General features: G+C 42.0%; 2 pseudogenes; both read left to right on the forward strand.

The window, feature by feature from the left end:
* The first annotated feature begins 10,104 nt into the window (after window positions 1-10,104).
* LOC142430500 (ATP synthase F(0) complex subunit C2, mitochondrial pseudogene) lies at window positions 10,105-16,520 on the forward strand (annotated as a pseudogene).
* Window positions 16,521-21,409: 4,889 nt separating this feature from the next.
* LOC142430501 (ATP synthase F(0) complex subunit C2, mitochondrial pseudogene) lies at window positions 21,410-51,688 on the forward strand (annotated as a pseudogene).
* Window positions 51,689-72,089: the final 20,401 nt, after the last annotated feature.

The following is a 72,089-nucleotide window of genomic DNA, read 5'->3' on the forward strand; positions in this document are numbered from 1 at the left end:
AGGAGAGGGAGGGGAAAAATGAGGAGCTGATATCAAGGGCTCAAGTAGAAAGAAAACACTTTGAACATGATGATGACAGCATATGTACAAATGAGCTTGACAATGGATGAATGCATGGATTGTGATAAGAGCTATAACGGCCCCCAATAAAAGTATTTTATAAAAAAGAAATCATTTGTATTGTAAAGCATAATACCTAGATTTGGAGAGCACAATAAACTCCTCAAACATGGGAGAGTTCCTTCTAGTTTTTGGAAGATGCCCTGGAAACGTGCCGATGTGTTACGCAAATTCACAGACAGCATTGGCTTCTTTGGGAGATGTAGAGACCTTCAGCATCTATAGAACTTCTAAGTTTAAATCAGTACCTTAAAATTCTTGGTATGCAAAAGCCTTGCAAAGGGAAGGCAAGCTTAATTCAAGGTAATACATACCTGCAGGGAAGGTGTGAGACTCAGGAGCCACTGTCATTTCCAGTTCAAGGGGACAATTAAGGGCAGGTTCAGAGGGAGTTGAGGAAGCTTTTCCTTTTAGCATATGGATTTCCTTCTCCAAAAGATAATTTAAAACAGAATTAGACAAGGGAAGCTTGTGTCAGATTAAATATATATTTCTACGGGGAATATTTAACTGCATCAAGAACAGAATAAGCACCACACTTAAGGGGTGGGGAGGAGAGGGGCACATTTCAAGGAAGTGTCTCTAACTGTCAATTCTTTCTCATAACAACCCTATAGGACAGAATAGGACTGCCCTTGTAGGCTTCTGAGTCTATAAACCTTCATGGGAGTAGAGAGCATTCTCTGACCTGCAGTCATTGGTGATTTAGAATGACTGATCTTGCATTTAGCAGCCCACTTCATAATTAACCCCACACACAAGGCTCTCCAATATATCTAGAACATTCTTATCTACTCTTGGAGTAAATCTCTTAGAAGTCATTCAACATCACTTATGACTATATAGGCAGAAGGTATGCAAATAGACCCCTCCCCTGCTGTTGAAAACCATCCAATTCTCAACTCTGAAGCTCTTGGAGAGGTGCTCCAACTCTGGAATTCCCAGGTGACCCCATTCATTACTGAATACATTAAGTCACCATGGAATATCTATTGAGCTCAATTTTCCTTTTTAAAATTTCAAAAGGTGCTTTGATGGAGAGAAAGTGTGTATGAGGAGACATGAGTGAGAGGCAGTGAATATGTTATGATTTTCATGATCAGGATGTCTGTGTGCTTGCAGTTGTCCAGTGTGAGGTGGAGCTATGGAATCTGAGGGAGACTTGAGGCAGCCTGAAGCTTCTCTGAGACTCTCCCCTGCAGTCTCTGCATTCACTGTCTGTATTTATATTATGCACAGGGTCTGCTTAGCTGCTTAACCCCCTAAAAGGGGCGGCAGTGGGTTTCATATATTACTACTGTTGGTATGATAAGCCATACAGACTCTCCGAAGGGCCAATTCACCATCTCCAGAGACAATGGTAAGAACATACTATAACTTCAAATGGACAACCTCAAATTCAAGGACACAGTTTTGTATTTTTGTGCAAATGATGCAGAGTATGGTAGTTACATAATCTGGTGTAAATTTGGGACATGAGAGGATAAAGAAGGAAGGGTTTGAATCTAATTCGTCAATTGGATCATAGCCAATAAAGCCTCTGTGTGGGCATGCCTTCTCCTGCGAATTCTGGGAAATCTCGTATTCCCTCTTGGAGGTGGAAGACACTCTCTCTAATCTCTGGGAGACAACCTACTGACATGGGTGACTCCTTATCATACATCCCTGAGTAGAAGTCACATGGACCTACCCTGATGCAGCCCTGGGTGCTGGAGAAGGCATGTAGAGACCCCTGTCAGCACTGAGAAGCTTACAATGCCAGTGGATCAAAAGACTTTCTACCCACTGGCCTGTGATCATCTTGCATTCAGCATCATTGCATGTATTTCATGAGTCTGAAGAGAACTTTATAGATTAGTATCTGACATATGGGCTAATACTGGACTTATGGGCTTGGACCTGACTGGGTTGAGATGCTTTCTTAATGTACAATTGCCCTTTAGATAAAAATCTCTCTTATACACAATATGCGTGTGTCTATGGATTTGTTTTTCTGGTCTACACAGACCAACACACACACACAATGAGAGTAAGTCAGAGTTAACGCAGACATGAATGTTCCCTAGTGGAAGAGGTTGTATTGTAGGGAGTCTCTCAGCACCCACAAAGCACAGATCTTAGACCCAGGAAATGGTGCAGGTGGAGCTTCATACTGGATTCTAGTTGTGTCTGGAGATTCTTCTTTATCTCACTCTCCCTCAGGGAATCAGTACATCTCTGCACTCCTTTCTGAAACACTCACTCAGTCTCCCTATGATGATAGGATGATTTTGAACTTAGTTTCTTTCTGTTTTCCCTTTGAATCGCCCCAAATTTCCCATGTATTTGGTAACTCCTACATCTAGGATGAATTCTCTTCACATCATTTGCTTCATCAAACACTTTATCCCTTGCTTTCAATACCCCTCCTGTATTCCCTCCTTCCTCGAGACATCAGTCCCTGCTGTGCAGAGGATCTCACTTTATTATCATTGTCTATATATATATTTTTTCCCAGACAACACACTATAAGAACTCATCACCAGTAGCCCAATCCTAGATCAAGTTACCTATCTCCATTCATCCAATTGGAGGTTTTCTTCTCTGAGTTCATTCATTTTATTAATTCACAGTTCCTGTCTGCCCTTGTCCACCACATACTAATTTGAGAGTTAGTTTTTTTCTCCAAAGGCTGTTTGTTGAACTTAGTAGTTGTGAATATTGATACAAGGCTGGGAAAAGGGTAACAGACACCTTTTATGCTTAGTCACAATATGACTCCACAGAACTCACTGCCCTTCCTCCCCTGTGTCCCCTTGTGCAATTGCTGTAAACATCCTGTTCTGTACAGGACACCCACAGGTTCCCTGCAATTTCTGTGGGTGGCTATGCCTTGACATATTATTGTGATCAGAATATCCTTTTCTAGCGACATGTCTGGGGACTGATTTTCCCTCAATTGGCATTGTGGCTGCTGTAGTTATGATCGCGTCTTTCTGAGTCAGACACACACAGGGGGTAAGGCTGTGGGTACATAGACACAAACACCCATACAGGGAGAGGACTGGGCTCAGGGGTCACTCAAAGCCCACAGATAACATGGCCCCTCGGTGGTAAAGTGCAGAGGAGCCTAAGAAGGATTAGTTAAATTAGGTACCTATTTCCCCCACCTGCACAGAAAATATCTCTGCTACAGACCTCCACATTCTTGTAGCTCAGTGTGTGCATGATCTTGTATGCACTTTATGTCTGTGTTTTTGTGTGTGCTAGTACACATGAACTACTATTTGCCTTTATATGTTATATTATGTGACAGAACTTGTAGTCTGGTCTGCATTTATTTCATTATTATTATTCTAGTATATTTTAGTGTGTGTCTTGTGTTTTTTCTTAAGTAAATGCATGTGTATTTCTTTATCTGAGAGAGTAATAAGGAAGGTTTGTTAGTTCTAGTTTATGTTCTTTGTTCAGAGTATGCATATATATGTTAATATGGCTGTTAGAATACAAATGTCATTATGTGTTGCCTGCCAGTGTGTTTACAATTTGCATGTATGTGATTATGTATTTTATAATATGTATGCATTAATATGTGTGTATTTTGCTACAGGTGTTTTTTCTACTCAAACAGGAAGATTCTAGAAAAGACAGATAGGCACAGGGGTTGCAACCTTAGCCCCAAATATAAGAACAATTGTGAGACTGTCTCAGACTGGGCGATGTTTCATTCTCTTGTTGTATTTAAGATCTCTAGAAATCAGAACTGTCTCATCAGCTAACATCAGTATTTTATCCTATGTGTTCCCTTGGGACATGAATAAAGAAAGTTCCTTAGTGTTTTACAATTGATTTTACAGTTCAGAATGAAAGCTGTGTCTTCAATAATCTGTTTGATAACTCTGTGTTCCAGTTTTATTTTTTCTAATGACCACACTGGGAATTAACACATGTAATGCACAGCTCATGGGTAAACCACAGTTAATCCTCTCTGTGTGTGCACACCTGTGTGCCCCACACAATTGAACACACAGAGTTCTCATCCCTGTTTGACCAATCTACACAATGTCTCAAAATCCTGATCCTGGAGAGATCAGCTAGGTCTTCATTGGGTAATAGTATTAAGCAAACTGAAAGTAGAGTGTTCTCACCACAACTTATTTTCTAACAAGTAGAACACGGCCAATATATGGATGACATGGATGAGCACCAGCCAGGAAACCCCGTGAGTATCTCCTCTGATGCTCCATTTGTTGACTTGAGCAAAAATAGAGAATGTAAATGAGGATAGAAACAACTAAACCACTATTTTGTTGTAACTGAAGTGTGTGTGCTGGCAGTGTTGACAGAACTGTCATGTCCAGTATGACAGACTATGGCCATGGAAACTACAAACACTAATGACCCCTTTTGCTGTGACCCCATAGGCATTATAAGCAACATGCTAATATTTGTGTATGTCATTCAAGTAACCTGTTCCCAGGTGACAGCAGGATTGGGTCCTTTTTTTGATATCAGAGTCAACTATTTCTGAAATCAATTACCTCAGGTTCTACCTAATGAAACTAGAAAAACATAAGTCTGTCATATAATAGGTCAGTAGGGGAAAATCATAATTAGAGACAAATAAAAGATATCATGAGTACAATAAGTAAGTCATTTCAAGGAAAACTGTTCGAGAAGATGAAGCAAAGTGATGAATATCTAGTTTTCCTGACCATAGCAAAAGGAGAACCGGAATCTCGTGACCAGAAACCAGAGGATACACCATTTTGCATGTTTTCTGGACATGCTCTATGAACAACTGCATGTCCACAGTTTTAAAACATCAGTGAAATATGGAAATTCCTTGGAAGGCATGAAACCCAATAATATTCCTAAATAAGAAATGGATAATACAGCCATCCACTGTCATCGTGTGTATTCACACCTTCAGCGGGACGAGAGAGGATGCATTATGAGCTACAATATCACAAAGGTTGTTGTATGTAATGTAAAGTTTATAAGTCGAAAACTACTTTTTATATGTTGATAATATATAGCAATTAAAGCAATGCTTGATAAAGAACCTCTTTAAGAGCTTTGTTTTCCTGTGAGAGTGCTTGTATTTCTGTGAGTCTGAGGAAGAACTCTTGCCCATATTTTCTACTCCTCTGCTTCTAAATATCAGAGGACATGCAAATGCAGCTCTCTGCCTGCTCATAAACCTGCCACAGCCCCTGATGTGGGAGATCTCAGAGGACAGTTCTAGTCTCTGGGATCTCTGCTGTTTCCATTTGTGCCCAGGAGCTGGTCCACAGGAAACGTCATGAATTTTGTACCAACCTTGGCTTTTATTTTGGCCATTTTACACGGTAATCATTGTAGACAATGCTGTGTATGTATGTAATTTTGAGTGCCTTAGTTTTTATGTGTTCCGCCTAATAATATTGCCTTTGTGTTTGCAGGTGCCCAGTGTGAGGTGCAGCTGTTGGAGTCTGGGGGTGATCTGACAAAGCCTGGGGGGTCTCTGAGACTCTCCTGTGCAGCCTCTGGGTTCACCTTCAATGATTATTACATGGGTTGGATCCGCCAGGCTCCAGGGAAGGGCCTGCAGTGGGTCGCAAGCATCACTGATGCTGGTGGTAGCACATACTACACAGAATCCGTAAAGGGCCGATTCACCATCTCCTGAGACAACCCCCAAAACACTCTCTATCTTCAAATGGACAGCCTGAAAGCCGAGGACACGGCCACATATTACTGTGCAAGAGACACAGTGAGGGGAAGTCAGTGAGAGCCCAGACACAAACCTCCCATGCAGGGTTGAGACTAGACTCCAGGGGACGCTGAGAAACAACAGAGCGCAGAACTCAGAGCCAAGAGCAGGTGCACCTGAAGCTTCAAGGCTGGTTTCCTGTGGTGATCTGTGGATTCTTCTCATCTCACAGTTACCCTAGGGATTCACTCTAACTTAAAAATAACAATTTTGAGCCTACTTTTGATATCTGTGAATTCAACAGTTATATTTAAACGGAAGAATATAGTTTGTCTATAGTAACAAACACCCTTGCCTTAAGGATAGGAAATGTCTCTGTCACGGAACAATTCATCAGAGCTCGAATGACACTCAGTAAACACTCTCTGATCAGCCTCATGGTGAAGGTAAAGGGAGCTACTCAGTGTTGGATGACTGGCTGAATGTTTGACAGTATCTTCTTCCATCACGCTTTGTGAGGACAACTATTTGGTCAAAATCTAGCCGGTCAGCCTATTTTTATTGAATTGCTTTTTCAAACGACACACATTTTTGGTTTTGTTGTTTAATATGGTTGTTTTTCCTAACCATGGTGTCCTGGTATTTATTTTGTTATTTCTTTAATCCCATCTGCAAAATCATAAACTCACCAATTGTCTTTTATTACCTTGGTGCTAATATTTTGTATCTGTCTATCCTCCAGAACCTTTAGACCATGATGTTCAAGACAGACACTAACTTGTCTGTGCAAATTCAGGATTCAGGGAGATCTCTGTGGCCGAATGGCATCATTCAGTTCTACATGTCACATGTTGTATCTTCACCTTCTCAGTCCTACAGAATGTGAGCCACTGTTTCTGCTTTCACCCAGAGTTCCACTTCTGTCCTGTTAATATCCTCACCCTATTTCTGGTGGCTTCGCTACGAATTTACTGTATGATATCAGTAACATTTATATTATCTAGTGACACACAACCTTAGGTCAGGAATTTCTGATATTTCAGTACAGCATTCCATACAAGACTGAAGATTAGGTGTGAATAACATTATTAATGATGGTTTTCTGGATAAACAATAACTTCCCGTGTCAAAGTTAAACTGCTTTAGGGTCACACATTCTCTGTCCACACTGCAATGACTCTTGAGTAGACCTAGCAGTGTATTGTCAAAGAAAAGCTCTCCTTGTGTAGTGACTCACAAAAGCCATTCCTGTTTACAGCACACATTGAATGGGAGCCACTTAGGGCTGAATTTAATGAGATTGCTAGATTTAGCTGATCTTCAAATTTTTGAATATGTACCAACATTGCCATAATCTAATGCAAAAAAATATGTATCTGACAATTTAAATGTCCTAGGATTTTCTCTGTGTCTTATAAATATATAACTCCCTGAGAGTAGAGGATCACTGCCTTTATTATCAAACTCATTCTCAGTCCACACCATGTCTCCCTCCTCAACGATCTTCCTCATCACTTTCTGTGGCCTGGAAAAACTGGACCTTGGTCTTGGTGAGCGGAGAAATCATGGACAGACCTGTGTTCTCTGAAGAAAGAGTCAACATTCTCATTCCAGATGAACCCCGTTTTAACTTTATTACAAAACTACTATTACATGCAAATCTCCACATAATCCATAAGATAGTCTCATAATATATTATTTAGATTACATCTAACTCAATCCGGATCATAAACACACCTGGGAATCACGGATTTCGTTCCCAAGAATATTTAGGTTTCTTCCTTTTCTTGGGGGAAATGGTCCGAAGTGAGTGGCTCAGGGATTGAAACATAAGGTTTGTGACTCACCTTTTCTGTCTCTAGATTCTCTGAAATCAGCCGTGGGTTGGTATGCTATGGAGTGGTGAGAGCACAGACTATGCTTCTACTCTGATGTCTTCAGTACATGTCACCAGTGAGCCCTTTCATTGTCAAATCCATTTAACGCTGACCTCCATTGCTTCCCAGGCCATTACCATGTACACATCACAGTGAAATGAGGTGAGGGGAAGTTAGTGTGATTCCAGGAGTCCAGTTAAATGAAGGGGTCTGAGCTTCACTGAGCTCCATTATGTTCTTTCCGGTGGATTCTTTGTTTTCCTTTAACATGTTTTACATTATTTTCTAAAATTATTATTTATTTTTCTATTAGAATTGTCTCAAAAAATAAAATAAATTTCCGTGTGATGTTTTTCTTTTTATTGGTCACCTTCTTTGTGTCTTTGCTTGAAATGCTATTTATAACACATTCATTGACATTTTCCTTTAGATCTTTTAATATAATCATCACATTTAGTTTGAGTTTCATATGTAACTCTAGTATCCATTTCTGTGTCAAGGGTGAATCCGATGTTGATGTATCAATAATGTCTATTTTCTTACTCTTTTGTGTTACCCATCACTTTTTGTGGATAGATGAATATGTTCATTAGGACCATCCATATCAGCATATTGTGTATATATGATGCTTTCCCTTGTGGAATGAGTATGACCTAACTGCTGCTAGACTTTGATTGTCGTGGTTTATGAAAATATAGAGAGAGCTCCATTACTAATTAACTATATACAATGTTATGTTAAAGTTATGTTTTACTAAAACTACTCAAGTTCTCAAATTTCTCTATAAAGCCTCATTTTTAGTTTTATGTTTGGTTTTGTCTTCACTTGCACCCTCCCTAGAGAGAATCTTGATTTTTAACTTCCCTGATGCCCCTTGCTTTTATTTTTACTTGCTTTTTTACTTGCCAATGGTAACAGTTATGGCAGTGTTTGGGCCACAGGGCATTTCTCTGCTCTTTTGACTGAGCCTCTTTCCTAGGCAGGCATCCTGAACCTGGATCTGAGATACGATTCCTCATGGTTTCTTTCCTCCTGAAAAGGTTTTACTGGTCTAGAAGCTATACCTTCCCTTTCCTTTTTCCCTTCCTGAAAAAGATTTTCAGCTACAAATTTTTATGTTCCTCCCCTTTAGATTGAAGGCTTCATACATAAACAAACTGACTAGAGTTGCTTCTGGACATAATTTCAGATTTGTTCTGGCCTTTGCCCGTTGAATTTATACTTAGGCTTTCAGCGTTTTTGTTCGGCTAAGGGTCAGGCGAGGTAAGTTTGGTTGCATATTGTCAGTGAGTACTCTCCTGCTACGCTAGCCACCATCAAGGGATAAGACTTTTATTTATTATCTACATCTTAAGGGAATGTTCTGCAATAAAACAAGTACTTTCATAAGTCTGTGCTTCTGGGTGATCCTACTCACTTTTACACAATAAACTTTAGAGTATTAAATATTTTAGGAAAACCGTTATGCACTTTAAATGTTATCCAAGACATCTACTCTAGCAAAGTTAAGACTTTTGTCTTTTTCTGTCCTAATGGGAATTCGCTCACTAAAAATGTGATATTTATTGTTCTTTTTAATATTACTAATTTTATAATTGTGTTGAAGAAAAGTGTGCAGTATGATCATGATTGTTACTGTGATTTCTAATAATAAGAATGGGAATTTTTTCCTCCTCTCCTTTTCATTTCAACCCAAAAAGTAGCTGTTGGTATAAAAAACAGAAACGAGAAATGTTGAAGGCCATTAAGACTCGGCCTTGAAATGTCTGAGAATTCTCATGACCTATGAGTCAGTGTTTGCTGGTTTCTTCTGTGACTTAACGTTTTGAATATACTGTTAAGAACAAAAACAAGGAGGTATGAAAGTTCTGCAAAGAACAGGTTGCTTAATTTTTTTCAAGGATATCTGGCTTGGCAGAAGATAGAGTAGCTATGTGTATCAAATGTTCTTGCTTATCAATGAAATAATTAATCCCGAGTTGTTTCTGCATGGATAAAAGTACCATGTAACATATATTCGGAGTTTCATTATTCCCTGTTACACTCCGAATATTTTCTGTCTTTCTTTTTTCCTTAATTCTCACTCCCATTTTCAGGACTGTTGAACTCATTGACTGGCTCCGACAAGAGTGGTGCCCAAAACATGGACACTGAAAACGGGGGACAAAGTGAAGGACACCGCAGATTACAAAGGTGTACACAAAGAGATTGGTGGTGCTGTGAGGAGCTCTTGGGAGAAAAATGGGGCAAGGAATTAGCAAACAGAGTTTTGTAAATATGTTAAAAGCTAGAGGAACAAATGTAAGCTACCGAAGAGTAGAGAAGTTTTTAGATTTTGTGTTTTAGGTATGTTCTTGGTTTCCTGAGGATGGGACTGTAAATATTGAAACTTGGCAAAAGGAGGAAAACAGTTAAAAAATCATTATACCGCTAATGGACCTAGTAAGGTTCCCATAGACATGTTTATCTCATGGAATTTAGTTAGGGATAGCCTGGACCCTAGGCATGAGGGACTCTGACCTGAAAACAACCCATTTGCATGTGCAAGCAAAAGTGAATGTAAACTTCCTTCTACGCCTCTGCCTCCTCCCCCTCCATCACTGAAGCCACTGAAAACTAACCTTGAGGGCTTTGAAAGCGAGGAGGAGGAATCCCTTGATCTTGGAGATGTGAAGCAGTTAGAAGAGGCAGCATATTATCTTGAGGAGGACTTAGGAATTTTTGCCATCTCAGAGGCCCCTCAACCTGAGAATCATAAGGCGGTGCAAAAGACTCAGGAGTCCTGCCCGGATGAAACAAAGGTGGTAGGCTGGGAGGAAGCTTATACATCATTAGCAGCAAAAGTGAGGGAGATGTGACTCAAGTTAATAGAAAAGCACTCTCCGATAGAGTCCCAGGAATGAGTGTCAAAATTTACTGGGGCCAAGGTTTTTCAGAGACCTCAGAGTGTATTCTATGAAAAGAATGCTTTGCTAGAAGACTTGCCAGTTCTAGCATCGTCTGTGACTAGGGCTCCAGAAAAGGATCTATGCTTAGTGCTTCTGTACATGCTGCAGCAGAACAAGGAAAGGATGTAGGGGAGTTCAGTACGCTGTTCCCTGCGATTGAGCATCAGGATGCCCAGGATAATCTGGTTCGAGATCATACTCCAATTCCTTTCAAACAGCTAATAGAACTCAAGGTTGCTTGTGCCCAATATGTCCCGACGACCCCTTTTACTAAATCTTTATTAGATACAATTTCCGTCGTGGTGCTTTCCCACACAGAATGGAAACAATTCGTTTTCGAAAATGCAAATACTGCTTGTCAGGCAGCGCTGAGACATTTTAGAAAAAAGGGCAACCTGTCCAATGATATCAGACTATGTTCGGACATTGGACCTTCCTTTAGTCAGGGGCTTGCTATAGCAGCTGCTTTGCAAGGAAAAACAGTAAAGGAGGGTTAATGATACCATGGAACTTAAGGGAGCCCTGCAGTCTGGGCTCCGTTCCCCCCTACTATTCCAGTCAATACATATAGGATCATTTTAGACTTAAAAGATTGTTTTTATACCATGCCCTTGGATCCAAATGATTATAAAAGATTTGCCTTTGGTGTTCCTTCCACCAACTTCAAAGAACCTATGAAGACATATCATTGGCTTGTTTTGCCTCAAGGCATGGCCCCGACCCGGTATTAATTTGGGCATGAGGGCATGTTTGTGTTTTTCAGCAGATTGCTGATGGAGCATGGTGGCTGCCAAAAACGGTTGGTGCAGTTTGCAAACCATGCAGATGGTAATTTGCCTCAGAGTGCTTCTGGGAACATCTCACAAATGGGTTTATGTTCTTGATCCACCCCTCATACATCCTGCTGTCTGGGAAGGTCCGGAAATCATGGTGTGGGTCAATAATTCACGCCCTCCCTGTACAAAGTGAAGGAAATGTAATCTAATCCGCTCCGCAGTCTTTTTCCCCTTGTGGACTAGAGACTCAAAAGCATAATAAAAACATGTTGTGGAGACGATGTGTCATGGACAAGCCCATCCGATGCAACATCCCAAAAGAGAAATATATCATCAATTGGTCCGGCAACCAGGACAATACTAAATATACCAGGACAATACTAAATATATATATATATATATATACTGCCAAATGGGGAAAGGGACTGTCTGAAGGACTTTGGTGGTCAGACTCGGGTTTTCCACAAACTCAATGGTGGAAAATAGGGGCTTCTTTGGGGCACATGACGCTTATGGGCCATTCCTCCAGACCGCAGGGAAACGTTACTACATGCATACCATCGCCTTATGTACTTTGGGCAGGGAATATTCCTATATATCATGGTGATTCTAAGTTTAACATGTCTTGTAATTGTAATTTGTCTAATTGTATTACCTGGACCCCTGAAGGTATTGTCATCACCATTTTGTATCAACTTTCTTTTTTATGTTGTCAGTGAATATTACTGGGCCTTGGTATTCAGAAAGAGGGTTACAGGTATTAGAAGAGATTGAAAAAGCATTAACCAGACCTAAGCACGTTGTAGGTTTGCTTATAGCAGGTATTTTAGCTATATTAAATTTAGTTGCTACTGCTACTACTGCAGCAATTGTACTTTCACAAGACATACAAACTGCCCATTTTGTAAATGAATTATCCAAAAATGTGACTAATGTGTTGTGTTCTCAAGAAGTTAAGAGACGGGAAGTTAGAACAAAAAGTAAATGCTGCTCATGACATGGTCTTGCATTTAGGAGATGAGGTGCAGGGGCTTAAGGCCAGGTCTAGTCTACAGTGCCATGCTGTATATACATGGATCTGTGTGACACCTAAACAGTACAACATCAGTCAGCATTGCTGGATTAAAGTGAGTGATCATCCTCAAGGTATTTGGCACAGTGCTAGTGAGTCTTTAGATTTAATACAACACCATCAAGAAATAATAGCCATACAAGATGCTAAGTCTCTTGATTTTGATGCCGCTAAGGTTGCTGAGGATTGGCTTCAGCATTTTCGACATGCTTTCCCTTCATTAGGAAATCTCGGGGGCTTAACTCACATGCTTATGTCTCTAGTCACAGTGGGAGTGTGTGTATATTTGATCTTCTGCATACTCCCTATGATACTGTGCAAGGTTATGGTTGAATTACTAGCCTTAGGAACAAAGCTTCATAAAGGGCACCTGCTCACTTTGCCCTCTCCCCAAACAGGGGTGTAAGGCAGAGGCTGGTTATTCAGAGACGGGTAAGATCGAGTGTGCGTCTCCCAACCTAAGACAAGTCATATTTGCCTGGAGGACTGTGACTGATGACAGGTAAGGGCTTTTTCAGGATTGACAACTTAAGACAGGCACAATCATCTGCCGACATTTTGTGTAAAGACGTCTTCAGTAAATAAAAAAAGGGGATGTTGGCGGCCATTGAAACTGCTGAGAATTCTCATGACCTATGTGTCAGTGTTTGCTGATTTCTTCTGTGGCTTAATGTTTTGAACAGACTGTTAAAAACAAAAACAAGGAGGTATGAAAGTTCTGGGTAAACAGGTTGTTTAGTTTTCTCAAGGATATCTGGCTTGACAGAAGATAGAGTTGCTATGTGTATCAAATGTGCTTGCTTACCAATGAGATAATTAACCCCGGGTTGTGTATGCATGGATAAAAGGAGTATGTAACATAAATTCAGAGCTTCAGTATTCACTGTTGCCCTTACAATACTTTCTGTCTCACTTTTTTCCTTAATCCTCACTACCCCTTTCAGGACTGGTCAACTCGTCGGCTGGCTCCGACAGAGAAGCAACCTAAATGTCTGGAAAGAGATAAATAAATTGTGGTATACACGTGTTCCTGCTCTAAGATGTTGAGCACTAAAATCAATTCATGCTAGCTAGATATAAACTTATGGGTTTATTTCCATATAAATGAAATAAATTGAGTGAAATAAGCTAAGCAAATGAGCATACATACTGTCTTAGATCATCTATTGATAAATCCCTTATTGTGTATGAAGTAATAAGAACAGGTCTGTATTCTGTGTAACACAATCACATAACAAGAAATCATTACCAATTCCTATTCCCATTGAATCCTTCTAGGATACCCATTTACGTATACAGTGGGACCATGAGCATTCTGGAAATATCCAGCCATAATTGCCACTCAATAATAGGAAGATATCCAAAGAGAGCCCCCCCCCCCCTTCTGCTAATAAAATCCACACCATTCCCAACCATACAGCTCTGGGAGAAGAGCCTCAGTATCATAGTCCCAGGTATCCCCATTCAGTAGTTTGTATGAACACAGAGTCATCATGGAGTCTGTATTAAGCTGGGGTTTCCGGGCATCTATTTAACAAGTAATTTTATTGAGAGCTAGTGTGAGTGAATGGGTAGAAGTAGGAGACTGGAAATGTGTATAGTCTTAATGACCACCATATACTGTGTTTTCAAGTGTCAAAACTAATGTGCAACTGGTTGAGTCTGATGGGGACTTGAGGGAGCATAAAAATGTTTTGTAATTCTCTTGTACAATCTCTGGATTCACTTTTAGTAGCATTGCCATGACTTGTATCAGCCATGCTCCAGGCCTACAGAGAGTCTCATAATTAGTACTGTTCCTATCACATGTTAAACAGATTCCGTGAAGTCTGGCTGGTGTACTATCTCCAGAAACATTGCCAACAATACACTGTTTCAGCGAATGGATGGTCTAAAAATCAATCACATGTCCATGTATTACGGTGGGGAAGACACACTGAGGGAAGTCAATGTGAGTACAGATACGAACCACCCATGCAGGGAGGGAGCTGTGTTGCAGGGCACTGTAAGGCCCTGAAAAGAAGGAAGAATTCTGGAGCAGTTGGAGGGGGAGTTTCAGGTCTGTTTCTAATTTCAATCCAGGGTTCTTCATTTCAGTTTCCCACTTGGAATCTATATATTTTTATGCTTCAGTACCTCCCCCTTTAATATCTGAATGCAAAGTTGTAAAAAGAGAAAACATTCTCTTGGAGAGACAAACAAATGATGTTGTTTCATAGGGAGTGCATATAACTTTGCCAGAGGTGATCAGCATATGTTTTCGGAAGGTCAGTGTGTTATTCCTAGTGGACTAAAGAAACAAATTCATAGACAATCCTATGTGTATAGGAAAGAGCTTTATATAAAGAGCAATTGAAAATTTGGAAAAAATACCAGCCCATTTCAGATCAAGCCCATAAATCCGATATTAACTCATGTCTGATCCCAGTCTGTAAATTCTTCTTCAGACTCATGCAACACATGCAACAACACTGAGTGCAGGAAGTTCACAGGCTTGTGTGTGGGAAGTCTTATGGATCCAGTGGCATTGGAAGCATCTTAGTACTGGCAAGCTTCTTCTACACATGGCTCCCCAAGCTCCAAGACTCTGGCTGATATTTGCATATTTCGATGTGATTTGTCAACATGAATGCCTAGCAGATAGAGTGTGTCCGGCCTCCAGTGAGCTATTTATCTCCTTCACACCTTCAAATGAGGTCATTAAGCTGTGACCTGATTGACAGGTTAGATTGCATTCCTTTGCAAGTTGACAAGAGATCATACAACTGCCACATGATCTTACAGGTAGACTCCGTGGAGTCTCTGGGTGGTGCTAACTGTTACGACTCAACTAATGGCTATAAAGTTGGTGGTTTGAAACTTGGTGTCATTTATTCAAGTACAATATATTGAAAAAAGTTGCTATTCACCCTGACTAAAATTCTGTTGACACTGATCAGTTCCAACTCATAGTAATCCTGTAGGACAAACTAAAACTGCTCCTATAATATTTCCAAGCCTGTATTTCCTTATGAGATTATTCTACCACAAATTTCCCACAGAACAGTTGGTGGGTCTGAGTGGTAGACTTTTATTTTAACAGCTGGGCAAGTCACCACTGTGCAACCAGGGTACCTAGTTCTATCCTATCCATCCAGATGAAATTTTAAAAATATTATAACCTGTCAGACAATCATTATAGTTTAGAATTAAGTATCTCAGGAAGACTTGCTCTTTTTCTTCCAGACTCTTCCCCTAGATAAAGGGTCAGCTAATTTAGTTTTACAAAAAGTCCTGAAAACCATAATTTATGATTCCATTGGTCATATAGTCTTAGAGACAATTACTCCACCATCTTGAATGAGTGAGAAAACATCAGACAGTAGAGAAGGCATAGCTGTGTGTTAATAGAATTTTATTAACAAAGTCAGACACTGGGCCATGAGCCTGTTAGCCAAAGCACTACACTGAAGGTCTGTGTAAGTAACAGATGATCTTGTGTGTTTTTTAAAAAGAAAATCCGTTTTATTAGAATTTCATGCACATATGATATAATTCAATAATCAATCATATCAAGAAGTGGCATACAACTGTCTGTCTTCTCTGCACTAGGAGCAGCTCCCCTGACACTGATCCTCATCTCCTAAAAATGTATGCCTACACAAATTTGTCGCCACCCTTTCCCTGGTCAGGAGCTCCTCCCTGTTGTTGACCAGGTCATTGTCTGTGTTGGTGCAGAAACAGCCAGAGACACTGACAGATGAGCACTTCATCAGCTTGACAGCCCCATGTTCTCTGTCTTCCCTGGCCTCTAGACGGATTTTCTAAACCAGCACCATCTCACGGGACATTGGCACAGCCGCCAAGTTCATTGGGGCTGGGGCTGCCACAGTTGGAGTGGCGGCCTCTGGAGCCGGCACTGGGACTGGGTTTGGGAGCCTCATCCTGGGTTATGCCAGTAACCCTTCTCTGAAGCAGCAGCTCTTCTCTTGCACCATCCTGGGATTTGCCTTCTCAGAGGCCATGGGGCTTTTCTGCCTGATGGTGGCCTTCCTCAGCCTCTTTGCTATGTGAAGGAGCCATATCCACCCCCCAACAGTTCTCTGTCCCACATCTGTCTGCCAAATACATTCCTTTCCCTGCACCATCCCAGCCAGCCTGGGGAAAGTTTTTGGCTCAGGGTTTGACAGAGGGAAGACAAATAAAAACTATATTAATAAAGGGGTTTATTGGCCAAAAAAGAGGCATACAATCATTGTCACTACAGATTCAAAAAATGTTTCTTCTTATTTGCACTCATTGTTATTCATATCATTACATTTTTAATTGGGCAAGATATACACAACAAAACATTCCCAAATTCAACAATTATTACATGTATAATTCAGTGCCTTTGATTATACTCTGCATATACTACTTTTACAACCATTATTGATATCCTTTTCCAAATTCTCCCGCCACCATTAATATAAACCAAATGTCTCCTAAGCAACAACCCTTTCTCTTTCACCCATGGTAACCATTGGCCAAGCTTTATTTCTTTATTTAATGTAGGGGTTTTTAATATAATATTCACATATCATACACTTACATAGTGAAATTGCTTTTTAAAAGAGTTGTAAGTATATATATCTTTATACACATATGTATCATCATAACAAATTCTTATTTTTCCTCTCCCTCCTGCATTCGTTGTTTATTCCACAATGCCCTCACCCTCCTGACCCCTCTACTCCCCTTGTGCCCCAGACCATTGCATCAGTTATTGTCTCTATGCATCCACTCCTTCTGTGCTTCACAAATTTGGAAACCCAATAGAAACAATAAAACACATAAATGAAATAAAACAGCAAGAAGAAAATAGTAATATAAAAATGAAAATAAAGAGTAAGAAAGAAAAGGTCACCCTTTTAAAGTTCAGAGAAAAATAATCTGTTGTGGAACAAGTGAAAAATATTTGACCCTAGAGAAATTCCAGGTTGGGTCAACAGGTAGGTCAACTGCCCAAGTATCATATTATGCCATGGTCTGATCCACCATGATCAAGTTCACAATTATCTCTGTCTGATAGTAAAGCTTGTCAAGGGGATTTGCCAGAGGCCTAATATGACTAGATATTCTCCAGATGGACTATGAGTTCCCACTGTCCACTTAACCTTCAACAAATTAGGAGGTTAACAATTGGAGCTCTGAAACTTTTCCCTTCATCATATTTGGATTTTGTTGTCACTAACTTTGGTTCACACAGCCTGATGTGCTTCTTCAGTGTGGACTTGATGCCTCACGAGATGGTTGCTTGTTTGAAGACAAAACTTTAAGTCCCAAGACAATGGATAGCCTCACGCCATTTGCTTTCTTCACCACACTTTGCTCTAATGCCCTTATCTTCAGTGATCTCCTCATGAAGGCAAGGACTGTGCAGAGCCATGTTATAAGATCCTGTACCCAGAATATGATCACCTAGATAACTAATCAGTTAAATTTTATCACAAACCATGGGCTCTTCTACTTAGTACCTGGAAGTGACGGGTGAGACTCCACAACCACTGAGGCAGATGAGGAAGAGGAATTGAGAAGAGAGGTAGGTGTGCTCTCTTTTTTTAATATTCTTTATTTTATTTGTATGTTTATGTTGTTATTATTATTATTTATTTCTGGTTTTGTTTGCTGTTTCTTATATTCTCCTGTTTGGAAGCACAGAAGAAGTGGATGCATAGAGACAATCACTGAGGCAATGGTTTATCTGGAAGGGGACGGGGAGGGTAATTGAGGGAGTGATCATTGGGTGCAGGAGGCAGGTGGGAGCATTAGATCTGATTATGACGCTGCATATGGAATGCTTTTCAGAGGTGTTTTAACTATGGAAGTGTGAGTAGTATATCAAGAATTTTTTTTTTTTTAAGAAACCAAACTTTTTACTATGGGTGATGGAGTAAGAGGTTTTGGTTAGGAGGCAGTGAATTAATTTTAATGGTTGTGGAACAATTCTCAGAAGGATAAAAACAATGCATGTACAACAGAAAAATAATGGTCAAGAACACTGAATCACACATATAAAAGTTGTTGAATTGGTTAATGCTTTGTTGTGTATATTTTTGCAAAATGTGAAAATATTACATAAATAATAATGATTATAGGGGAGAAAATATTGAGATGTATAATATGTGTATAAAGTATCAATAAAATGTGGTGTTTATATTTTAAAAGAGAATTGGATGCTCAGAAATGTTTATCATTTTACCCTCACTTTAACCCAACAGCCTGAATTTCTCATATACTATCCTTGTCCTTAGGATAGGCCTGAGCTGCCCAGAGAGAAGGTAGAACATTCCAAGGAAAATGGCATCCTTGGGAATTTCCTTCATTGTGGCTCACAGCTCAGGCCAACCATGTGCATTTCCACCAAACTGCCCATGGTTTTCAGGGAGGACTTGTTTGTACACGGTCAGTGCAAATGATGCAGGAGAGAGATTGAATCGCAGAACACGGGTCAGGAAAATCCCCTCCAGGGGTCATTACTCAGCTGCTCCTACTCAGAGCCATCTTCCTTCCGCTTCCACAAACAGAGCACATGGGAATCTCCTGCAGTGTAAGATATGGCAGCAGAACTCCAACTCACATGTGACGGTCAGGCTTCTTGGGCCTTAATTCTTCCCATGTTGATCAGAGATGGCAGTGGAGATGACACCCTTCTGGATTCTTCTTGGTGTCATGGATGCCCTACCCCGTGAGCACCTTCAATGTCAAAAACAGTGCTTTTCACCTTAGAACTGTATTTAATTAGATCCCCCTCCCTTATTCCTAGGTGTGATAGTGCAGGTATAGGTGCTACGGACCAGTCATGGTTTGGGAAAGCTTTCTCCGAGGGAAAGCTTTCTCTGCCATGTCTGCAGATAGCAAGTTTCTAGATCTATCAGACTCCGGGAAACAAAGCCTGTATTGTGTGCCAAAGAAGCCTAGTGATGACAGTTTTAGCAACAACCCCATCTTCACAAATCAACACTGCAACCACCATAGCTCAGTGTGTTTTAACTGAACAATCTGAAACCTGGGGATATTGCCATGGATTATGTGGGAAAGAACCAGGAGACACAGAGAAGGGGAAGTGGACAAACATCTCAAGAGTCAGGAGACCAAGAGGGCAGTAGAGGGAGCTCAGGGTACACGGGGCACAGCTTTTGCCATGGGAGAAGATACAAGGGTGCTGAGTGCTTGTTTCCTCTTGTGTCTAGACTTTCCCAATTTACCCAAGTTGAGAGCCTCTCCAGGGACTCCTGAGGAACAGCAGTTCAAATATCTCTTATTTTCCTGCCGGGAAGATCCTGAAAATGAACATCTGTTATTCTTTCTGAGAAGACAGGGGAGAAACACGTCAAACTTAGGATAAGTTGAAACCAATCCCAGAAGGACCAGTTGTCTCTCTGTGCCATTAAATTCTGACCTCAATGTGCTTCTTTCGACACATTCCATTTCACTCCATCCTTATATTTTCCCCAAAATGCCAGTAGTTTGAAACTGTATGTGTGTACATCCCAGCCCAAATAGCTCTTGTAAACAACACAACACAAAACATGTTTTCACAAATCCTGAAATAATTGTCTATCATTTTGAAAGCTGGAGAAACTGAAGTTTTGAGATTCTGAATAAAGCATCAAAGAACCTCATGGGCATCAGAAAGCATAGTACCTAGATTTGGAGAACACAATCAACTGCTCAAACATGGGAGACTCCCTGGAAGCTTCCCAATGTGTTATGCAAATTCACAAAGAGTATTGGCTTCTCTGGAGGATGCAGAGAGCTTCAGCATCTATAGAACTTCTAAAATTAACTTGGTACCGTCTAAGGCTTGATGTGCAGAGGCCTTGTGAAGGGAAGGTAACTTGAGTCAAGGCACAACATACCTGCAGACCATGAGGAAAACGTGGGATCACTGTCATATCCAACTCAAAGGGACAATTAAGGACAGGTCCTGCGAAGGGTGGGGAGGGTTTTCCTTTTAGCATCTGGGTTTTCCTTTTCCAAAATGTAATTTAAAACAGCATTAGACAAGGGATGCTTGTGTCAAATTAAATCTCTAATTCTACCAGTATTATGTAACTGGTTCAGTAAAAGAATGAGGACCACACTTAAAGGGATGAAGATGGGGCCCGCATTTTTAGGGAGGGTTTCTAACTGGGTTTGACATTTCCATTAAGTCAATTCTTTCTCATAAGAACCCTCTAGAACAGAGTAGGGCTGTCCTTGTAGATCTCTGAGTCTGTACACCTTAATGGGAATAGAGAGCATTATATCTTTCTTGCAGAGCAATTGATGATTTAGATTGACAGACCTTTCTTTTAGCAGCCCACTGAGTAATGAACCAAACAAGATACCTAGAACATTCTTATCTCCTCTTGGAGTGACCCTCTTAGAAGTCATTCAACTTCGTTTATGGATGTATAGGCAGAGGGTATGCAAATAAAGGCTCCTCTGTGCTGATGAGAACTACCCAGACCCAATTCTGAAAGTCTTGCAGAGGTGCCCCGGTGCAGGAATTTTGAGGTGTCCCCATTAAGGACTTGACACATTAAGTCACCGTGGAGTCTGTATTGAGATGATTTTTACTTATTGGAATTTTAAAAGATGATCTGATAGACAGAAAGTGTGTCTAAGTAGGCATGAGTGAGAGACAGTGAATATGTGTTACAGTTTTGGTAACCAGGATGTCTGTTTGCAGGTGTCTAGTGAGAGGTGTAGCTGATGGAATCTGAAGGAGACTTGAGGCAGCCCGAGGCTTCTCTGAGACTCTCCTCTGCAGTATCTGAATTCACTATATGTAGCTGTAAATGTACTGGGTCTGCCTAGATCCAGAGAGGGGCTGCAGTGAGTTTCACACATTTATAGTGTTGGTAGGACATCCCACACAGACTGTGAAGGGTCAATTCACCATCTCTAGAGACAACAGAAAGAACATATGATATCAAATGGACAACCTGAAAATCAAGGACACAGCCATGTATGACTCTGAAAAAGATGCACAGTGAGGGGAACTGGAGGTTAACCCAGGCACAAATGTCCCCTAGTGGGAGGGGCTGGGATTCAGGGGGCTGTCAGACCCAACACAGCACAGGACTCAGACCGAGGAGCAGGTGCAGGTGGAGTTTCACCACTGGCTTCCTGTGGTGTCTGGAGATTCTTCTCCATCTCAGTCTCCCGCAGGGAAATGGTGAATTTTTTCACCCAGACCAACCTCCCTGTAATGAAAGGATGATTTTGAATTTAGCTTCTATTTTTTTCATCTTTAATCTCCTAAAGTTCCTATATTCTTTCACAATTCCTACATCTAGGTTGAATTCTCTTCATCTCATTTACTTCCTCAATCACTGTATCCTTTGATTTCAATTCTTCCCCTGTAATCCCTTGTAACCCAGACATCTGTGCCTGTTGTTCACAGGATCTCACTTTAATGAAATATATATACATATTCCCAGGTGATAGCAGGATTGAGTAAAAGTCTGCTTTGGATACCAAGACCATTTTCAATCTCTTCTTGCAATGCACAGGAAGTAGCATAGAGAGGTCTCTGAAGGAAGGTCTGCTTTTCATGACAAGATCAGCTAGTGCAGCCCTAGCTTCGTACACAGTGGATTTCCTTTCATTAACACAACACATTTAGACAGTAGCTTACAGCCTTAACTGAGGCACAGACTGCAGTTGTTTGTCCATTTTGTCTATGGCGCTCTTACTGGAGTTTCGGTGATCTGTACTGATATGATGGAAGTACCCAGCCAGTGTCCACATTCTCTCTCTTGTTGACAAGTCAATGATGGAGCAGTCACACACCCTGGGAGTTGTCTGAGCCTGTCCTGCAAGGCCTCTGGATTTACCTTCACCCTTATCTTCCCATTTCCTCTTTGCATGCCCTGTTCCCATTCGTCCTTCATTCTTGCCCCGTCTGCCTTCTATACCTAGTTTTGGGGGCAAGCACTGCTCTTCTGCTCTCATGTGGTCCACAGAACAACAAGCAGAGTCGCCCTGAGCATCAGGTATCAGGATTCCCGGGTGGGTGGTACATATATGTTCACTGGGACAAACAAAGCAACAGTATACAACCAGACAACAAAACAACAAAAACAAACCACTGACAAAGAACAAAACAAAACACTTCACAAAAGAAAAGCTTGTAGTTAGTTCAGGGATTGTTTGCTTGCTATTAGGAGCGTTTTCCAGTCCAGACTGTTGGGGCACCACGCCCTGGCCCTAAAGTCCACTTTCAGCATTCCCTGGGGACCTTGCCACTCCATTCCCTTGCTGTTCCGCTGCACTCCCCCAGTGCTTTGCCTCGGTGTGGTGGGATCAAGTCAGGTGCAATTCCCACACTGTGTCTCCGGTGCTGTCCCCTGTATCGCTCTTAGTCACTGAGGGGCATCATTTCTCATAGTGGGGCCAGCCATGTTGTTCTCTCTGTGGACTGGCTGCTCTACTCAAGAGCATCGTCTTCACGGCCTGGTGGGCTAAGGAAACATTGTGATCCTAGGTCTGAAGTGTGGCCTTACAAGCATCCGCATTTCTCCCTCAGGGGCAATATGGGACCGGGGGAAATTGCTGACCCCCTTACAGGATAGAACTTCTCTTTTTACTTCATACATTTGCCCCTCAGTTGCTGTAGTTTATCACATGTGACCAAAACTTCCTGTTTTGGAGCCTTTAGCTCATACATCTACGCATTTAAATCTTATGGATGAAAGGGGTTATATTTCAGGGGGAAAGTCATATGGTGTCCTCTGTTCCTCTTGGTGTCTATGTGGTTTAACCAATACAGTAAACTGGCATAATAATAAATTATTTTTTATATTTTAAGTTACCAGCTACTTCCCCCAGGACACTCATATCTGCCCTTCAGTTATCTTTATAATAAATGACACGCACAACGGCATGCTATTCTGCTGATGAAAACCAGACTAGCCCAGCCCTTCAACTCTAGGAGAGAGGACACACACCATAGGATGCTGAGGTCTCCCCATTCACTGGAAAGGTATGATTATACATAAGTCACAGTAAAATTTTTGCTGACCTGAGATTCCCTTGTGGCAATATTACAAAGGAAAAGAAAACATGTTGAACAAGAGATTGAAGCTGTGTGATGGTTTACCTGATCAGGATGTCTTTCTGTTTGCATGCCTCCAATGCAGTTGGTGGGTTCTGGGATACTTGAGGCAGACTAGGGCACCTCTGAGATTTTCCTATCAACCTGTGGACCCATCATCAACAGTGATGGCATGGATGTCATCAGCCAATTCCACGAAGGGCCTGAAGTGGGTAATAGTTATTCCATATCCTACCTATGCACTCTGACTACCTGATTGACAGTCACCAGAGATAAAACCAAGAACATTGTGCATCTTCAAATGGACAGCCTCAACATTGATAACACAACCTTCTATTTCAATAATGGAGACACGGAAAAGGAAATGTGTAAGAGTCTTACACAAACCTCGCTAAAGGGAGGTATGGACTTCAGGGATTGCTCAGGACTCTGAGCCACAGGGCTCAGTTCTGGCAGAGAGTGTGGAGGGGAGCTAAGAGCTGGCTTCCTGTCAGTGTCTTGGTTCCTCTCCATCTTATTGCTTCCATTGGAGCTTCTCTCGATGTGAGGGTTTGTATCAATCAGTGAATTAGAAACTTTGCATTGTAAGGGGAGGAAACAATCTCCCATTTCCAAAGAGCAGAAGGACACATATTGAGTCTGATACACACAGAGGGACAAGGCAAAGGTGAGATATCTCTCAGCCATATTGCAAATCTGTCCTCAGTAGGGGTATTGGAAGGCAAGGATGGCTGGGGTTTCCCTAAAGTTAGCTCAGTCCAGAAAGAACCAGCAAGAACATCACGGTGTCCTCAAGCCATAGTTGTACATCGGAGCTGTCCTGTGTATCTCAAAAACCAGATTGCCTTCATCACTTTGACATCCTCAGACACTGCTGGGAATCAGGATAAAACAGGTGATGGGTTTCAAGGAACACATTTGAGGACCTGGAGCATTGTGCTAACTTGTGTAGAGTAAGGAGAGGTGCTTCACTTGAGCAAACCTCTTGTCTACTGTTTGCCTTGTGTTTTGATTGCAAATTGTCCCCACCCCTCACTAACATTTGAAAATGTACATGTGTCAGAATTTTATAGGTGCATATTAATTTAAATAGTTGAATTTAATTATTCAATTTGAATACAAATGTATTTCAATAATTAATATTATTTAAATTTAACTTTATTTTTATTTAAGCTTTCAGGAGACACCTATGCACCATGCTGTGAGGAAGCTGAGTTGAAGGAGAGATCAAGGTGCTGGAACAAGTGCTTGACCCTCAGCCCTAGATGCATTCGAAACTTCCAGCCAGAGGCAGGTTGTCAGACCTATGAAAGTGCCTTCTTGGAAGAAGGGTCACCATCCATCCATGAAGCTTTTCAAGCAGGAACTACATGGGTTCAGGGATGAGACGTTCTCGTTCATGCTATTTGTCACTCATAATATCAGAAAAAGAAAACAAAAATAAGTAGTTAATTTTTAAGCTACAAAGTTTTATACTGTAAAGATTGAGAGAGAATTTATGAGCTCATTCAGCATATGGGTAGCATAATTAGTGTGAAATTTATGTGCACATAATTTCAACAGATTTATACTTAAGAAGGTTCATACTAATCCATGTCATAGGATTAGCTTACACAATCATGAGATTCACATTCAGAGATGGAGGTGACCTGGACTAGTGTGCAGGTACATCACAGTGTGATCCTTAACTTGTCCTGCCAACCAGCAGCAACAGATGTTATGAGATGAGTGTGTGCTGGAATGACCAGGTTCACGTAAGGCCATACTAGTCTGTATGTGGAAACTGAAGGACTCCAAAAATCTTCAACTGAAAAATACCATCGTATCATTTACTTGAAACCCTGAATTTTAGTGAACCTCATTAATTGTTTTCAAAGCACTTGCTTATTCTCCTCCACAAATTCTGGCTCAGAAAACCCAAGTGACCACCACCTTGTGCTTGGATTTCCACATTGGTAAAAAAATATTAATTTAGAGACATACAGAGAGTTTCATCATTCAGTAAATGAGTGGTGTCAACTGCAAGACTGGAGAAAATGCTGTAAGACTTGAGAAAATGAATATAAATGAGAAAAAAATCTTAATGGAATTGAACATTAAAAATGCATGTTTAAAGATAATGTTACTGTGTTCATGGTCAATAATATGCAAAGGACTCCAAAATCGGACAATCTGTGAGTTGCGTAATACATTCAAGGGTGAGATCCCTGCAATTATCAAGGGGTCACACCTAATGCACAAACAGAGAGGCAGAAAGACTTTGGTTGTAAATGTTCAAAATCCAGGTGAGCCAGAGTCCCCTGGGTAAAAAATAGTTAAAACAGTCTATAGTCTTTCCTAAAATTTAAGGACCTGAATGGACCTCATTTAATCCAGAGTGCCTTTGTGTCTCAAACGAGTGTATTTTGGTTCAGGGTCTGAAATACTGTTTTGGGATCTTACTTTTACGTTGCCCTGTCTATTAAACATCTCTTTCCCCCTCCCTGTTCTGCTGTATCTCTACACGTGAAGTCATGACACCTGACTGGTCTGCACTCTTCTGAATGTTCTCTGCCAAACAAAGGGTCTCTCTTCAGAGTCTTGCATTTCTTAGAGGCCACAGAGATAAAGCCTTGCCTTGTCTGGGGACCCAACTTTTCTAGTTGGCAACTTCTTCCCTGAAACACGATGGCACTTGAATCACTTGACTTACACTGAGGTTTTCCTTACCATCAGGCACTGGGATACAGTGATGGTGTTGTTTGTAAGAGTGGTGGGGTTTGTGAGGATCTTGGCTAAGGTGGGGAAAGACCTGTTGATGAACACTAGTAGGAAGTCAATGCCGACTGCAGACTCCTGCCAGAGGCCTCAGGGAATCTGTGCATTAATAAAATATGGGTACAGAAGTGAAGGACAGCCTCCGGCCCCAGCTTACCACTGCCTGACCTGAGGAATATGGTCTGAAGTGCACCCACCACCACGTGAGCCATTTCCTCAAGCACTCATGAGTTTCTGTTGGACAATTCAACAATTCACAGAGCCCAGAAACATGAGGAAATATAGTCAAAGGAGGAGGGGGTGAAAAAGGGCACTGAATTGCGTCATGGAAGAGGTGGATTTTCGAGGCATCAGCAATCCAGAACTCATTAGGACCGGCCTGGTATTAATTCTTCTAAAACATATATTTCCCACAAATGACCAAGGACTTTGAGGAGGTTGATTAAATGGCTTCAGTGTATAAAAAAGAAATGTATTTTGGGGGGGTGTGAGGTAATGGAGACACTGTAGGGTGGAGCTGATGGTTTTAAGGAACTCTGTACTGCCCAGTCTCTGACACACAGGATATACGGGCGCCTCAGTCAGGGCAAGAGCAATAAGAGCTGGAGGGACAAAATACTGGGCTCAGAAATCCTAGGGAAAATGATATCTCACTGCAGACTAACACACAGATGAGTTCAAAAGAAGAATTCCCCTACCATTGCCTCAGAGGAAACAAAGGAGCCTCTATTATAAGAACAGGGCTCCCTCCTATGCAAATCATTCTTCAGGCACTAAGTTAAAATCCCAGCCTTGGGCACTGAAGGCTATCAGTTCTCTTCTGACAGGATTGTGGGTCACTTGGGAAAGCACAGCTGTGGTCTAAAGATGCCATTGCTGTGTGTTCTCCTGTGCCTGGTGACAGTTCCCCAAGGTGAGGATCTCTGATATTAGAGTGGAATCTGGGGGTGGTTGTGACTGTGAGTGACTAACAGAGACCAATTACCTTTATTTGCAGGGGTCCTGTTTCAGGTGCAGCTTCAGGAGTCAGGTCCAGGACTGGTGAAACCCTCCCAGAAGCTGGCCCTCACCTACACTGTCTCTGGTTTCTCCATCACAAGCAGTGGATACTATTGGAACTGGATACGACAGACTTCCGGGAAGGGGCTACAGTGGATGGGATACATAAATAATGGTGGTGGTACAAATTATAACCCGTCCTTCCAAAGCCGACTCTCTGTCACCAGAGACACATCGAAGAATCAGTTCTCCCTGCAGCTGAGCTCCCTGACTGCTGAGGACACAGCCATGTATTACTGTGCAAGGGGCACAGTGAGGGGAAGTCAGTGTGAGCCTAGACACAAACCTCCCCTGCAGGGAAGACATTGGGCAGCAGGGGGTGTTCAGGACCCACAGAGCACAGCCAGCCAGCGCTAGACATTCACAGATGAATGACAGGATGTCCTCATAGCTCTCAGCATCCCCAAGGACAATTTTGCATTTTCATTTTTTTCTGTCTAAATTTTCTCCTCACAATGCAGGCTTGAGAGGAGCATCTAATGTTCTCTGTTTGAAATCAAAATACAAAAATTACATGACCCTTTACTATCTTCTTTATTACATATTTTTCTTTCTTGAAAACAGAACACCATAGACATTCTCATCCTACTTGTCACTGGAAAACTGTTGATATTAAAAGAAAAAAAAAGGCATGTGCACACTCATGGGTACAGGGCATGGTTTTAAATATCCTGAGCTCAGGCAGTGCATTGATCTCATAGTGCAGGGTCCTGTCCTCTGAGCTGCTTCTCTGCATTGTTCCTTGTCTCTGTGAGGAGTGACTGATTAGCTCTGTCTCAGAAAGTAATTGTGACTTCTGTCCATGACGTTGTGGCATGCCCGTAATGATGCTCCCCATTGTCTCCATCTGTGCAGAAATAAGAGTTCTGGACATAGGGAGAGCCCTGACTTGTGAGACAAGGTCAAATGGAATGGCCTGGAGTGACTAGAGGACTTCTTTCTGAGATCATTCATTGAAGGGAACACTCATTGGAAGGACAATTTGATCCTTCTAAAATGGCAAGTGTGTAACAAGAGCAGGACATTTCAAATGAGTGTCTCAGAATGCTGGTTAGAAGTGGAGATGATGACACTTCTCCCCTAGTTTGAGCATGTCCTCAGGGAGGCAAGTCCATAGGGAAGAATGTCCCATTGCACTGGAGTGTCAGCAACAAGAGGAGCACCCTCAATCAAGTGAATAGTCAGGGGTGCTAAAATGGTCTCACACATGGGAGAATTGTGAGGAAGGTGCAGGACCTGGAGATTATTGTTATAGTTCTGTTTTATACAGAGTTGCCATGAGTGAGCACTGCCTCAACTGCACCTACCAACATTTCTAATGAGAGAGGGGCAGAAAACTGAAATAACTTTGGAAATAAATGTAATTTCCTAAAATAACAATATACTATCTTACAGAATAGTTTTTATTTTATTTAGAAGTGTTAAAATGATTTAAAATTCAATACATCTGCTATTTCCAATTATTATAAAACCTTAGGCATAACACAGAACTGAGGACAAGTGTAAGAAATAAATAATAATGACTGTAATAAAACAAGGAGCCATGTTGACACAGTGAATTTCAGGTCGTGTTGCTAACTGCAGGTTCAGCAGGTAGTAGAGTACTAAATCCTCACAACCCACAGGACCCTACAGGACTGTGATGACAGAATGGAATCAAGGGCAGGGAGTTGGGAGTTTGCTATAAATAATGGTAAATAATAAATGAATCCCTTATTGAAGCCAATAAAAATTCCCATGTAACGTAAAAACAAATGAATTTGCATTAGAGGAATACACATAAAACTCTTACGATCCTGGTAAGATATCGTTGAATTTGCAAATTAAAAACTAAGTAAACAGTGACACAAAATTCGTACTATCCTAAGATCACTGATCCAAGTGTTATAAGCCTATTTGTTTTCTAGATATTAGTGAAAAAATATTTGCAAACATTTCACCTTTTAAATTTTTGTTACAATTGAATCAATTACTAATTTTGTGACAGAAATTTTCAGAAATCATCAGAATGATATTACAATTTAGTTGGGGTGATTGTAGATTAAAAATATTTTATTGGGAGCTCTTACATCTCTTATCAAAATCCCTATACATATCCATTTTGGCAAACACATCTGTACATATGATGTTATCATATTAAAAAATTTTTTTTCTTTTTACTTGAGCCCCTGGCATCAGCTCCTCATTTCCCACCCTCCATCCCTCTTTCCCCCTTGATAATTTATAAATTCCTTTTTTTTCATGTCTTACATTGACTTTTGTCTCATTACACCCACTTTTCTGCTGTCCATCCCCCTGGGATGGGGCCATACATCGATCATTATGATGGATTATGATAAGAACTGTAAGAACCCCCAATAAAATAAAATTTAAAAATAAACAATAACTATAGCTAATGTATATACTTTGTACAGTATTCTGAAGTACAACACTGTGTTTATGGCCTTCAGACAACTATAAATGCAGTAAGAAACATTAGTTATGATCTGTCTTTTTTGCATCTACTTCTCAATTGCCTGTTTTAGAATGGTGTTGTTGTTGTTTTGTGTGTGTGTGTGTATTATTTTCAAACAGTATGCGATGGTATCTCATTGTTTAACCTTAAACTCTAATGACAAATAATGCTGAGGATCTTATCACATGTTTCTCCCCATATGTATGACTTTTCTGGTTATACATCTTGTCTGTTTTTGCTTGCTTTTTAGCAATGTCGCTTACTGGTTATATCTGATGCTTACCTTTTCTCCCTGCATTGTTTTTAAATAAAGAGAGATATGTTTTTTATTTCTTCCTGGATGAGGTTTTACAATCAAGTTTTTGTTTCCAATATTTTATATTTTTTAATTAAAGATCCCCTTCTTGTTCCCAATTAACATTGGCACCTTCAGGGTTGATGTTTTGCTCTCTGTGCCTGATATAACAGATCACATTGAAAAACTAAGAAGAGCTTTCACCCCATGGAACACATGGTCTAGAAGAGATTCAGTAAGAGATTGACAGTCTACCTGGAATATTTATTGGGTGGGCATCTGGAGGATCCTTAAGCAAAAGCAGGGAATGGCAGACTCCATGCTGTCTGTCAACAGCAATGAGGATTCACTTATGGAAGTGGACAGAGATATCATTTCTTAGCAGACAGCCTTTAGTACTCCTCTCAGACACGACGTCCATGATTCTGCTCAGCAGGACAGTGAGATTTTGCATCTCTGGGCTCCTACTGCTTCAAGGACATCTGGGAGCTGCCACTAGCCTTTCAATGGGTCACTTGCTAGTGCAGCAGTTCTCAACCTGTGGGTCACAAATGGGTCACCCAATTCATAACAGTAGCAAAATTACAGTTATGAAGTAGCAACAAAAAATAATTTTATGGTTGGGGATCACCACAACATGGGGAAATGTATTAAAGGGTCACAGCATTAGGAAGATTGAGAACCACTGTCCTAGTGTGTGTCTGATGGATCAGAGCATTTTGATGACTAAAGTTGGATTTCATCAGTTCTTTCCCCAACAAATTCAAAAAACACAGATCACACTTTTAAAATAAAAGCTACAGTTATTAATAACCAGAAAACGTGCAATAGATAAATAATAAAGACTATATACAAGTAAAATCGTCACAATTCATGGTATACGATTGTAGTAGTTACATAATTTGGTGTCAATTTGGGACTTGAGAGGATTAAGAGTGAAGGGGTGGAGTTTAGTCTGTCAATCAGATCATAGCCAACAAGGCCTCTGTGTGGGCATGGGTTTCTCCTGAGAATTCTGGGAAATCAGGGTTTTCTTCCTTGGAGACACTCTAATGACAAGGTTCACTTCCTGTGAGACATTCCTGAGGAGAAGCCACATGGATTTACCCTGATGCAGTCCTAAGAATTGGAGAAGCCACACAGAGACCTCAGGCAGCGCTGAGATGCTTACAATGGCATTGGATCCAAGGACTTTCTACCCACTGGCCTCCGATCATCTTGCATTCGGTGTCATTGCATGTGTTTTGTGAGTCTGATGCAGATGTTATAGATTGGTATTAGACATATGGGCTAATATCAAACTTATGGGCTTGGACTGCATTGGGTTGGGATGCATTCTTAATGTACAATTACCCTTTATATAAATCTCTCTCTTATACACATGTAAGCATCTGTGAATTTGCTTCTCTCATCTACTCACACTAACACAATGATTAAAGCTTACCTCTGTGATTATAAATAAGACAAGAAAACCTTTTAGCAAGAATCCACACCAACTTTCAATATATTAAGGAAATAAATGATAGTATATCTGAGGAAAGGTCAATAAAATAAAATAAAATAATCACACTTCATGGCTTATGTTTAAAACTTCCCTTAGCATTTTTAACTGAGACCATAGCAGCTTTTAGCATGAAAACAAGTCAAGTTTCAATGTAGTAAGGAAATACACTAATCTATCTGAGGAACGAGCAACAAAACCCTCATTTTTCTGATGGGACATCATTGTGTTCACAGGAAAAAAAAAAGGAAAAAGTAGAAATAGCATTTTCCCTTTCTAAGGTCATAAGATCCAAAGGAAATAAGTAATAATATTATTCTAAACTTTAGGAAGAATATAAGATACTTGTCTAAAGGCAAGATAGATTTGTGAGAAATGCAGAGGAAATAAACCTCAGGTGATTTCCCTCTGGCCATAATAGAGGAATGGGAATCACCTGGTTACTACTCAGATTGCACTAGAGAGATGACTGTAGTAGATAAAAATGAAAAACCTGATTTAAATGGTTAAAACTTTTTCAATTAACCCCTGCTGATGCAGGTTGGGCCTGATCTGGTATTCAACATTCTCTCTCTCTCTCTCTCTCTCTCTCTCTCTCTCTCTCTCTCTCTCTCTCTTTCTCTCTCTTATTGTGTATACTCAGATGTATTTTGTCACTGGTTGTAAGCCTACTGAATTCATGATATATAGTTTTCTGTTTGTCAGTATATGAAACACAGGATGGAAGCCCTACAGAGACAGCAAGTATAATAAGAGTTAAAAACAAAAAACAAAGTGTTTCTGAAGGGTACAGGGGTGTGGTGGTGGGGGTAGAGTATAGCGGAGCTGATATCAAAGACTTTAGGAAGGAAGAAAGTTGTTTTGAATCTGATTGTGGTAGCAAATGAACACTTGATGTGAGTGAACTATAGAATGATATGATATCTGCATTAGTGGCTCAAAAATGTTTTTTGAAAAAATAAAAAGCAATATGGCATTTTTCAAAAAATGAAATGCATAAGAAAGGATACAATAAAAATATTTAAAATTCAATATAACATTTAAAATATTATTGAGGTAAATGATACATAACCGAAATAAATGGAGGATCATGTCATGGTATTTATTGTAAAATTCAGTGATTCTAAATCTTGCCATCTCTAAAACTGAATGATAAATCCAATGCGATAACATTAAACATCTAAGTAAGGATAAGTCCACTAGAAAAATAAAACCAGATATAGATAAATAGTGTGCTAGTCTCCAGTAACTAGAGAAACAACTGCACAGAAATACATATATATATGTGTGTATATATATACACGTTTATATATGCATATATATGACAGTTTTATATATAGGGTAAGTGTTCATTCAGAAAGCATCTCAACCTAGTCCAGTCTTAGCTCATAATTCTGGCTTAGTCCATACCTCCGAAACCGATCTACAAAGTCCTCCTCAAATCACAAAACATACACAATGACGCCGAATGCAGGAGGATCACAGGCCAGTGGGTAGAAAGTCTTTGAATCCTGTGGCGGTATAAGCATCTCAACGCTGGCAGGGTCTCCACGTGGTTTCTCCAGCACCCTGGGCTGCATCAGGGTAAGTCCATGTGGCTTCTCCTCAGGGATGTCTTGCAGGAAGTGAGCCTTGCCAACTAAAGCAGCCTCACACTGGTCCGACCATCAGAGAAAAAGAGACCAGAGAACCAAAAGGGTGAGGCTCACCAAACCTTTTATTTCTCCGCCCTTCAATTAATTCCACATGTGTTTATCAGCCAGGTTGGCACAATAAACCTTAACTATCTCAGATAAATAGATAAAGAGAATTGCTCATGCAGTTGTAGAAGTGGGTACATTCGTTCTAATTCTAAGTCCTTAAGTCTCATTTAGGTTTTTCCTGATGTATGTTGTTTCAGGGGCTGATAAACCTAAAATAACGTAACTTGATGGTAGTTTCAAATGCAGGTGAATAAAAATTAGCAAGTTATACTTGTTATTGAAGAGGTATATTACTCCAAGGTCAGATCACATGTGGACTCTCAGAATAGGCGGGGGATATTTCAAGTGTGTGGTCAATTCGAAGAACTAGAGATTGAAGAGCCCAGATTCAGGATCCAAACCCAGAAGGAAACTAACAAGTGTCCCTACCAGTCTATTTATAAAGGAAGTAGGCCACACACACGCGGAGTCTTTTCTTTCAGTTGCTTCAGACCTGTGTTCTGAGTAAGGGAGTTACACTCCACCATAATCATACAACTGCTTGGCTACTCACAGCAGACCCCATTATGGAATTGACTAAATTGTGTTCATTTCACATGATGAGGAAATACTAGGTGACAACTATCAAACCACTAAAAACACTATCCCAGCCAAGTTGACACAAAGCCTAACTATAAGAATCCTCAACAGATCCTTTGGAAATCATCAAACCAATATTACCATTTATTAAGACCATTGTACATTAAAACACAAAACTAAAGTTAGAACAGCTGCTGCATACTCCTGACCAGATTTTAGAGAACAACTTTATAAATTTATGTATTTTATACAACTATCAAAACACTAAATAACATAAAGCATTATCAGGTTGCCCTTTATTGTTTCCTTGATTCATTCATTTCAAAAATATGGTATCTCACTGTTAATACTTTACAATTCCCTAATGGCAAAGACATGTAACATGTTATTATATCCTCACTAATATCTCGCTGTATTCTTTGGTATCTGGTTTCAGTTTTTGGTTTTCTGATGCTTGTACGTGAGGAAGTGATAACTTGTTTTTCTTTTTAATTTTGCCTATTTAATTTGCACATTCAGATATATGCACAACAATATTATCTTGATTTTTCTTCTGTTTCCCTTTTTGTCAGCTGTCCCCAAGGGCACTTTTTAATTTGTGTTTTTTTTTGTGTGCCTTTCATTGGTCACTAGTGCAGTTTTAGAAGGAGGAAGTGATATTTTCTGTATACAGATGAGAATTTTCCATTGACTAAAAACATTCTTAGTAGCCATGGTGGTGCAATGGCTTAAGTGGTCAACTGCTAATGGCTAAATTGTTGGTTCAAACCCACCAGCCACTTTGTAGGAGAGTGATGAGGCTGTCTTCTTCTACACATATTCACTGTGTCTAAAGCACTGTGGGGTAGTTCTACTCTGTCTTATTGGGTCACTGTGAGTTGGAATTGACTCGATGCCATCAGTGAGTTTCAGGGTGACTGTTCTTAGACCTTTTACCTACATGACATGCGACCTTTTCCTCTGATAAACCTGAGGACTCTCATCAGCTCTGTGATTGAGAGAATTTCTTAAAAATAAAAAAAATAATTTATACTGTGTGTCAAATGTACTTTCTCTCCTCTCACACCAGATTGAACTTTACCCATATGTGTCCCTCGCCTACGACAATCACACACGGTTCCCATGTGGGAGCGACAGGTACTTACATCAAAGGAAATGTCTCCAACTCAAATTAGTACTCAGATTTAATACCATATGGAACTTTTTTGCATTAAAGCTGAATATATTAGTAGAAGTTATTTTTTACTAGTAGTTTTCTGTTTATTGGATTTAGTTTTTTCTTCTACTTCTTACCTTGAATTAGTATTTTAGAAATATTAGTTACATTAATTGAATCATTAAATTCTTCTTGCATGAACTTTTACCTAGCTATCATATGCTTTATAACATGAATTTTTAGTAATCTTATTTTACATTTAGACAATCATACATTCTTTCCATTGAGCATCAGGATATTTCAATAACATATTTCCAATACTTCCTTCCCTCTCTTCTCTCCCTTTTTAAACAAAAGCACTTGAATATAATAGATAAGTATACACATTTGTTATTGTTTTAAATATCAGTTATCTTTAAGACAATTAAAAAAATGAATAATGTTAAAATTTCCTTAATTTGATTTCTTATCCCTGAAGAAATAGTTTCAGCTTTAGTATCACACATAGACTATTATAAAGTTGATTATACTTGATTGTATCATTGAAAAATATGATATGAGGTCACTTTACCTCCCTCTTGACCCAACCTGAATTTTCTCTACGGTTAAATATTTTTTAAAAATTTCCACGAGATTAATTCCTTCTCTGTTTTTTTAAATATTGTTGCAAGATTTGGATTTCTTACATTTAACGTTTATCTTTACATAATTATTAGTTTCTAGAAGAAGGGGTCATGTACAGACAATAACTGATGAAATGGTTTATCAGGGACAGAGTGTGGGGAATTGGTGGTTATTGGTGAGTAAAAACTGAATGAGGGAGGGGGCGGAGAGCACTAGAACTGATTAGTGATGACGTAAATATAACTATCTTTAAAAGTGATTTAACTATGAAAGTGTATGATATGTGAATTTTATATCAAGAAAACTACTTTTAAAAAAGAAAACAATCAATTTGACCAATAGTTCCTCTGGGTGAAGGACAAAGAGTTTTTGCTAAAGGAGCATTGAGTTTATATTAATAGTGGTGGCTGAATAAACCTTAACTATCTCAAGGCCTAATGTCCATCTGCTACCTTAACCCTAAATCTATAAATATTTGTACATAGATCTACTTCTTCATTGTCATACATAAATATATTTCCATATGTATATACCTGTGCTTAGACTTCTATAAATGCCCTCCACCTCCTTCTTCTTTCTTCTATTTCCTTTGACTTTCTTCTTGTCCCACCATCATGTTCAGCCTTCATTTCGGTTTCAGTACTTTCAGTTACATTGCCCTTGATTAAGCCCTACCAGGCCTCCTACACCCTCCTCGCCATTGATTTTAGATCACTTGTTGTTTCCTTTACCTGGGTTTTTTAACACCCACTTCCTTTCGCCTCTATCCCCCTCTCCCATGTTCCCCTGGAACCATTGGTCCTGTTGTTTTCTCTTCCAGATTGTTTATCTCACCAATCTTATCCAGATAGACCTGCAGAGATAACAATATGCACAAAAACAGGACAGAGAAAAACAAAGCAACAAAACAACAACCACAAAAACCAAAGGAATAAAAAAGAAGAAAGAAAAGGCCATAAATAGTTCAAAGTCTGTCTGTTGACCTTTAGGAGTGTTTTTTGGTAGAGTCTGATGAGATGCCATGCCCTGGCCCCAAAGTCTATATTTGGTATTCCCTAGGGCTTTCTTGCTCTGCTCCCTTTTCTGTTCTTTTGCACATCCTTAGTGTTTCACCTCGGTGTGTTGGGGTCAGATCGGGCATAATACCCACTCTGTGTTTTCTGAAGAAGAGCAGGGCTATAGGATAGATGAGGTAACAGTTTTTGTTTTGTTTTTTAATGAAATACTAATCGTTCAGCCCTTGATACCCTATGAGAAAGAGCAGGTGTGTTGCTGTAATAGGGGGTGAAATGGGGGTAAGAACCTGCTTTTCTGGCCTTTTTCTCAACAATGTAATTTCCAACAGTCTTAAAAGTTCTTCCTAATAAGTATCCATGATCATTCTATATCCTTACAGAATATCTATCAAGGTAACTTCTCAGCTGATCTGTGTTTCTTAAATTTAATTTTCACTTAATATTCCCTTGAAACTCACTCTTTTATTGGATATTTTTTTGCTTTACATTATAATGGAAAATTCTAGACTCAATTCCAATTATAATTCATTCCACAAAATCATCTTTACTAGCTTTATTACTGCTCATAGAATGATGGAAAATATCAGGGTTTTTTTTGCTAGCTGATATTTGTACTTATTTTTTCTATTTTTTAAAAATATTTTATTACGGGCTCATACAACTCTTATAACAGTCCATACATATACATACATCAATTGTATAAAGCATATCTGTACATTCTTTGCCCTAATCATTTTCTTTTCTTTCTTTCTTTTTTTTCCTTTTCTTTTTTTACATTTTATTAGGGACTCATACAACTCTTATCACAATCCATACATATACATACATCAATTGTATAAAGCACATCCATACATTCCCTGCCCCAATCATTCTCAAAGCATTTGCTCTCCACTTAAGCCCTTTGCATCAGGTCCTCTTTTTTCCCCCTCCCTCCCCGCTCCCCCCTCCCTCATTTGCCCTTTGTAATTTATACATCGTTATTTTGTCACATCTTGCTCTATCCGGAGTCTCCCTTCCCCCCCTTCTCTGCCATCCCTCTCCCAGGGAGGAGGTCACATGTGGATCCCTGTAATCAGTTCCCCCTTTCCAACCCACTCACCCTCCACTCTCCCAGCATTGCCGCTCAAACCCTTGGTCCTGAAGGTATCATCCACCCTGGATTCCCTGTGCCTCCAGCCCTCATATGTACCAGTGTACAAACTCTGCCCTATCCAGCCCTGCAAGGTAGAATTCGGATCATGGTAGTTGGGGGGAGGAAGCATCCAGGATCTGGGGGAAAGCTGTGTTCTTCATCGGTACTACCTCACACCCTGACTGACCCATCTCCTCTCCTAAACCCCTCTATGAAGGGATCTCCAGTGGCCAACACTTGGGCCTTGGGTCTCCACTCTGCACTTCCCCCTTCATTCAATATGGTATATATACGCACACACATATTCTTTTTTTTTTTTTTGCATGATTCCTTATACCTGGTCCCTTTGGCACCTCGTGATCACACTGGCTGGTGTGCTTCTTTCATGTGGGCTTTTTTGCTTCTGAGCTAGATGGCCGCTTGTTTATCTTCAAGCCTTTAAGACTCCAGTCACTACCACTTTTGATAGCCGGGCACCATCAGCTTTTTTCACCACATTTACTCCCCCCCCCCCCCTTTGGCTTCAGCTGTTGTGTCGGGAGAGTGAGCATCATAGAGTACCAATTTAATAAACGAAAGTGTTTATGCATTGAGGGAGTGCTTGAGTAGAGGCCCAAGTTCCTTCCTCCACCTTAATATTAAACCTATAAATGTAGACAATTAGATCTATTTCCCCACCCTCATATATATATTTGCATGTATGTGTCTTTGTCTAGACCTCCATAAATGCCCCTTGACTCCCAGCTCCTTCCTCCATCTCCCTTGACTTTCCTCCTGCCCCACCACCATGCTCCGTCCCCACCTGGGCTACAGCTATACCTCTTCTCTACGCAACCTTACCCATGATCGTTCCCCATCAGGCCTGCCACTCCCCACTCACTACCATTTTGGGTCCCATGTTGTTCCCTTATCCCTGTGTTTATTAACACCACTTCCTTACCCTCCTCTCCCTCCCCCACCCGGGACTGTCTGTCCCCCCGGAACTGTCTGTCCTATTGTTTTTCCTCCAGATATTTCATCCAGCCTGTCCTATTCAGACAGACCTGTGGAGACACTAACATGCACGAAAACAAGACAGAGGAAAAGAAAGCAACTGTATACAACCAGACAATAAAACAAACCACTGACAAAGAAAAAAACAAAACACTTCACAAAAGAAAGGCTTGTAGTTCGTTCAAGGATCGTTTGCTGGCCCTTAGGAGCGTTTTCCAGTCCAGTCTGTTGGGGCACCACGCCCTGGCCCCAAAGTTCACTTTCAGCATTCGATGGGGACCTTGCCACTCCATTCCCTTGCTGTTCCACTGCACTCCCCCAGTGCTTTGCCTCGATGTGGTGGGATCACGTCAGGTGCAATTCCCACACTGTGTCTCTGGTGCTGTCCCCTGTATCGCCCTTAGTCACTGAGGGACATCATGTCTCATAGTAGGGCCAACCATGTTGTTCTATCTGTGGACGGGCTGCTCTACTCAGAAACATCATCCTCACGGCCTCGTGGGCCAGGCTGTGTTCCACTGTCTCCTCCTGCCCCTTCATCTGCTCCCGTGTGCTCTGATAAGATATGTCCATCTCCCGGAGCTGCAGAATCAATGTCATCCTTTGAAACAAATTCTTTTGGGGGAGGGGCAGGAATCCACTTAATTTTTGGTGCTGGGGCCAGCCTCCCAGACCTCTCCACCGGTTCCCTCCTCCATGCCGGGATATTGCATTCACACCTTGCGGCACTGGGTTGAAGTTTGGTCCCACTTTCCCTGTGGAGATATAAACAATACCCTCCCCTTGGGTGGATTAGTGCCCCATGCCCCCACTTCCCTTTTCTTCCTTATATTCATCCTTTTATTTTCCTTTCCCCACCTCCTCCACTGCTGTCTACCATGTGCATCCCTGGTTTTGATCTGTTCTCTGCCATACTACACAGTCTTCACCCCAGAAATGTTTGTATACAGTAGCTTTTTCCCCGATGCCACTTTTGCATTAAAAAATTTTTTTAAAAAATTTTTATTACTTACCTCAGCGGGCTCATCTTGTACTTGTCCTTTTGTGCCTGACTTACTTCGCTTAGCATGATTTCCTCCAGTTCTTCCCAAGCCGCTATGTCCCTCATAAATTCATCACTGCTTTTAATGGTGCATAGTACTCCATTGTATGTATATACCCCAGTTTTTTAATCCAATCGTCAGTTGATGGACATTTGGGTTGCTTCCAACTCCTTGCAATTGTGAACTGTGCCGCAATGACTGGTCTTGGTTTGTTCCTTGCCTCTTCTGGGTATATGCCCAGTAGGGGGATTGCTGGGTCATATGGCACCTCTATTTCCATCTGTTTTAGGTATCGCCAGATTGATTTCCATAGTGGCTTTACATACTTACACGCCCACCAGCAGTGGATGAGAGTTCCTGTCTCCCCACAGCCCCTCCAACAATTGTTGCTTTCTGATTTTTTGAATTGGGCTACCTTTGAGGGTGTCATTGTTGTTTCAATTTGCATTTCTCTTATGGCTAAAGATCGGGAACATTTTCTCATATGTTTGTTGGCCATTCAGATTTCTGTCCCTGTAAAATTTCTGTTCAAGTCCTTTGCCCACCTTTCAAGTGGGCTATTGGTTTTTTTCTTTTTGGAAGCTAGCAGAGTATTGTAGATTTTAGTAATAAGACCTTTGTCTGATGTGTCATTGCTAAAGATGTTTTCCCAGTCTGTGGACTCTCTTATTACTCTCTTGGTGAATTCTTTAGATGTACACATGTGTTTTTTCTTCAGTATATCCCATTTGTCAATTTGTGCCTCCTCTGTGTTTGTGTCCTTCCATATTTCTGATAGCCTGTGTATTCCCTGAGCCAAAGTTCTCAAGTTGGTCCCAATTCCCTCATTGATGGTCCTAATAGTTTGGGGTTTAACTTCAAGGTCTGTGATCCACCTTGAGTTTATTCTTGTGCATGGAGTGAGATAAGGGTCTTGCTTCATTTTCTGCATGTGGATATCCATTGTTTCCAGCACCACTTGTTAAAGAGGGCATCGGCTTCCCATTTGATATATTTGGGGCCCATATCAAAGATCAGCTGTGTTTATGCTGATGCTTTTATTTCTGTGTTTTCTGTTCTTTTCCATTGGTCTGAGTATCTGTCATTGTACCAATACCATGTAGTTTTGAGAACTGTGGCTGCATAGTATGTGCCAAAGTCAGGTAAGCAAGCCCTCCCACGGTGTCCTTCTTCTTGAGGAGTTCTCTGCTAATTCTGGGTTTCTTCCCTCTCCATATGAAGTTGGTAATCAGTTTTTCCATTTCTTTGAAGAAAGATGATGGTAATTGTATCGGGATGGCATTAAACTTATATAGTGCTTTTGGCAGAACGGACATCTTAACTATATTAAGTCTCCCAATCCAAGAGCATGGAATATTCTTCCATTTGTTGAGGTCGCTCTTGGTTTCTTGTAATAGTGTTCTATAGTTTTCCCTATATAGATCTTTTGTTTTTTCAGTCAGGTGTATCCCTAGATATTTCAGTTTGTGTTTGGCTAATGTGAAGGGTACCACCCCTTTGATCTCTTCTTCTGTGGTCTTATCTGATGTGTATAACAGTCCGATGGACTTCTGTTTGTTGATCTTATATCCTGCCACTCTGCCAAACTCCTCTATTGCTTCCAGTACTCCCCTTGTGGAACTTTTGGGATTTTCCATATATAGAATCATATCATCTGCAAATAACGATAGTTTCACCTCTTCCTTCCCCAGACGAATACCTTTGATGTCATTTCTTAGCCTTATGCTGTTAGCTAAAACCTCCAGCACGATATTAAATAGGAGTGGGGACAAGGGGCATCCTTGTCTGGTCCCCTTTTTCAGTGGGATTTTGTTAGTCTTTTCTCCATTGACTACCACTTTGGCTGTTGGTTTTTCATATATAGCTTGCTATTGTTTTTCGTTATTTCCTCCCTAAGCTCCTGTATTGCTCTTTGGTTTATGGCTTTTATCTCCTCTATCGTTTCATCCTTTTTCTGTATTGTTTCCTTCATATCCTACATGACTCCAAGCAGCATTCTGAGAGTTTCTTTCTATGGCTTCTCAATGTCTGCTTCTTCTATGCATGTTGCTATGTTCAGCACATCTTCTGCCTCTGTCTTTTGTTTCTCCTGTTTTTTCGTTGAGGTCATTGGGGCTGATGGCTGTTTGCATTGAATTGTTTTTGAGGGACCAGGTGCCATTTTCTAGTCTCTCTCTGGAAGACATATAGGAATGCTTCTTCGATCTGCCTACAGCTGATTTTGCTAGGTTATTAACCTACCACTTTATCTTCCTGTGGCTTCCCTATCAGGGGAGTGCCCCAGATGGCAGGTCGCCTGCCTGGCCCAGTGTTGCAGAGGCTGGGCTGAAGTTCCTGCTATTGGTTTGAATATTGATAAGTGTTGGCTGAGCTGCCTTATGTCCCCAGATACACAGGCAGGAACTCCCTGGTGAGGAGTCAGAGGAGTATCCCCTGGAGAGCAAGCAGGCTTTTCCCTAGCCTTGGGCTATCTATGCAGGGTGGAGCTCACCTAGCTGGGTGTGGCCCAGGTGCAAATGCCTTAGGACAATGGGAGTGTCCCCTAAGTCTGCAATGGAGTGTGAGCGAGCAGTTCAGGAACAAGAGGGGGAGAAAAATTAAACAGTGAGACCGGACTGTGCCGGGGTACAGGGAAGCGAGGGAAGGAAAAGCAGCTATGCAGCTGAGTCCCACTCCCTGCCTGTGGACCTGCAAGGGCCCACTCCCTGCCCCAAGCCCTAGCGGCAATCCACAGCTGAGGCCCAAGAAGAGTCACAAGAAAACTGCTGAGCAGCCCCCAGAAAAGTGGGGGTACAGAGAGCAGAGATGTTAACCGGCGCCGCAGTGTAGCTGAAGCTTGATCCCCCCCTATGGAGCTGTGGGGGTTTGGGTTCAGTCCCTGCTCAGCCCACTCGGCGCAGCAAGCTGTGGCTGTGCCCCGAAAAAGCCTCTGAGCAGCCCTCCAAGGCTGCGTGGGAATATAGAGCAGAGATGCAAACAGAAGCAACAATGCAGCTGAACACCAATCCCTGCTGGTGGAGCCTCAAGGGCCCTGTCCCTGCCCTGAGGCAGGCAGGGGAAAACTGTGGCTGAGCCGAGGCCAAGCCCTGCTACAGGCTCCAAATGGTCCCGGCTTGGGCAGACACAGCGGTAGGCTAGGGTCGAGCCCCAGCTGGCTTCCACTGAGGTAAGCCAAAAGCCCCCAGCCCCTCAAAACCCCGTGGATCTGAGCCTACTTATCTTTATGATGCCCCTCCTGCGATCCAGTGGTGTTCAATTTCCCTCTGAGCAACTCTCCTGGGCTGGATTCTGCGGAGTCCCTCTGGTATGTGTTACTCTGTGGCCATCTTCCCGGAAGTCCTGTGCTTATTTTTTCTATTCAGCTTTTGTACATTATCATTTCCTCTAATTTCTTTTGCCATTAAATGATCAAGAGCAAACTTTAGAGTCTCTCCTAATATCCACTTTGATATTTACTATCTCTTCCATCTCTTTAATAACATTTTCCACAAATATGAGATTTATTTTTGATCATTTTTTTAGGGGCTCATACAACTCTTTCACAATATATACATACATCCAGTGTGTCAAGCACATTTGTATATTTGTTGCCATCATCATTCTCAAAACATTTTCTTTCTGCTTGAGCCTGTGTTATCAGCTCATTTCCCCCTCCCTTACCCACCCTCCCTCGATCATGAACCCTTGATAATTTATACTTTTTTGTCATGTCTTACATGGTCCTATATCTCCCTCCACCCAATTTTCTGTTGTCCATCCGCCAGGGTCAGGGTTATATGTAGATCACTGTGGTCAGTTCCCCCATTCTACCCCACCTTCCCCTTCACCTCATGGTATTGCTACTCTCATTATTGGTCCTGAGGTGTTTATCTGTTCTGGATTCCCTTTATTTTCAGCTCTTATCTGTACCCGTGTACATTCTCTGGTGCAGCCAGATTTGTAAGGTAGAATTAGGATCACGATAGTTGGGGTGGGTGGTGGGGAGGAAGCATTAAAGAACTAGAGGAAAGTTGTACATTCCATCAGTGCTATACTGCACACTGACTGCCTCATCTCCTCCCAACAACCCTTTTGTAAGGGGATGTACAGTTGCCTGCAGATGGACTTTGGGTCCCTCATTCATAATGATATGATTTTTTTTTGTTCTGGGTTTGATGCCTGATACCTTGTCCTATCAAAACCCCATGATCACACAGATTGGTGTGTTTCTTCCATGTGGGCTTTGTTGCTTATCAGCTATATGGCCATTTGTTTATCTTCAAGCCTTAAAAACCCCAGACACTATCTCTTTTGACAACTGGGTACTATCAGCTTTATTCACCACATTTGTTTATGCACCCACTTTGTGTTCAACAATTGTGTCGGGAAGGTGAGCATCCTGAAATGCCAGTTTAATAGAACAAAGTGTTCTTGCAATGAAGGGGTACTGGGGGAGGGGCCCAATGTCCATCTGCTATCTTAATACTAGACCTATAAATATATGCACATAGAGCTATTTCCCCAACATCATATCAAAATATATTTACATATCTCATGCCTGTATTTACAGGGGTATAAATGTCCTTCGCCTCCTAGTTCTTTCCTCTATATCCTTTTAATTTCTTCTTGTTCCACTATTATGTTCAGCCTTCATTTGGGTTTCAGTAATTCCTCTTGGTTATGTTGCCCTTTATCAATTCCTACCAGGCATCCTACAGCCTCCTTGCCATCAATTTTGGATCACTTGTTTTCCCCATGTCCATGGGTTTGTTAACACCCACTTCCTTTCACATGTCCCCACCTCAGAACTGTCGGTCCTGTAGTTTTCTCCTCCAGATTGTATGTCTCGCCTATCTTATCTGCATAGACCTGCAGAGATAATAATATGCACCAAAAATAAGACAGAGCAAAACAAAGCAAAAAAAACAAAGCAACAACAAAAAATGAAAGAAAAACAAGCCTATATATTTTTATATTCCCTGGGGACTTCCTTGTTCTGCTCCCCTTGCTGTTCTTTTGCAAGCCCTTAGTGATTTGCCTCGGTGTGGTGGGGCCAGATTCAGACGCAATTCCCACACTGTGTCTACAATGTTATCCCCCATAGCGGTATGGGTCAGTGAGAGATGTCATGTTTTGTAGTGGGGATGGCCCTAGGGTCCTCTTTGTGCACTGGCTGTTATGAGCAGGAATATCGTCCTCAGGGCTTGGTGGGCCAGAAGGTGTTTCACTCTCTCTTCCTCTCCTTTCATTTGCTCCTGTGTGCTCCAATCAGACATGTCATTCTCCCTGGGCTGAAGCTTCACTGTTGCCCAAATATGAGATTCTTTATGTCAACCTATAGGTCTCCTGTTATTAGTGTTCAAAGAGTCAAATCTGTTCTCGACATTTTCTCCAAATTCAAGTAAATTATTCTCAATGCCATATGTTGGATCTCATGAACATGTTTTAATTTTCTCCAACTTCAATGTGAACTTGCATGTGATCAATTTATGGTCTATTCCATAGTCAGTATCTGCCTTTTGGGGGTTCCTGGTAATGAGCCTCTCCATCAATACCTCCCACGAATATGGGCAATTATATTCTATAAATTCTATGTGCAAAATCCACGGTTGCTGTTACGTTGTTGAAAAGGCTATTTGCAAACATTTGAGTAGTATTGCAAAATTGTGTAATGGGATCTCTAAGTTTTTGTTGTTGAAAACAAGGAAGAAGTAAAAGTACATGGAAAAATTGGTGCACGTGCTATAAACAAAGCTGAAGACCACAGGAAAGTAACATCACAACAACTGTCATAAAGGCCCCATGGGCAGAAATATAAAGAGCCTTGGGACAGTGTAAGCTAAAGATTGGGTTTCTACCCACAAGGTCAACCTGTCATTAAAATAAAGATGACATTATTTCTCTTGTACATATGAAAAGTTCCAGAAACCCCAAGGACCAATTATATTGAGCAATATAGGGTGGCTTTCAGTCTGAATAGGATCAATGACTTAGGGTTCTATTGTGTGTGTGTGTGTTGTGTGTGTTTCTTTTCTTGCTTGCCAGCTGACTGGCTTGGTTCACCTGCAAAATTTGACTGCTCCTGAAAACAGTTCTAGAGAAATAGTCTGATGGAGTTTTGACACTCTGTTAACAAGGTGCTACTTTATGAGTCAGTGACACTGGTAGGAACATTCTTGACATAGATTCCTGTTTAAATGTGGCCATTACATGAGGAAGCTCCAGAGCCTGCTGCGCCAGGGTGACCTTAGAACCAAAATAGCTACCTCCCTCCTCTTCCTCCTTCTCCTGATGGCGCTGCCCTTCCCATGGGGTCAGGGTCAGAGAGAGACTCCATGTGTTTGAGTCAGACAGCACCCAGTGAGAGGCCAGGAATGGATTGGGTCAGGCAAGATTGGTTTAGTGGAAATACACCATCACTCAGAGATTATCTAGTCATCAACCCAGACACATCTAAGAACCAGCTCTCCCTGCAGCTGAGCTCTGTGAGTACAGATAACATGATTGTGTATTACTGTGCAAGAAACACTGTGAAGAGAAGTCAGTACAGGTCACCACACAAACCTCCCCACAGAACAGCTGGAGGGGCTGGACAGAGAAGCGTTTGGACCAGCAGAGGGAGCTCAGGCCCAAATAGCACAGGCGCAGGATCCAGGAGCAGGTGCAGTTGGGAGTACCAACAGGTGTACTGCTCTTTTTAGTTGATTTTGTTCGAACTGTTCGGCAACAGATTTAAAGGTGTTTCCAGTAGGAACTTCTCTATTTTCTTCTAATGAAAAAAAAGAAGAAAATGAGAGTGCTGTAAAAATTTAGAAATGATATATTTGGGTGAGGCACAAAGTTGTCACTAAAGGAAAACAGAAATGTATTTCACCAAAATAAATGATAAAAAGAAGTGGTCAGGTGTAAAAATGGCAAGACCCAGCGCGGAAAGTAGGGGTAACCCCATTGGGGTTCACATTGACTTCCCTTCACTATAGTTTCATGGTCACACAAGCCTGTGTCCTCAGGTTTCAATCCATTAATTTGCAAAGGAACTGTTTTTTAAATTCTCTCTTGAGTGGTTCATCTGCCTTTGATTACGGAAACATATTCTGTTGTGTGACAATTGACTTTATATATAAATAAATCCAGTTCACTCTCTTCCCTAAAAACTGGTTGATTCACAGTTAGAAAAAGTGAAACACACTGATTCTTTTCTGGTGGATGTTTCCAGAAAGAGTGTCTTAGGGATTGAGACATGAAAATGTGGAGATCCTTCACTTGAACACATGGCTCATTGTGATTGTCTTTGTTCCTTGGGTCTATCTCAGGTACAGCTATAGGGACTGGACCCTCAAACACCCAACCCACTGCTGTCGAGTCAATTCAGACTCAAAGAAACCCTTTGGGACAAAGCATAACAGTCTTTTTGGAGTTCTGAGACTGTAAAGTTCTCCAAGATCAGAAAGCTTCATATTTCTCCAGAGAAGTGGCTGGTTATTTTGAACTACAGACTTTACAGTTAGTAGCCCATTGTATAATCCATTACACCATTAGAGCTTCTACTGAGTGGCAGTTTCTGTTTTTCTTATTCTCCGTCTCTTTCCTTTCTTTTAAAATCTGTTCAGTAATTTCCCCCTTGCCTTTACAGAAAGATGCTGTGAGGTGGATCAGAATTTGCATTATAATTATAGTTCACTTTGGGTAGTTTGATATTTTCACAAACTTAAAATTTCCTATTCACTAGTATGACCTATCCTTCTTTTGATGTGTGTCTTCTGTTATCTCGTAGTAGTTTTTTTAAAGACAGTTTTCTTTATGCAAGACTTTTGTTTGTCTGATTCAGTTTATTCCAATTTATTTTCTTGTATATGTAGCTATGGTAAATAGTATTGCTTTCTTGATTTACTTTTCAGAGCTTTCTCTGTTGGTACACAGGATCCAAACTGATTTTTCTATATGGACATTATACCCTGTGAAATTGCTTAACCTTTTGATTAGATACAATGATTTTCTTGCATGAACTTTGGGGTTTTCTATATGTAGACTGATAACAGAAAATATAACGTTTAATTTCTTTTGAAAACTTTTTTAATTTATTATTTTATTGGAGGCTTATACAATACTTATCACAATCCATATATACATACATTGTGTCAAGAACATATGTACATTTGTTGCCATCATCATTCCCAAAACATTTGCTTTCCAAATGTGGCGAAGAAAGCTGATGGTGCCCAGCTATCAAAAGAGATAGTGTCTGAGGTCTTAAAGGCTTGAAGATAAACAAGCGGCCATCTAGCTCAGAAGTAAAAAAGCCCACATGGAAGAAGCACACCAGTCAGTGCGATTACGAGGTGCCAAAGGGACCAGGTATAAAGCATCATGCAAAAAAAAAAAAGAATATGTGTCTGTGTGTGTGTGTGTATACACATTGAATGAAGGGGGAAGTCCAGAGTGGAGACCCAAGGCCCAAGTGTCGGCCAATGGAGATCCCTTCATAGAGGGGTTTAGGAGAGACAGATGGGTCATTCAGGGTGCAAGGTAGTACCGACGAAGTGCACAGCTTACGCCCAGATCCTGGATGCTTCCTCCCCCCAACTACCATGATCCGAATTCTACCTTGCAGGGCTGGATAGGGCAGAGGTTGTACACTGGTGTATATGGGGACTGGAGGCACAGGGAATCCAGGGTGGATGATACCTTCAGGACAAAGGGTTTGAGGGGCAATGCTGGGAGAGTGGAGGGTGAGTGGGTTGGAAAGGGGGAACTGATAACAGGGATCCACATGTGACCTCCTCCCTAGGAGAGGGACGGCAGAGAAGGGGGGGAAGGGAGACTCCGGATAGAGCAAGATGTGACAAAATAACGATGTATAAATCACAAAGGGCACATGCGGGACGGGGGAGAGGGGAGGGAGGGGGGAAAAAAAGAGGACCCGATGCAAAGGGCTTAAGTGGAGAGCAAATGCTTTGAGAATGATTGGGGCAGGGAATGTATGGATGTGCTTTATACAGTTGATGTATGTATATGTATGGATTGTGATAAGAGTTGTATGAGTCCCTAATAAAATGTAAAAAAAGAAAAGGGAAAAGAAAGAAAAGCAAATGATTAGGGCAAAGAATATACATATGTGCTTTATACAATTGATGTATGTATATGTATGGACTGTGATAAGAGTTGTATGAGCCCCTAATAAAATGTTTAAAAAAAGTGGCATAGGAAAAAAAGCTACTGTATACAAACATTTTAGGGGTGAAAACGGGGTAGTATGGAAGAGACCAGACCAAAACCAGGGATGTACATGTTAGACAATGGTGGAGGAGGTGAGAAAAGGAAAACAAAAGGATGAATACAAGGAAGAAAAGTGTAGTGGGGTCATGGGGCATTAATCCACCCAAGGGGAGGGTATTGTTTATATCTCCACAGGGAAAGTGGGACCAGACTTCAACCCAGTGTCGCAAGGTGTGAATGCAATATCCCGGCATGGAGGAGGGAACCGGTGGAGAGGTCTGGGAGGCTGGCCCCAGCACCATAAATTAAGTGGATTCCTGCCCCTCCCCCAAAAAGAATTTGTTCCAAAGGACGACATTGACTCTGCAGCTCTGGGAGATGGACATATTTCATCAGAGCTCACGGGAGCAGATGAAGGGGCAGGAGGAGAGAGTGGAGCACAGCCTGGCCCACCAGGCCGTGATGATGATGTTCCTGAGTAGAGCAGCCAGTCCACAGAGAGAACAACATGGTTGCCCCACTATGAGAAATGATGCCCCTCAGTGACTAAGGGCGATACAGGGGACAGCACCGGAGACACAGTGTGGGAATTGCACCTGACCTGATCCCACCACACTGAGGCAAATCACTGGGGGAGTGCAGCGGAACAGCAAGGGAATGGAGTGGCAAGGTCCCCAGGGAATGCTGAAAGTGGACTTTGGGGCCAGGGCGTGGTGCCCCAACAGACTGGACTGGAAAACGCTCCTAAGGGCCAGCAGTAATATCTGTGAATTCAAAGTTGTATTGTAAAAAAACAAAACATTCTCATAAAGAGAAAAACAGCCAACCAAAATGAGCTTGTTCCATAGATAGTAGAAATTTTACAGGAGTAATCAGCATATATTTTGAGAAGGTCAATGTGCTAGTCCTGGTGGACTGGAGAAACAAATTCATGGACACTCCTACCTGTATAGGAAAAAACTTTATATAAAGAACAATGGTATATTGAGAACACATATCATTCCAGTCCAGACAAGCCCATGAGTCCAATAGTAGCCCATATGTCTGATACCGTCCTGTAAATTCCTCTTTAGTCTCATGCAACACACGATACAATGCTGAGAGCAAGAAGATCACAGGCTAGTGGGTGAAAAGTCTTGTGGATCTCGTGGTATTAGAAGCACCTTAGTGCTGGCGTGGGTCTCCACGTGGCTCCTCCAGCTCCAAGGTTCTGGCTGCCATTAGCATAGCTCCATGTGGCTTGTCAACAGCAATGCCTCGCAGGAAGAGAGTGTATCTAGCCTTCAGTGAGCTATTTATCTCCTTCGCACGTCCAAATGAGGTCATTAAGTTGCAACCTGATTGACAGGCTAGACTCCACCCCTTCGCAAGTTGACAAGAGTTCATGTAACTGCCAATCAAAATATCTTTCAGGCAGACTCAGTGGAGTGCCTGGGTAACTCTTATGGCCTCAACTAATGGCTGTACAGTTGGTGGTTTGAAACTTGGTGTCATTTATTCAAGTATAATGTATTGTAAAAAGGTGCTTTTCACCAAGACGAGAATTCTGTTGACATTGATCAGTTCCAACTCATAGTAATCCTAGAGGACAGACTAGAACTGCTCCTATGAGATTTCCAAGCCTGTATTTCCTTATGAGATTATTCTACCATAAATTCTCCCACAGAGCAGTTGGTGGTTCTGAAAGATTGAATTTTCATTTAACAGCTAGGCAAGTCACCACTGTCTTACTGGGGTTGGTAGTTCTGACATATTTTTAGTGAATTTTTAAGTATTATATTCTGTCAAAAATCATCATACTTTAAAATTATGTATTTCATGAAGCCTTGCTCTTTTTCATCCAGACTCTTCCCCTAGATCAGGGGTCAGTAAATTTCTTTTTTCAAAAAGACCTCTGAAAACTATAGTTGATGATTGCATTGGTCATATAGACTTGGAGACAATTATCCAACCTTACTGATTGTGTAAACAACAGCAGGCAGTAGAAAAGGGCATAGCTATGTGATAATAGAATGCTATTCACAAAGACAGGAACTGGGCCATGAGCCGGTTATCCAAAGCCCTTCAATGAGGGTCTGTGTATGTAATAGATGATGGTCTGTTTCTTTTCTAAAAACCGTTTTATTGGAATTTCATGCACATATGATACAATTCTATCATACCAAGAAGGGGCATACACGTGAGTCTTCTCTGCAGTAGGAGCAGCTCGCCTGCCACTACCCTCATCCCCTAAAAATTTTTGCCAGCGCCAAATTCTTCTCCACCCCTCCTCTGGTCAGGAGCACCTCCCAGCTGGTGAGGTGACCCTTGTCTGTCGCGCAGAAACAGCACAGGCACTGACAGAGGAGCGCTTCAGCAGCTTGGCAGCCCCACATTCCCTGACCTCGCTGATCTCTAGTCACAGCTTTCAAACCAGCACATCTCAATGGACATTGACACAGCAGCCAAGCTCATTGGGGCTGCCACAGTTGAGTGGCATCTATGGAGCCCATATTGGGGCTGAGTTTGGGAGCCTCATCCTGGGTTATGTCAGGAACCCTTCTCTGAAGCAGCCACCCTTCTCTTACGCCATCCTGGGCTTTGCCTTCTCGAAGGCCCTCAGGCTTTTCTGCTTGATGGTGGCCTTCCGCATCCCTTTTGCCATGTGAAGGAGCCATATCCACCCCCCACATTTCTCTGTCCCATGTCTGTCTGCCCAAAATTTCTCTTCTCTGCACCTCCCCGGGCAGGCTGGGGAAAATAATTGGCTCCGAGTTTGACAGAGGAAAGACAAATAAATACTTTATTAATAAAGATGTTTCTTTTTTAAATAAAGTCGGGGGTATACAATTATCATCACTATCGATTAAAATTTTTTCTTCCTCTTTGTTCATATCATTACATTTTTATTTTGGCAAAATGTACACAGGAAAACATTCTCCAATTCAACCACTATTATATGTACAATTGAGTGTCTTTGATTATACTCTTCATGTTAACAACCATTATTGATATCCTTTTCAAAATTATCCCGCCACCATTCATATCAACTGACTTCCCCCTAAGCAACAACCCTATCTCCTTCACCCATGGTAACCCTTAGTCAAGCTTTGTTTTTATGTAGTTTTAAAAATAGATGTATATAATATTCACATATCAGGCATCAAAGAACAAAAAATCATATCATTGTGTACACACCTCCATGATACGATCGCTGAGGACAAACAAGTGCATAAGCAAATGTGGCAAAGAAAGCTGATGGTGCCTGGCTATCAAAAGAGATAGTGTCTGGGGTCTTAAAGCGTTGAAGGTAAACAAATGGCCATGTAGCTCAGAAGCAACAAAGCCCACATGGAAGAAGCACACCAGCCTGTGCCATCAAGAGTTGTCGAAGGAATCAGGTATAAGGCATCATCAGAAAAAAAAATTTACCATAGTGAATGAAGGGGGAAATGCAGAGTAGAGGCCCAAAGCCCATTTGTCGGCCGCTGGAGATCCCCTCACAGAGTGGTGTAGGGGAGGAGATGAGTCAGTCAGGGTGCGATGTAACACAGATGAAGAATACAGCTTTCCTCCAGTTCCTAAAAGCTTCCTTCCCCCCCCCCTCCAACTACCATGATCCAAACTCTACCTTGCAAGATGGAATAGAGCAGAGGATGTATACAGGTGCAGATAGGAGCTGGAGGCACAGGGAATCCAGGGTGGATGATACCTTCAGGACCAAAGGTGTGAGGGGCAACACTGGAAGAGTAGAGGGTAAGTGGGTTGGAAAGAGGGAACCAATCACAAAGACCTACATATGACCTCCTCCCTGGGGGGACAGAAAATAGAAAAGGGGGTGAAGGGAGACTTCGGACCGGGCAAGATAGGACAAAATAATAATTTATAAATTATCAAGGGCACATGACAGGGGGGCGGAGGAGCAGGGAAGGAGGGGGAAAAAGAGGACTTGATGCAAAAGGCCTAAGTGGAGAGCAAATGCTTTGAAAATGATTAGGGCAAAGAATGTACAGATGTGCTTTATAAAATTGATGTATGTATGGATTGTGTTAAGAGTTGTATAAGTCCCTAATAAAATGTTTAAAGCCAGGAAGATGGCCAACCTGGAAACCTGCATACTCTGAGAGCTCCTCTGAACAAAGCAGATTTGGTGTCCAGGTAGCTGAATAGTAGGAGTCTGGTGAGTGAAATATCCCCCGGGACAGCACCCCAGTCCCACCCCACGCATTTGTCCTGAGCAGGGGTCTGGGTGAAACAGGACCGGACTCGTGGGACATCTCTGGTCACTAAGATGCCGTGAGCTCACTGGCGACTAGCCTAAGCTCCATCCCCAAACCGGACCCCAGCCCAGAGTCGCTTGCCTGCCCTGCCTAGACTAGCGCAGCAGGTCACGCGCTCCCCTACACCAGCGGCCCACTCGCGGATCCCCACTAGGAGAGCAGCATTCCTCTCCCACAATTCCCCTCTCCCTGCAGGCCAGTGAACTGCCCTCAGGCCCGCGTCCCTCTCTCCATTCATCCAAGCTCCGGGGAGCAGACCCGCAGGTTGTCTGGTGACCCCCATGGGGGACCACCACTTGCACCCCTATCGAGGACCTCTCCACCGGCCCTCCGTGTGCTGGCCGCCCACCCCCGCCCACCCCGGCAGCCTAGTGCCAGCTCCACTCCTGGCCAGGACCCTGCACTGAGCACTTCCCTCCTGCGGGAGCCATAGCCCAACCCACGCCTGTCCCGGACCCTGAGGTTCCGCTGAGCACTGCGGCCCGCGCTGCTGAGTCTGCCCGAGGGCCCCACCCAGTGCCAGGCACAAGAGTGGGTGCCTTCCCCAGGGTGCTGCAGGGACCACGGCGGCTGCGGCTCTGAGCTCTGAGCCTGAGCAGAGGACAGGCGCCATTGCCCCCTGCAGTTTCGCGCCACGTCGCTGCTGTCCACACAGCTCTGAGCCGGGGCGGAGGACGGGCACCATTGTGCCCTGTGGTTTCGTGCCACTGTCCCAGGGGCCTTCCCGTGCCCGCTCACAGCGCGGGCAGATCAAACATTCCGCCTGCGGCGGAACCTAGGACTCAGCTTTGCAGTCCCTGCGGAGCCGCCGGTGAGCTCCAACCGGCTCTCTCCACCTGGGGTCCCTGTGGGGTCCCCAGTGCCAGCCCTAAGCCTGCCGCAGCCCTCCCCAGCCACCACAGGAGACGGGCACAGTGGCCTGTGCCTCCGCACAGTACCCTTAGCTGCCCTAGCACTTCCCAGCTAGAGCACGAGGACCGCCAGTGGGGAGCGGCCAGACCTGGGAGGGCTTGCTGAGCTGAAGAGCATTTCCACCAACACATAGATCAGCACCATATCTTGGGACAACACGAACTCACCCACCTCTGCACTCGATTAGGCATCACCAGCGCTTAGAGGAAAAGGGGGAAATTTTCAGATATACACATCTACACATCGTCCATCTAGCATAGGTTTTTTTTTTTTTTTTTGCTTGGTTTTGTTTGTTTGTTTTGTTTTTAATTTCTTCTTCCCTTTCTTTTACTTTCTGTGCTGTATTCTCACTCTCCTTCCTTCCTACTTATTCATTAATGCTTGTATTTCTCCTCTGCCCCTTTTCTATAGATTCTCCTCTCTTTTTTTCTTCTCCATCCACCTCTACTAGTATCACAGCTTGTCCCTCTCTCAACAACTTTTTTCTTCCTCTGCCCAATATTTTGTTAAAAGATATTTTTAAATCGTTAACGTTTTAAATCCTTTTTATTACTAACCCCCACTCCCCATAAAGGGGGTTGCTAAGGGTACCCTGTCACACCTAGTCAAAGCGGCCGGAGGGCACTCACTGAGGCTCCAGCCCCCACTCTAGCTGCTGAAACAAATCGCCACTGCGGGTCACCAACCCAACAGGGAACTCAGTCTACACAGCAGTCTGACCCACCCATACAGGAGGGCAGAGGCAATCGCCTGCAAGAATCCTTAACAATAACATAGATAAGGTTACCCTGGTCTCCCAAAAGCATGGGGCCTATGAAAGAATCAAGGAAAAATCAACAGACCACATCACTCCCAACAAAAAAAATCAGAGAAACGAGGCACTTTAACAGACCTAACGTCACTCATAGAAGAAACAGATATAGATCAGCCACAAAAGGAAATCTTCAGAACTCTGCTTGCAGTAATACAGGAGCTAAGAGAAGCAACCCAGAAAAAGGATGCAACGATAGAGGGGATGAAGTCCACAATAGAGGGGATGAATTCTACCCACCAAAGGGAACTGCAGAAACTAACAGAGGAGGTAGCAGAGGCCACACAAAAGGTCACAGAAGCTACATCTAGACTTGAGGAGGCTGAGAACCGTATCAGTGAACTGAGGACACTCAATCCGAACAAAGCAAGCGAGAAAAACAATCAGATAGGAAAATTAAAGAAACAGAAGACAGCCTGAGACCAATGACAGATGCTATGAAGAGGAATAATATTTGAATAATCGGTCTACCAGAACACAAAGTAACACACAAATCGACAGCCAAGATAGCAAAAGAATTTCTGGAAGAATATTTTCCCAACCTAACAAAGGAGAATCAGACTCTCATACAGGAAGCAGAGAGGATGCCGGCTAAGCTAAACACCAAGAAAAACACGCGAAGACATATAATAGTAAAAATATCAAACTTAGAGGAAAAAGAGAAAATTTATGAGCAGTAAGAGAAAGGAAGACAGTCACATACAAAGGAGCACAGGTAAGAATATGCTCAGACTTATCAGCAGAAACCATGAAGAGGAGGAGAGAATGGAGCAACATCTCCCAAAAACTGAAAGATAAAAATGCCTACTCCAGAATCCTATATCCTGCCAAGTTATCCATTAAGATAGAGGGTAAGGGTCTTCCAGGACAAGGAAGAACTCAAAAAATATGCTTCAAGTCACCCGAACCTGCAGAATATACTGGCTGACTCACTATGGCCAGAAGATCAAGCTCCAACTAGAACCATCAGGAGGCCACCCTATATCCCATCTCCATCTAGAAGCCAACATGCCAGCAACAAGTACCAGGACATCAGGGTTTCAGATGGAAAAGAGGACATGATAGAAACCCTCCACTAAAACGCAGCACACTGATATGAAGGGAGATAGGTAAAGACCCAAAACACAAAACACAATATGGAAACTATGAAGCCAGAGATAGTAATAATCACTCTGAATACCAATGGGCTCAATTCGTACATTAAAAGAAAGAGGCTGGAGGACTGGATTAGAAAACATAACCCATCAATCTGCTGCCTGCAAGAGACACACCTTAAGCGAGCAGACAAGCATATGCTAAGAATAAAGAGCTGACAGAAAGTTTACCAAGCAAATGGTAACTCCAAGAAGGCAGGAGTGGCTATCTTAATCTCAGACAAAATGGACCTCAAGATCCAAAACATAAAAAGAGACAAAGAGGGACACTACATAATGCTCAAAGGTACAGTAAACCAGGAAGCACTTAGCATAATGAATATTTACGCACCTAATAATGGCGCGGCAAATTTCTTCAAACAAACTATTAATAAAATGACAGAAGAAATCACGGAAACAACAATAATAGTGGGGGACCTTAACACTCCACTATCAGAGAAAGACAGGTCACAGGGAAAGAAGCTCAGCAAAGAGGCCAGAGAGCCAAACAATGTAATTAGGCAACAAGTCCTGATAGACATCTATAGAGCCTTTCATCCAAAAGCAAAAGGTTTCACATTTTTCTCCAATCCACATGGATAGTTCTCAAGAATAGATCACATGCTGGGACACAAGGCCAGCCTGAGTAAATTCAAACACATAGATATTATCCAGACATCTTTCTCAGACCACCATGCCATAAAGCTGGAGATTAATAAGAGGGCATCCAGAAAAGCAAGGGCAACCAATTGGAGAATAAATAACGATCTCCTGCGACATGAATGGGTTCAGGTCCAGATCAGAGAGGATAGTAGGAAGTTTCTAGAACCTAATGAGAATGAGCATACAACATATCAAAACTTATGGGACACTGCAAAGGCAGTTATCAGAGGTAGCTTAATATCACTGAATGCATATATGAAAAAGAAGAAAGGTGTATGACAGATATGTTAATACAAAACCTCCAACAACTAGAACAGAATCAACAGAACTACCCCTCTAATAGCAAGAGAAAAGAAATAATAAAAATCAGGGTAGAGTTAAACCAGTGGGAAGACAAAAGAACAATGCAAAGGATTAACGAAACTAGAAGCTGGTTTTATGAACGAATTAATAAAATTGACACTCCTCTGGCAAAGCTTACCAAAGATAGAAAGGTAAGCTTCAATAGCCAGGATGAGGGATGAATCGGGGGCAATAACAACAGACCCCAATGAGATAAAAAGGATAATCACAAAGTACTATGAAGGTTTGTATTCTAATGAATTCAGAAACCTGGAAGACATGGATAAATATTTAGAAAAACAATCTATCCCTAGATTATCTGAGACAGAGATCAAGAACCTCAACAAGCTTTTCTCTTGTGAACGGTTTTGTTCTGTTCTTTGTCAGTGGTTTGTTTTGGTTGTTTTGTTGTCTGGTTGTATACTGTTGCTTTGTGTTCCTCTGTCTAGTTTTCGTGCATGTTAGTGACTCCACAGGTCTGTCTGAATAGGACAGGCTGGATGAACTATCTGGAATAAAAACAACGGGACCGACAGTTCCGGGGGGACTTGGGGTGGGGGGTATGGGGGGGGTAAGGAAGTGGTGTTAACAAATCCAGGGACAAGGTAAAAACATGGGACCCCAAAGGGTAGAGAAGGGGGAGTGTCAGGCCTGGTGGGAAATGATCAAGGGTAAGGTTGCTTAGAGAAGAGGTATACTCTAGCCCAGGTGGCGATGAAGCATGGTAGTAGGGCAGGAGGAAGGTCAAGGGAGATGGAGGAAAGAGTTAGGAGTCAAAGGGCATTCATGGAGGTCTAGACAAAGACATGTACATGCAAATATATATAGGAGGTTGGGGAAATAGATCTTTGTGTCGATATTTATAGGTCAAGTATTAAGGTGGCGGAAGGACCTTGGGCCTCTACTCAAACACTCCCTCAATGCATGAATACCTTCTTTTATTAAATTGGAACTCTATGATGCTCACTCTCCCGACACAACGTCTGGAGTCAAAGTGGGTGAACAAGTAAATGTGGTGAAGAAAGCTGATGGTGCCCGGCTATCAAAAGAGATAGTGACTGGGGTCTTAAAGGCTTGAAGATAAACAAGCGGCCATCTAGCTCAGAAGCAACAAAGTCCACATGGAAGAACACACCAGCCTGTGTGATCGAGTGGTCCCAAAGGGATCAGTTACCAGGCATCAAAGAACAAAAAATCATATCATTGACTGCACACCTCCATGATAGGATCGCTGAAGACAAATGGGTGCACAAGCAAATGTGGTGAAGAAAGCTGATGGTGCCCGGCTATCAAAAGAGATAATGTCTGGGGTCTTAAAGGCTTGAAGGTGAACAAGCGGCCATCTCGCTCAGAAACAAATAAGCCCACATGGAAGAAGCACACCGGCCAGTGCGATCACGAGGTGCCCAAGGGACCAGATATAAGGCATCATGCAAAAAAAAAAAAGATATAAGTGTGTGTATGTATGTGTATTTATGTGTATATGTATATATGTATGTGTATATATATATATTATATTAAATGAAGGGGGAAGTGCAGAGTGGAGACCCAAGGCCCAAATGTCGGCCAATGGAGATCCCCTCATAGAGGGGTTTAGGAGAGGAGATGGGTTAATTAGGGTGTGAGGTAGTATCGATGAAGAACACAGCTTTCCCCCAGATCCTGGATGCTTCCTCCCCCCAACTACCATGATCCGAATTCTACCTTGCAGGGCTGGATAGGACAGAGGCTGTACACTGGTACATATGAGGGTTGGAGATACAGGGAATCCAGGGTGGATGATACCTCCAGGACCAAGGGCGTGAGGGACGATGCTGGGAGAGTGGAGGGTGAGTGGGTTGGAAAGGGGGAACTGATTACAAGGAGCCACATGTGACCTTTTCCCTGGGAGAGGGAGAGCAGAGAAGGGGGGAAGGGAGACCCCGAATAGGGCAAGATATGACAAAATAACGAGGTATAAATTACCAAGGGCATATGAGGGAGGGGGGAAAAGGGAGGGAGGGGGGGAAAAAAAAGAGAACCTGATGCAAGGGGCTTAAGTGGAGAGCAAATGCCTTGAGAATGATTGGGAAAGGGAATGTATGGGTGTGCTTTATAAAATTGTTGTATGTATATGTATGGATTGTGGTAAGAGTTGTTGGAGTCCCTAATAAAATGTAAAAGAAGAAAAGAGAAAAAAATGATTAGGGCAAAGACTGTACAGATGTGCTTTATACAATTGATGTATGTATATGTATGAACTGTGAAAAGAATTGTATCAGCCCCAATAAATTGTTAAAAAAAAAAAAAAGAAACCTACCAAGGAAAATGACCCCAGGGTCAGATGGCTGCTACACAGCAGAATTTTACCAAACATTCAGGGAAGAGCTGACACCGATCCTCCACAAAGTATTCCATAACATAGAAAAGAACGGCAAGCTCCCAAACTCATTTTACGAAGCCAGCATTACTTTGATACCGAAACAGGGCAAAGACCCCACAGATGTAGAGAATTATAGACCAATATCTCTAATGAACATGGATGCAAAAACCTTTAACAAAATATTGGCCAATAGAATACAAAGGTACATAAAACATATCATCCACCACGACCACTAGGATTCATCCCAGGGATGCAGGGATGGTTTAATATAAAAAAATCCATCAATATCATACACCACATCGAGAAGAAAAAGGATAAAAACCATATAATATCCATAGATGCAGGAAAATCATTTGACAACATCCAGCACCCATTCCTAATCAAAATAATGAAGATAGGATTGGAAGGTAAGTTCCTCAAGCTCATACAAGCTATCTATGAAAGACCAACAGCCAACATCATAGTCAATGGAGAAAAGACAAGAACAATCCCACTGAAAAAGGGTATAAGACAAGGATGCCCCCTGTCCCCTCTTCTAATCAACATCGTTTTGGAGGTTCTGGCTAACAACACAAGACAGCGGAAGGACATCAAAAGGATCCAGTTGGGAGAGGAGGAGGTGAAACTGTAGCTATTTGCAGATGACATGATCCTATACATTGAAGACCCCCAAAACTCCACAGTTGGAATACTTACAGCAATAGAGGAATACGGAAGAGTAACAGGATACAAGATCAATAAACAGAAGTCGGTAGGGTTTCTATACACATCAGACAGGGCCATAGAAGAGGCGATTAAGAGGGAAGTACCCTTCACAGTAGCCAAGAACAAACTGAAATACCTAGGAATATTTTTAACAAAAAATACTAAAGACCTTTATAAGCATAATTATAAAACCCTATTACAGGAAACCCAAAATGACCTCCACAAATGGATGACCCTCCCCTGCTCATGGTTAGGTAGGCTTAACATAGTAAAGATGACAGTTCTTCCTAAAGCATTCTACAAGTTCAATGCTATACCAATCCAATTACCATCAACCTTCTTCAAAGAATTGGAAAAACTGCCCACCAATTTCATATGGAGAGGGAAGAAACCCAGAATTACCAGAGAACTCCTCAAGAAGGACACAATTGGAGGGCTCGCCCTACCTGATTTTAATGCCTACTACACAGCTACAGTGGTCAAAACAGCATGGTACTGGCACAATGATAGACACTCAGACCAGTGGAAAAGAATAGAAAGCCCAGGAGTAAAATCATCAGCATATAGACAACTGATCTTCAACAACGGTCCCAAAAACGTCAAGTTGGTAGCAGATACCCTCTTTAATAAGTGGTGCTGGAAACAATGGATATCCACATGTAGAAAAATGAAACAAGACGTTTACCTCACCCCATGCACAAGAATACACTCAAGGTAGATAACAGATCTAGAAGTCAAACCCCAAACCATTAGGACCATTAAGGAGGGAATCGGGACTAATCTCAGAGCACTGGCCCAGGGAGCACATAGGCTCACTGCAACAGGGAAGGGTACACACTTGGTGAACGGGAAATCGACAAATGGGATCTAATAAGAATAAAACACCTGTGCACCTCGAAAAACTTCGCCAAGAGAGTGACAAGACAACCCACAGACTGGGAGAAGATTTTTAGTAATGACACATCAGACAACGGGCTCATTACTAAAATCTACCAACACCATCGTGACCTGCAAAAAGAGGAAAAGTTAACCCCCTAAGGAAGTGGGCAAAAGAATTGAGAAGAACTTTCACTAGAGAGGAGATCCATATGGCCAATAAACATATGAGAAAGTGCTCAAAGTCCCTTGCCATAAGAGAAATGCAAATCAAAACAACCATGAGATACCACCTAACACCCCTGAGGCTAGCGCAGATCAGTAAATCAGAGAGCAACAAGTGTTGGAGGGGCTGTGGTGAAGTAGGAACCCTCCTCCACTGCTGGTGGTCTTGCAGATTTGTACAGCCACTGTGGAAAGCAATCTGGTGATACTTAAAGAAAATGGAAATTGATCTACCGTATGACCCAGCCATCCCTCTACTGGGCATATACCCGGTTGAAGCAGCAAATAAAACACGACCAGGCATATGTGCTCCAATGTTTATTGCGGCAGAATTTACAATAGCAAAGACTTGGAAACAGCCTGTTTCCATCGATAGACAAGTGGATTAGCAAACTTTGGCACATACACACAATGGAGTACTATGCAGCACTGAAAATCACCGATGAGCACATGAAACACGTTATTTCACGCAAAGAGCTGGACGGAATTATGTTAAGCGAGGTAAGCCAGACCCAAAGGGACAGATACAACATGAGTCCCCTAAGGTAAGTACAATCAGCATGACAGAAATAGAAGAATAAACATCCATCCCACAATAAATGGGGGAAGCATAGATAGCTGGAGGGTGGGCAGGCCACACTTACAGAGGTACATGAGATCCCAGCATAAAGAAGGAGTAGTGGGGCAGGGAGAGGGAGAACCAGGATGGGGAGAATCCGTGTGGATGGTATGGTGGGGAACAGGGTACTAACCCACCCGGGGGAGAGTATTGGTTGTGTCCCCACAGATTTGGAACATGCATACAGACACCACCACGACACACCAAACAAGGAGGGCAACGCAAAGTACAGAGGTCTATACAAAGAGGCTGGACGACAAGCCGGCCCAAACCAGAATTAGGTCGACCCTGACACTTGAAGGAAATACCACAGAAAACAAAAATAGATCGTCTGGAGTGGGAAAGGAACTGACCCACCACACCACATCCAGAAGGAAGCTGAAACAAAAGGAGAAAGGACGTAGTGGAGTACACCTGGGTCCACCAAGCCCAAGGTCGATAAACCAGCTAGAAGAGCCCATCATACAGAGAGGACCATTCAGCTGACCACACTACGAGATGCGACACCCTGCACCAACACATGGCCCTGCGCAGGATGGCGCCTGAGACAGTGGGGGATGTGCGACTGAGGTGACTCCACCATGCTGGGGCGGACGCTGGGGGCGTGCAGTGGAGCAGCGGAGGCAGAGCAAAGGGATCCCGAGGGAGTATAAAGGATGGACTTCCGGGCCAGGATGTGGCGCCTCACAAGCTACATCTGGGGAACACTCCTAAGGGCCAACGAACTGACCTTGAACTACTAGCAATTTTTCTTTTAATATTTGCTATCTTTTTGTTTTGTCTTTTGTTTTTTTTATTTGTTTTGTTTTTTACCTTGTAAATTTTGTATGTTAGTGGCTTTTCTGCTTATCAGCATGTCGATGTTGCTTCTGTCAAAGCCATGTTCCTATGTGCCACTTGGGCTCTATCAAAGTCATCTGCATTAGCATGCACATATTACTATATCAGCAGGTCCACCTAGACAAGATAGGCTGGACAAATAATGAGAGAAGAAAACAACAGGACCAACGGTCCTGGAAGGACATGAGAGCGTGGGAGGTAGGGGAAGGGAGGAGGTGTCGCCCAACACAGGGACAAGGGAACAGCAAGTGGTTCAAAACCAGAAGAGGAAGGGGAGGGGAGGACTGGTAGGGAGTGACCAAGAGCAAGGTAACTGAGAGGAATTACTGAAACCCGAATGAAGGCTAAACATGGTAATGGGACAGGAGGAAAGCGAAAGGAAATAGAGGAAAGGAGTAGGAGGCAAAGTGCATACAGAGAAGACTAAATACAGACATGTACATATGTAAATATATTTATGATTATGGGGGCAATAGGCTTATGTGCATATATTTATAGGCTCAGTAGTAGGGTAGCAGATGGATGTTGGGCCTCCTCATGCATAATCCCCCAATACAACAGCACCTCGCCCTGCTAAACAGTCATTGCAGTATACCCACCTTCCCGACATGATCACTGAAGACAGCCGTGTGTGTAAGCAAATGTGGTGAAGAAAGCTGATAGTGCCTGGTTATCAAAAAGATATAGCATCTGGGGTCTTAAAGGCTTGAAGGCAAGTAAGCGGCCATCTAGCTCAGAAGCAACAAAGCTCACAGAGAAGAAGCACACGGCCTAAGCTAATACAAGGTGTTGAATGGACCATTTAGCAGACACCAAGGAACAAAAACTGTCATTGTGTGATCACCTTCCTCACATAATCGCTGAAGACGAAAGTGTGCATAAGCAAGTGTGGTGAAGAAGGCTGATGGTGCCTGGCTACTGAGAGACATAGCGTCTGGGGACTTAAAGGCTTGAAAGCAAACAAGTGGCCATCTAGCCCAGAAGCAACCAAGCCCACATGGAAGCAGCACACCAACATAGGTGATCGTGAAGGGCAGAGGAGACCAGGTCTCCAACAACAAAGGTGGGGTGGTGGTGAGAAGCACATCACCGTGAAAGAGGGGGAGTACATGATGGGGACCCAATGCCCATCTTTAGACAGCTGGACATCCCATTCCTTCCAGAGGGGTAGTGGGGAGGAGATGAGTCACTCAGGGTTCAGTGTAGCAACAATGAAACTAAAAACCTTCCTCTAGTTCCTGAACGCTTCCTCCACTCCCAATTATCATGACCCCAATTTTACCTTGCGGACATGGTTATACCAGAGGATGTACAGCGGTGCAGTAGGGATCTGGAAACACAGGGAATCTAGGACAGACAAACTCCTCAACACCAGCGGTGGGAGTGGCGACACCAGGAGGGAAGGGGGTGTAGAAAGGGAGAACTGATGTCGGAGACCTATGTGTAACCTCCTCTCTTGGAAATGGGCAATGGGGAGGCGGGTAAGATAAGATATAATAATTATTTATAAACTATCAAGGGACCAGGGGTGGCATCGGGGAGGGAGGGTGACGGGGAAAAAAAGGGAAACCGAGCTGATTCCAGGAACCCAAGTGGAAGGTGAATTATGAGAATGACGAGTGCAACGAATGTATAAGGGTGCTTTGTGATAAGAGCCTTATGAGCCCCAATAAAAAGATTTAAAAAAATAAAAATAAAATGTTAAAAAAATAATATTCACTTAGTTAAATAATGTTTAAAGTGCTGTAAAATATATATATATATGCATATATAACATAATGAATTCTTATGTTCTTTCCCCCTCCCACATTCATTGTTTGCTCCCAAAATTTCCTAACCCTTGCTACTCCTCTACTCCCCTAGGGCCCTTATAGAGCATTGCATCAGTTATTGTCTCTTGGGATCCACGCCTTCTGTGCTTTACAACTTGGGAAACCCAATAGAAACAACCAAAACCAAAATAAAACTGCAAGAAGAAAATAATAATAATAATATAAAGACAAAAATGAAAATAAAGAATGAGGAAGGAAAGACTACCATCAATATTTTAAAGTTCAGCAAAAAAATTACTGTTATGGAACAAGTGAGAAATACTTTACCTTAGAGCAAGTACAGGTTGGATCGAGAGGTAGGTCAACTGACCAACTGTCATATTATGCCATGGTCTGATCCACTGTGATCAAGTTCACAATCATCTCTGTCTGATGGTAAACCTTTTCAAGGGAATGTACCAGAGGTTTAATATGACTAGATATTCTTCAGATGGAATTTGAGGTCTCACTGTTCACCTACCCTTTGACAAGTTGGATGTTCATAATTTGAGCTCTGGGACTTTTTCCTTCATCACATTTGAATTTAATTTTCACTATCTTTGGATCCCACATGCTGGTGTGCTTCTTCATTGTGGACTTCCTTGACACCTGACTTAGATGTCTGCTTCTTTGAAGACAAGCCTTTTAGACCCCAGATAATTGATACCCTGGCACCATCTGCTTCGTCACCCCACTTTGCTGTAATGCCCTTATCTTCATTGAGCAGAGCCATGTTAAGATCTTGTACTCAGAATATGATCACCTAGAGGATGGATCTAGCTAAATCTTGTCATAAACCATGGGCACCTCTACCTAGTGCCTGGAAAGTGAACATGTGAAACTCCACAACTGTGTTACTCTGGGTTGACTAGGGAAACAAATTTCATAGACATTCATATGTGTATGAGAACTTTATATCAAAGAGCAATTATACATTAAGAAAGCATACCTGCCCAGTCCAGTTGAAGTCACTAAGTCCGACATTAGCCCATATATCCGATACCAGACTATAAATTCTCTTCAGACTCACACAACATATACAATGATGTCGAATGCAGGAAGACCACATGCCAGTGAGTGGAAATTCTTTTGGATCCAGTGGAGGCGGAAACATCTCAATGCTTTCAAGGGTCTCCATGTGGCTCCTTCAGCTCCAGGGCTCTAGTGTCGCTTTATGTGTCTTGTTCACAGGAATGTCTCACAGGGCATGAGCTTGTGTCCCGCCTCCAGCGAGCTATTTATCTCCTCAATGCCTCCAAATGAGGTCATCAAACTGCACCCGTACTGACAGACTAAACTCCACCCCTTCATTCTTAAGTCTCAAATTGACAACAGATTATGCAATCATGGAGGCAGATGAAGAGAAGGGCAGGAAAAGAGAAGTAGGTGCCTTCTCTGTTTTATACTCTACTTAAATTTGTATCTTTATGTTATTATTATTTTTCTTTATGTTTCTTTATTTGTTTTAAATTGTTTTTGTTATTGTCTCCCTGTTTGTAAGCAAAAAAGAAGTGGATGCATGGAGACAATAACTGAGGCAATGGTTTATATGGAAGGGGGAGAGGAGTTAGGGAGTAATTAGTGGATCTGTGAGGCAGGAGTGAGCATTAAGCTTATTTGACGATGGATATAGAACTCTTTTCTAGAAGTGTTTTAAGTATGGAAATCTGAATGTTATATCAGGAACATTACAAAAGAAAGAGAGTAGCGGGGAACTTGATCTATGGTTACCATGTGTGAAGGAGGAAGAGTTTTTGCTTAGGGGGCAGTGAATTAATTTTAATGGTGGTGGAACAATATGCAGGGTGATTAAAATAATGGTTGTACAACATGAAAAGAATACTCAGTGGCACTGAATTACACATGCAGAAGTTGTTGAACTGGTTAAAGTTTTGTTGCATACATTTTTGCAAGTATGTAAAATATATTACATGAATAATGATTATGGAGGGGGAGAAATTGTTCCATAATTGACTGTGGTAGAGATTGTACAACTCTTCTTGATATGATTGAGTTATTGAATTATACGATAACTTGAAAAGTGCAAATAAAAGTGATTTGTTTTGTTTTGAAGAGAAGTGAATGCTCAGAAATGTTCATCATTTTACGTCCCACTTTAACCCTACAGCCTGCACATCTCATGGGCTACCCTTCTCCTAAGGGTAGAACTGGGCTGTCCAGAGAGAAAGTGGAACATTCCAAGAAAAATAGTATCCCCAGGAATTCCCTTCATTATGGCTCACACCTCAGGCCAACTTTCTGCATTTCTACAAATCTACACATGGTTTTCAGGAAGAAATTGTTTGTCCATAGTGAGTGCAAATGATGAAGGGTAGAGATTGACCTCACAGAACAAAGGTCAGAAAAATTCCCTCTAGAGGCCATTACTCAGCTGCTCCTACTAAGAGCCATCCTCCTTCTGCGTCCACATGCACAGCACACGTGAATCATCTAGAGTAAAATATGGTAACAGAGCTCCAAGTCACAAATGAAAGTCAGGCTTCTTAAGTCTTCATCCTTACCATGTTGATCATAGATGCCTGTGGAAGTAACACCCTTCTGTATTCTTCGTGGTGACATGAATGTCCTACCCTGCAAGCACCTTAATGTCAAAAACAGTGATTTTCATCTTAGAATGGTTTTAAATTATATTTCCCCCCCTTATTCCTAGGTGTGATCGTGCAGGTAGAGCTGCTACAGACCAGTCATGAGTTGGGAAAGCTATGTGCTATGTCTCAAAGTGCTATGTCTAACTTTCAGGTCTGCAGATATCAAGTTTCTAGATCTATCAGGCTCTGGGAAACACAACCTGTGTTAGGTGGTAAAGAAGCCTTGTGATGAGAGTCTTAACAACAACTCAGTTTTCACATATCGATACATTGAAACCACAATAGCTCAACCAGCTGGGTGTACTTTAACTGAACAATCTGAAACCTGAGGACAATGACATGTAAATGTAGGAAACTTACCAGGAGACACAGTGAAGGCTAAATGGTCAAATATATCAAGCATCACAACACTAACTGGGCAGCAGAGGGAGCTCAGGGTACATGGGCCACAATCTTTGCCACAGGAGCAGGTGCAGGGGATGCCAAGTTTGTTTCCTCTTGTGTCTGGAGTTTCCCAATTTACCCACGTGGAGTACCTCTTCAAGGACACTTCAGCAACTACAGTTCTCATGTCTCTTATTTTCCTGAAGGGAAGATCCTAAAAATTAAAATTCCTTGTTCTTCCTGAGAAGACAGGGGAGAAAGAAATCACACTTGGGACAAGTTGAAATCAATCCCAAAAGGACCGATAGTCTCTCTAGGCTGTTAAAATCTGACCTCCATGTGCTTCTCTCAACACAGTTACTCTCCATCCTAATTTTTTTTTTACAAGTTACTGTAGGTTGAAACTATATGTGTGTGAATCCCAGCCCAAGTATCTCCTGTGAAGAGAAAACAAAAGCAAACCTGATTTTACCATTTCTGAAATAATTGACAGTTTTATGTAGTTTTGAAACTTGGAGAAACTGACATCTTGAGATTCTTAATAAAGCATCAAAATGTCTCATAGTCATTAGAAATCATATAATGGCGCTTGCCCCAATCCTGACTATGTGGACTCTCCCCCTTCCCTTCCCCCCACCCCTACCTAAAGAAGGCACTTCAGAGAACAGAACTGAAGCTGAAGCTTGGGGACATGTGCATCTGTGATTAGAGCACACGGGAGAAGCGAAGAGGGTAGGAGTGTGAGAAGAACACATCCTGACCCACTAATCCCCAAGGACGATATTACTGCTCATAGCAGATAAGGCACAGTGAGGATCATAGGGCCAGTCACACCACAAGACATGATGTCCCTAACTGAACCATATCACTATGGGGGACAACACTGGAGACTCAGGGTGGGACTTGTGTCTGATCAGACCCCATCACATTGGGGCAACACACTAAGGGCATGCAACAGCAAGGGAAGCAAAGCAATGAAGTCCCCGGGGAATGCCAAAATTAGACTTTGGGGACAGTGTGGCACAGCACCCCTTCAGACTCGACTTGAAAGCATTCCTAAAAGTCAAAAACCAGTCTGCAACGATTTATACGCATTTCTTGTTTTGTCACTGGCTATCTTTTTGTTGTTATTTCTGTTTGTCCAGTTGGTTTTGTCTTCCTCTGTTGTTTTGTTTGGCTTTGCCTTGTTTTTGTTCTTATTAATGTCTCTGCATGTCCATCTAGATAGAAGACGGGATAAACAATTCAGAGAAGTAAAAACAGGACCAGTGGTCCCGGAGGGACATGGGAGAAGGAGAGGTGGGAGAAAAGAAGGTGGGGGTTAGGGGATCAACCAACCCAAGGACAAGTTAAAACAAATGAACTAAAATTGTTGGAGAGAAAGCATAGGATGCCTAGTGGGGATTAATCAAGGGCAAAGTCAGAGTGAGGAATTACTAAAACTCAAATGAAGGCTGAACATGGTAGTGGGACAAGAGGAAAGTAAAAGGAAATGGAGGAAAAATTAGAAGGCAAAGGGCATGTATAGAGGTCTAAATATAGGCATGTACCTATGTAAATATATTTATATGTAATGGTAGGGAAATAGATGTGTGCCCTTATATTTACATGTTAGGTATTAAGGTTGAAGATGGAAACTGGGCCTCAACTCAAGTATTCCCCAAGTGTAAGAACACTTTGTTCTAAAACCCTGCATTCTGTGATGCTCACTTTCCCAACACGATGGCGGTAGACAAATTGGGTGCATAAGCAAATGTGGTGAAGAAAGCTGATGGTTCATTGCTATCAAAAGATATAGTGTCTGCGGTCTTACAGGCTTGAAGAGAAACAAACAGACATACATGTAGTTGAGAAGCAAAAATGGAAGAAGCACACCAGTCTGTGTGATCATGAAGTGTCCATGTGATCATGTATCAGGCATCAAAGACCCAGAACAAAAAAATGTTTAAAAAATCATATCTATGTGAATGAAGAAGTATGTGCAGTGGAGACCCAAAGCCCATCTATAGACAATTGGAAATCCCTTTACAGAAGGGTCGCAAGAAAGAGAAGCGTCAGTCAGAGTGCACTACAGCACCAATGAAACAAACAACTTTCCTCTATTTCTTTAATGCTACTCCCCCCACTATCATGACCTCAATTCTACCTTACAAATCTGACTAGACCAAAGCACATACACTTCTACAGATAAGATCTCACAAAAAAAAGGAATCCAGGACAGATAAACCCCTCAGGACCAATCATGAGAATAGAGATACCAAGAGGATAATGGGAAGGTGGGAGTAGAAAGGGGGCATCAATCACAAGGACTGACATATAACTCTCTCCCAGTGGGACAAACAAAGGAAAAGTGGGTGAAGGGAGATAGTGGAAAATTTAAAATATGAAAATAATAATTTATAATTTATCAAGATTCATGAAGGAAGAAGAGTGGGAGAGGGAGGGGGGAAATGAGGAGCTGATATCAAGAGCTCAGGTAGAAAGCAAACACTTTCAACATGATGATGGCAGCATATGTACAAGTGAGCTTGACAATGGAAGAATGCATGGATGGTGTTAAGAGCCATAACAGTCCCCAATAAAAGTATTTAATAAAAAAGAAAGCATTAGTATTGTAAAGCATAATACCTAGATTTGGAGAACACAATCAACTCCTCAGCCATGGGAGACTTCCTCTAGTTTTTGGAAGATGCCCTGGAAATGTCCCAATGTATTATGCAAATTCACGAACAGCATTGGCTTCTCTGGGAGATGTAGAGACCTTCAGCATTTAGAGAACTTCTAAGTTTATCTTGGTACCTTAAAATTCTTGGTGTGCAAAAGATTTGTGAAGGAAAGGCAAGCTTCATTTAAGGCAAGACAAACCTGCAGGGAAGGAGCAAAACTCAGGAGCCACTGTCATATTCAGCTCTAGGGGACAATTAGGGCAGGTCTAGAAGGGGCTGGGGAGGGTTTACTTTTAGCATATGAATTTCCTTTTCCAAAAGTTAATTTAGAACAGAATTAGACAAGGGAAGCATGTGTCAGATTAAATATATATTTCTACGGGGAATATTTAACTGAATTAAGAATAAGTACCACACTTAATGGGTGGGGAGGGGAGGGGAAGGGCACATTTCAAGGAAGTGTCTCTAACTGTAGGCTGACATTTCCATTAAGTCAATTCTTTCTCATAACAACACTATAGGATAGAATAGGACTGCCCTTCTAGGCTTCTGTGTATGTAAACCTTCATGGGTGTGGAGAGCATTCTTTCCCCTGCACAACCATTGGAGATTTAAAATGAATGACCTTGCATTTAGCAGCCCATCGCATAATGACTCCACACGCAGAGCTCTCCAAGATATCTAGAACATCCTTAGCTACTCTTGGAGTGACTCTCTTGGAACATTACTTATGACTATATAGGCAAAAGGTATGCAAATAAACATCTCCCCTGCTGATGAAAACCATCCAAGTCCCAACTCTGAAGCTCTTGGAAAGGTGCTCCAACTCTGGAATTCCCAGGTGCCAACATTCAGGACTGAACACATCAAGTCACCATGGAATCTATATTGAGCTCAATTTTCCTTTTGGAATTTCAAAAGGTGCTTTGATGCAGACAAAGTGTGTATGAGGGGGCGTGTGTGAGAGGCAATGAACATGTTATGATTTTCATGATCAGGATGTTGGCAGGTGTCCAGTGTGAGGTGGAGCTATGGAATCTGAGGGAGATTTTAGGCAGCCTGAGGCTTCTCTGAGACTCTCCCCTGCTGTCTCTGCATTCACTGTCTGTATTTATAATATACAGAGGGTCTGCCTAGGCCCAGAGAATGGGTGGAAGTGGGTTTCATACATTGATAGTGTTGGTAGGAAAAGCCACGTAGATTCTCCGAAGGGCCAATTTACCATCTCCAGAGTCAATAGTAAGAACATAATATAACTTCAAATGGACAATCTAAAATTCGAGGACATAGCTCTGTAGTTCTGTGCAAAAGACTCACAGTGTGGTAGTTATATAATCTGGTGTAAATTTGGGACTTGAGAGGATAAAGAGGGAAGGGTTGGAGTCTGTCAATTGGATCATAGCCAATGATGCCTGTGTGTGGGCATATCCTTCTCCTGAGAATTCTGGGAAATTCCATATTCCATCTTTGAGGGGAAGACACTCTCTCTAATCCCTGGGAGACACTCTACTGACAAGGGTGTCTCCCTATGAGACATCCCTGAGTAGAAGCCATGTGGATCTACCTCATGAAGCCCTGGGTGCTGGAGAAGCCATGAAGAGCCACCGTCAGCACTGAGAAACTTACAATGCCACTGGATCCAAAGACCTTGTGCCCACTTGCCTGTGATCATCTTGCATTCTGGATCATTGCATGTATTTCATAAGTCTGAAGAGGAATTTATACATTGGTATCCAACATATGGGCTAATTATGGACTTATGGGCTTGGACCTAACTGGGGTTGAGATGCTTTCTAAATGTACAATTGCCCTTTATATTAAATCTCTTATAC

The sequence above is a fragment of the Tenrec ecaudatus genome, chromosome 17 (genome assembly GCF_050624435.1).
Source record: "Tenrec ecaudatus isolate mTenEca1 chromosome 17, mTenEca1.hap1, whole genome shotgun sequence".
NCBI classification, from domain to species: Eukaryota; Metazoa; Chordata; class Mammalia; order Afrosoricida; family Tenrecidae; genus Tenrec; species Tenrec ecaudatus.